We start from the raw sequence: 53,108 nt of genomic DNA on the forward strand, positions 1-53,108 counted from the left end.
TATCAGCTTCAAGTTCAGCGATGCGGAGATCAAGTTCTTCAAGGCGGGGGCCAATGGCAGCACGGACCCACATTTCAATACATTCGACTTGAAACTTCTCGTCATGTTCATCAAGTTCATAGGTGAAATGGAACTTTTGAATGTGGCGCGATCTGCGGAGGGCAAGCACAGCGTTCACAAAAAATGCAAACCTTTTGAAGCTATCTGAGTCGCAATCGTTGAAGCGGAACACCTGAATATCTTTCCAGAGGTGGCGCCACCTAGAAGACAAACGGTTCATGGTCGTAACGGACATTGTTGGGAGGAAGGACATGATATGACACAGAACTGAGTCCGGTAGACAGCTCAATCTGTCCATCTGGGTGCCTCCACTTGTCGTCGCCGTGCAAGCTTTTCGTTTTCTTTTAGAGGCTAACTTGGGCGCCATCGATGCTCAAAAAGACGATCAGCTTCTTCCAAAACTTCCTTTTGTTATTTCTCTGAGTATATGAGCTGAAAATGTTTAATGTGTTTCAGAAAAATTGTAACTAGTGTCTTTGTACTACTACTACTAGTTTTATCGCGATGTCGTCGTTTCATTGTCCACCTACTGCGTTTTATCGAGATTATCAAATTGTTATCCAACGCATTGAAACCAATATTGACTGTTGCCTTTCTGTATTCCCTTTTTCATGTAAAAACAATATATATTTTTTTAGGGAAAAAAACAAATTAAATTTAAACTTTTCCTCTTAAGAAGTTAAATATAGTACTGCATGTTAAATAACTTTTTATCGTTATGAGTGAGAAATGCTTACATAGTCATAAACACAAATAAAAAGTGATTAGTAAATCTACATATAAATTAAAAAACTAAAAGAAAAAAATAATTGAATGATGTGACTAAATTCTTTATCATTTATTTTATTCTATTTATGTAAGTGTGTCCAAACATATTTCATTTATATTTATGCTCAAACATGACTTGCTCCCTCCCCTTCCCAGAAAAAAAAAAAATTGCTCCCATATGAGTATCCTAATTTTTTTGAAGTCATCTTTAATACATTATAAAAATCTTTATTGCAAAAGTTTAATTTTTTAATAAATGGTAAATTAAATATGAGTTTTTAAGTTTTTAGGTTTTAAAAATTTATATTTTGCTAAAAATAATTATGGAGATAGATTTTTATAATATTATAAACATCTTTGAAAAAGTTCATTTAAAAATATGAACGGTATACATGATTTAACTTAAAAGCAAGAACCAACTGTCATGATGAAAATATGACTAGAACGTGCTAAAAATTTAGAAATACTATCCAAAATTTAAATTTCATAAAGATAAAAAACATATTTAACCCTTAAATATATACTCTCCCTACACATGTAACAATAAAATAAAATAAATACTCCCCCTCCATTCAGTACATTTTTCTTGGAATTTTTGGATTATTGAGAACTAGTTAAAAAAAATACTCTCCTTGCAGATGATGCTTCAAGATAATACTACGTCTGCACAGTTTTCAAATCCTTTTTATTGTGAGCACAACTGTTTTTTTTTTTTTTTTTGAATTATGAGCACAATTGTTGAATATGCATGCATTAAATATGTGGTTTTGTTAACCTACTTGGACATTTCATGTTGTGTTTTCTGGGAAGAGACTAGAAATATACACGTCATCCATATATCAGGTTTAATATGAATATTTGAAGAGGTTAGCTTGATAAACATGACAAAATTTAATGAGAAAAACATTATGTGTACTTAGCATTACATGAAACTTAAAATATAATAATAAAATCAACATTATGATTTGACTATTATTCTAAGTTTTCATGTCTAGAAACACTAGCGCTTCCATAGACAAGGTTCGGTAAAAGAAATCAAATTCTTGTGAACAAAATATGCAGCATAATTCCAATTTGGACCTCAATTTTGAATACAATAACTCAGTAGCATCCGCACAAAAGATTTCAATTAGTGGAACTGATATTGCGTTGTGATATTACTAAGTTGTAGCAACTCCAAATACTGTAAAGAACATATTTAAATGTGATAAACAAGGTTTTTCAACGACCTTTCTCTACATAATAAAAAAAACAAATAACAATTTTCAAGAGGATCACAGGCCAGCTGGCCGTATTAGTCATATCCATGCCCTTTTGTGTACCGTGTCTTGATATTAGAGTACCACAAACATGTCAATTTCTAGAGTCGTGAACTCATTGAAACGTGGACTACATATTTATATGTTTTGCTCCCATCGTTGTCTTCCTGGAAAACATGATTCGGCTAGCTTCAGATATCATGACATTCCAAATAAGCACTGCCAAACATGTAGCAGAATAAGTTATTCCAAGCCCATACAGTTTTCTACCAACAAGGCAAAATGAAGAATCTGTAAATGCCTAAACTATGTTGCTATAATGTGAGGAAAAAAAAAATCACCAACAGTAAGTTGTATCATTTCAATCCAGAGACATTATCAGATATTCATGATACAATTATTAGAGCTTATATGTTTCAGATTTGCCCACAAACTGAAATTACTTACTTTTACACAACAAAGTATTGCTTCTCACAAAATGGCGCGTTGGCATGCATGCTACTATGCCAACTTAAAGAGTACGCAAACACAAACACGATCTTAATAGATAACTACTACTCAAATAAAGAACAAAAGTAGGCCTTCTCTGCTGATAAAAAAATCATGTTTCCAACCTTGAGAAATAACAACTAAATTACATTTTTCAGTACACAAATCTGCAAAGAAAAAAGAGTAATGGTCAATCTAACACAACCATTTTCAAACGAAACACAACATATACTATTGTAAATTTGTATGCAAAATTTGCAAGAATTCGTTAACCTCAAAATTAATTGATTATGTTTACGCAAGCCAAACAGTTGAATATCATATAGGTGACAATGACGTTCTAAGCAATAAAAAGCATTAAACAGTGGTATACATTTGAAGAAGTACAGTATAGTCAAGGCATGCAAAACATTAACAAAAAGAGGCAGAGGAAAAGAAGGAGAAAAGGTTAAATGCGCTGTTTCATAACTACCACCGTAATATAGTTGAAAATGTGGTTACAATGACATCCAATAGTCGGAAACTCATGACCAAAGAAACCCAGCCTTAATAAACTTTGATTCAGTAAGACAGATAAAAAAGAGACAGCGAATCAAATTCAAGTTGGCAAGTGACAGAGCCCTTTGGTACACGGGTTAACCTTTTGAGAGAACGATACTTGTTCGTTATGTCCATTGAAATATCAACAAAAATAAGCATTGTCTTCAAAACAAGTCCGTTCAACAAAATATATTCAGCAAATGTCAGCTCTTCTTCAAGTCCTTGGTATCCTTCTATGTGAATATAGGTGAGGTGGGATTCAAGACATTTAGGAACTGTTGGTGATTGCAGTTCACATGCTCCTACAGGTGATGGTTCTTCCTATCGACAACAAGGCACACCATGACTCGCATGTATAGACTAACTATAGTAATATCTAAATAGACAGACCAAACATCCATTGAATGAAACTTGATAAGTCAACAAACCTTGTCGATTTGAAGTATGAGAACTTGAAGCATGTGACATTTCTCAAGAATGTTGACCAGAAGATTCAAATTGAAGCAGGGAAGGATGGACTTTAGAAAATTCTGGATTATTTATAACAGGGGCACGAAGCGGCCACTGCTTGTACATGATAACAAGTGATGGCATAATATTAATACAAAAATATTTATACAAATACATATAAATCATATTAATAAAACTTCACCTTTTCTGTTGAATGACGCAGCAGTAGATATAATTCATTACCGGGACCTTGGTAGCGGAAGCGGTTGAGAATAGGGTCGACAAATTCACTCTCTACGCACGTTGCCAATGATCCCCAACTGTGCACATCATCAAGCCAATCATTGGAATCTACTTTAAGGCAAGTCCATGAGAAATTTCCATTGTTGAATTTCAACTTCTTGGAGGAAGGTGTCATAGGAACTTTTGTCAGAAATTTGGGCTCAAAGTAAATATGCAAAGTTTCGAGAATGGGGCAGCCAGAGAGAAAGGCAATGTCTGAATCCATAACGCATATGTCGAGTTTAAGCCACTTGAGTGATGTAAAATGAACTGAAGAACGTTGAACTTTCATTTCGATTGCACCGACAAGACTGGAGCATTTAGATGAAATCATGAAAGTTAGCATTATCTACAAATTCTTAAATACAATTTTTGGATATTATTGATCTATGGTCTTGCCATTTTCATAGGATCAAAGTTAAATTAAGGCAAAATTATACGTTGTTTTCATTTCATTCTATAAAAAAAATATTAATTAGCTAAAGAAATTTTTTTTGTTCAAAAATATACGAAATATACAGTACATACTACGTGTATGTTTGGTTCCGCTTCGAGAGGGACCAAAATTGATTCCGGTACAATTGATTATGAAATGTTTGAATTGGCCAATACTATTCACGCCAAGTAGTACTAAAAACAGTACCACTCGCGGCAAAGAAAAGGAAAATACATACAAATGCCCCGTATATAGGCGGAGCACCTATAAAACACCTACCAAACAAATAACCACAAGATTCAAACTAAAACAAAGTACCAAGGCACTAAGCTCACTACCAATCCCAGCCTGGCATACCCACGCCTCAACACCAGCTCTAAAAAACAAAAAACCGCCAAAGACTCCAATATAAAAATCAATTACCCATTATACTAAAAAAAAAAAAAAACACAGCTACGAAAAATAATTGAATACACCCAGGCTTCACGCAAACAACCTCTAGCCAAACAAAAACCTTTACCGCAACAAGCACTCTTGAGGATTCCAACTCCACTCATAGTATAAACAAGTTTGCATAGAAATTCTACTCAAACTCCACCGCCACTACATCACCATCATTTCCGGTAATAATTCGTCCACATATTTCACCTCATTCTGGAAAATAATGTGATTCCTTGCTTGCCAAACTGCCAAAATGGTAGCATGCCAAATAATCGACAACCCCTTACGAATCCTCTTATTTCTCCCTTCATTACTCCAACAAGCCCAATGCACAAACAAATTCGGTGGAGTAATGAAAGAGAAATCAAGCCATTTCATAACACTTTCCCAAACCTTTACCATGAAATTACAATGTAAGAAGATATGTTTGGACGATTCTTCCGTGCAATTTTTTTGAACCTTTTGTAATTGTGCCAGTCGTCGTCGGAAAGTGGAAGACCTGACGATGCTTCCAGAGGTGGCGCCATCTGCGAAAAATAAGACTCGTCACCACGACGGTTTTGATCGAGAGGAATGATAGGATGTGGCAAACTATAGATTCCGGTAAAATATTCATCATGTCGGTGCCATCATTTTCTTCATCGCCTGGTTTCCGTCGTTTTGCTATCATGCTTGACTCCGCCATTTTCACTAGGGGTAGCTTCCTTCTACAGCACAAGTCTTACCTTCCTACCTACCCATCAAATGCATTCAAATCAAAACATTAACAACTATGTCTTGCTGGCTTCCATCCCATTTTATGTCTTGCTGGCTTCCATCCCATTTTCTTTGATAACTAAATGGAGCATGTGCCGGGTAAATAAATCACTATTAAGAAGAAGAAAAAAAATAGTTTAGAGATTAATCTGCATACATTGATAGTGTAAATTCTTTACATTTAGTTAAATCTCGTCAAAAATAGTATCATGGTATAATTTGGTCGGGCATATTCGTTCTATGTTATAGATTGACCAACTACTGTCAAGAATGAGATTAAATTCATTGACAAAATTATATATAATTAATTTGATAATATGATTCATAAATATATATTTTTATACAAATATAAAAAATTAATAAAAGGGTCACAGTCCATTGTTAGAGTCATTTAGTCGTAATATGACGAACTCAACTTTAAATCCCATCCTAAGATAGGTAGATTATTATTTTTTTTCTTCATATTTTCTTACTTGTGAAAAGTTTATTCATGTGTCTAGGGTTTTAAATATTAACCATACTTAAAAAAATATTGATCTTTTTTAAATAAAAAGATGTTAATTATGTTAAAAAAAGTTATTCATAAATATTCATCCCCGTGTATAAATTTTTATTTATATAAAAACAAAATAACATTGCTAATTTTTTACTTCAAAAAAAAAACAATGGCTAATTTTTAAATAAAAAGGTGTTAATATTTTATTTCTACTAAAATATCAATTCATAGTAATCAAGATGATAATGTAACATCATATAGAAGGTTCAACAGTATTTTATAAAGTATTTGTTGGAAGTCGAGTCTAGTTGATTAGTTGATTGGTGGATATCATACATCCAAATATTTCACGTTTTAGTAACCAAAAAATATAAATATTTCACGCTTTTGAACCTTTCATGCTTCCTAGGGTCCAATCGGTTAAATAGAGATGAGAGATTTTAGTAGAGGGAATGGATGATAGATATTTTAATTCAATATATGTTTAGTTTAAAAGAGGGGGAGATGAGAGAAGGGAATGAGGTGAGAGAATCTTAACTAAATACATGCTTGATTCATAAGAGTAGAGGAGATTTTTAAAACTAAATTATTTTTTATCCTTAAAGTCCTTAATTTTAGTTTGACTTCCACTTCTCCAACGTTTCTACCTTGCTCGTTTCATCCCTTATCTAATTGTCCACCACTCACTCTCTCTCTCTCTCTCTCTCTCTCTCTCTCTCTCTCTCTCTCTCTCTCTCTCTCTGACATGACCCTGCCTCTCTTCCTTCTCTCCCTCATATCCTATTTCTCTCCCTTTCTCCCATCTCACATTGCCACCCTTTCAACTTCTTTTGATCATGTTATCCTTGTTGGAACAAAATGTGTTTAACAATGAACCTTAAAGGGTTTTGATGATAACAAGGTATTAAAAATTGTAAATTGGACTAGCTAATATTTGTTCAAGTGTACAGGACCATAATTATAAAGTTACATCATCATTGGTTCTGAATGAGCAAATAAAGAGCTATGGAAACAACAAAAATTTGAAGCTTGGACGCTCCTGAAGGCAACTTGCTACTGAAGAGAAAAAGCGCTCCTGAAGTCAAGCTGCTCCTGAAGAAATAGCGCTCCTGAAGTAAGCTGCTCCTGAAGAATAGTGCTTCTGAAGACAAGAGGTCCAGAAGCCACATCATCAGAAGCTGCGTCATCAGAAGCTGCAGAAGTCATATCATCAGAAGCTGCATCATCAGAAGCTGCCTCATCAGAAGCCATTTCACCAGAAGCTGAATATCAACTGGATTTGCAAAGAATCAAGAATTGAAGAATTATCAATGCAAAAGCTGTCTATTGGATTCGAAAACACAAACAAAGGATTAGTGGAGTTTGCAACGGTCATTTCAAAGGTGTTTGAAGGCGTGTGTTTGCAATTTGGACGAAAGCGTTGACATTGTACTTTGTACGAATTGTACAACCACGTTCTCCACTACTCTGTTTTGTGTCCGCGCTACAGGACAAGAAAACAGCTCCAGAATACGGTTTCGCCTGCATAGATGTTCCTTTGGATAAGGAATGGATTTCAAATTTGTTCTTCATAGGACAACAACCATATCAGGCAAAAGATCATTGGTGAAAGATCAAGCTTCAACAACGATTCTTTGGTGTGCTGGCAATTTCACAACGTCTCTCTCACACCTCTATATAAAGGAGTGAAGACCTAGAGAATTGGTAATGCAAGAACGCTGAACGAAAGACTCACAAGATTTTCACAAGTACCAAACCTCTGCTGAAATTGTTCTGCATTCACTTAGAATTTCTGTGTCTCAAAGTCATATCTTAGAAATTCTTAAGTCCATTGAGTCTGTATCTGATTTGTATTGTGAGCACCTCTGATTGTATATCAAGTGTTCAACCTTAAACAATTTTCTGTGTAATTTTGTTTAGTTAGGAAGTCTCTTGCAGTTGTGCTTGAGCAGGAAGTCTCTTGATTGTGTTCTTGAGCAAAGGAAGTCTCTTGCTTGTGTGCTTGAGCATTGGAAGTCTCTTGCTTGTGTGCTTGAGCATTTGTAATCAGATATTACTCATAGTGAAATCTCCTTGGAAGTGCAAGGGGGACTGGACTACTTCCGGATTGTGGAAGGAACCAGTATAATTGCTTTGTGTCGTTCTTCTTCTCTCTCTCTCTGTTTTATTCCGCTGCATTTAGATTCTGATTATCACTTCAGAAGCTGTCTCGCTTAGCTTCTGATCAGTGTGTTCAGTTTTTAGGAGAAACGAAGAATTTTTCTAAAACACAATTCAACCCCCCTTCTTGTGTTTTTCTCACCTTCAATCCTTTTTTTTTATTTTGTTCCTGAATGTTTCCGAAACATGCACTTTAATTTTGCTCATATTTCAATCATCCAAGTTCTACTTAATATGAAATCTTCCAATTCCAAAATATGAGAACGATAAATTGATAATCCTAATTTGGTAATACAATTAAATAGCTCGTGTTACGCTCTCTTCAATTGTCTACAGCTTCTCCAATTTGAGCAAGTTCTATAACAATTGGTATGGACAACATGATTTTCAGATGAGTACTAATTTAGCTACCCCTAATCAAGAAGGTTTTTTGAAATCAAGAGATATAGTCGTTGTTGATTTAATAATATAGTTAATATCATTTTTGTTATTAAGTTCTTGAATGGGATTTCATGTTATCATTGGATAAGATACATAATTAAGGAACTTGCAGCTCTTGGTTTATCAATCAACAATCTTCTATCGATAATCCGTAACAGGAAAAAACAAAATAGATAGACGTCATTGTATCGTTAAATCATAGATGACAGAGATATGTTGCTCATGGTCTTTTTCTACAATTCAATTATTCCTTATTTCTACCAAACTTGTCAAATTGCAGGCAACCTTTTAAGAAATCAGACTCCATGATGAAATTCAAAATATAATATATTTGTTTCACATTTAAAATTGTTGATTGAACTCAAATTTAACTTTTAAAGTGATTACTATAATGGTATAGTTTTATCACTTGAACTGATTGTTTTAGGTATAACTAAAAACTACTCTGGATCAATTTGTACTCATATAGATGTTACTATGATTGAAGGCAAATGGTGAAAGAATTAAAATCAACAAAGAGAAAAATAAAATAATTTTGAGTGTTTATGATGTACATCCAAATCATAAGAGAATAAATAAGTTTAGTTAGTATTCTACTTCCCATAATTCATATCATGAGTTGAAAAGTAATATATGAAATCAAAATAAACAAAGAATGGGAAATGCAGGTTAAATCATGCATGATTGCAATTTTTTTTTGAAAGTTATGGTAAGTAAACAATGTATCAATCCAGCAAAGCAAATCAATCTAACAAATTTGACCACACCTTGCATACTACAATGTTCTACGACAAATCTGAGTATAAAAGGAGACCATAATTAGTACCAAAATAAAGACATCTAATAATAAGAATAAAAATAAAGGATGTCTAATAGGGACCAAAAGGGTTTACTCTTGGACCATTATCTAAAAGGTCCGTATTAGACATGCTTAAAATGGTGTAAAATAGTAATTATCATGTTACAAACCAAAATGAATGTGCAATATCGATTATTAAAAAATTAACCGGTCATTATTAAAAGAAGTCATCACCAAAATTAAATACCATTAAACAATCATTTAAATAGCGATGGAAGCTATTGATGTGATAATTGTTCTTTTTTTCCTTCAAAAATTGCTCTGAATAAAATGTTGATTAGAGCTATATATGTTACTCCCCCGTCACTATTTTAAGCAGAAAACCCAAAAACCATCAGAATCGATCTAATCATTAATTTTTGTAATTTTTAAAATATTTTTAAACATTAAATACATTCACTAATATTAAAAAGTCGACAATTGAAAAAGGGTAGAAAAATATTTTAAATAAATGAATTAGTATAAATTAAATTGACTTAAGTCAAACACACATATAGATAGAAACTTTTGTTTTAAATTCTATGTATGGAAACATCTTGAATCGGCTTACATCGAATTGATGTCCTAAACTTATTCCTAATTTATTAGTATTTGTTATAATTGACTATGACTACACAACTTTTTTTATAAAACTTACTAACTCATTTTGATTGCTTAACCATGTCCTTGGGCACTCATAACACTCCGAGTGCGTTTGTTGAAAGTTATATTCGTAGATTTCAGGGAATAAAAAGATAGAAATATGTATGCCTATGTTTGTTACAAGTTTACTAAATTTTATTCCTCGGAATAAAACGTTCCTGGGAATAGAAAAATTTTCCCAAAGAAAAGGGTGGGAATAAAGTTTCTATGAAGAACGGAATAATTTCATATGTAATTGCCTATTATATTTCCTATTTTTATGGTTCCCGGGAATATTAAAATGTTAAACAAACATCTTTTGTCTATAAACCTTGGAATAAAATTATCATCTTAAAGTTCCAAGGAATGTTATTCCTAGAAATAAATTTGGTAAACTTGAAACAAACACACCCTAATGAAAAAAGTTTTTAATTTTGAACATGTACTTGCAAAAAGTACGGTAAGGGATACTAGGGTTAAGTATCGTAATCTAGGGTTTAGACTGATTATTGGATGCCTTGAGAATGCTCTCAAGAGTAGTATTTATAGCCTGCTATGGGCTTGGGTTTCGGTTGCTTGGCTCCCAAGCAACATGGGTATTTATGTATTTTGGGCGGTTTCTGGAAGCTTTTGGAAGCTAAGGAAGGCGGCATCCTTAAGAGGACACGCCTGGACCTTGGCAGCCTTTCTGGAGGGCGTCTGAGCCCTTCTAGAGGGCGTCTAAGCCCTTAGGAATATTATGACGGTTCACAGCCCCCCAAGCACGAGTCTTGGGACAAGGCGAAGTGATGATTTATGCTGTTTTGCGTAGATCTGTTTTAGATAGGTATTTCGTATAGGGGTACTCGTAGTCCTTGTTTAAGTCTCAGTGAAGTTATTCTGATGGTCCACAGCCCCCCAAGCACGAGTCTTGGAATCAAGGCGAAGTGATGATGACGTGAGAAATGACTGTCTGGGAGTTATCCAAGTCTTTAGAAAGATTATGGCGGTTCACAGCCCCCTAGCACAAGTCTTGGGACAAGGCAAAGTGATGAGCTTTATAAAATCCTGCCATATGGCTTGTTACTTCGAAGGATTTTTTCAAGGCGACTTTGGATTTTTCCGGAGATCCCGAGGGTAGACATGCGTCTTGTACTTTTGGAGCATTGCTATCACAAAATGCTGTATCAGTCTCCGAGGGTGTACGTACTTGTGCTCTACTGGTCCCTATAGCCCCCCAAGCATGAGTCTTGGGACAATGCGAGATGGTTTGTGACTTATGGTTGTCTTGGGCGTGCTTTGTTCAAAGGAGGATGCCCAGTGGCGGCTTCGTGTAGCTACAAACTCCTTGTATTTCCACTACTCGTCAATGGCCGTCATGTTAACTTCGGCGGATTTATGAAGCGCCTTTCCGAACACTAAATATGTGCTTGATAACTTAATTCCAATATTTTGAGCTGTTACTTTGAATTATGTGTGATGAAAAATTGCTTTGTTCAATATCAGCGTTTATTTGCTTAATTCGTATGCGTGATCGTGCGTAACTACTACGATTGTCGCTTTAGTATTTTGGTGCCTAATTTGCGGGCGATGTTGATTTGGCGAGACCCCGTCAGAGCCTCTCCTTAGAGGTTGACGTTTTTCGACTTGGCGAGACCCTGTCAGAGCCTTGCTTAAAGGTTGACGAGCTCGCAGATCCTTGGGATCTATCTTCGACTTGTCAGAGCCTTGCTTAAAGGTTGACGATTTTTCGACTTGGCGAGACCCTGTCAGAGCCTTGCTTAAAGGTTGACGGGCTCGCAGATCCTTGGGATCTATCTTCAACTTGTCAGAGCCTTGCTTAAAGGTTGACTAGTCAGAGCCTTGCTTAAAGGTTGACTATTTTTGATTTGGCGAGACCCTGTCAGAGCCTTGCTTAAAGGTTGACGGGCTCGCAGATCCTTGGGATCTATCTTCAACTGGTCAGAGCCTTGCTTAAAGGTTGACTAGTCAGAGCCTTGCTTAAAGGTTGACTATTTTCGACTTGGCGAGACCCTGTCAGAGCCTTGCTTAAAGGTTGACGGGCTCGCAGATCCTTGGGATCTATCTTCAACTTGTCAGAGCCTTGCTTAAAGGTTGACTAGTCAGAGCCTTGCTTAAAGGTTGACTATTTTCGACTTGGCGAGACCCTGTCAGAGCCTTGCTTAAAGGTTGACGGGCTCGCAGATCCTTGGGATCTATCTTCAATTTGGCGAGCATTCGGTGGACATCGAGATTTTATCTGTCATGAGAAGTAAACGAAGACGAACAAAGACCATATATGAAAGGAAAAGGTGCCTCGTTAACAACCTGCAAAACAAATCTCAAAGGTTGAGGAAAGTTAGAATAACTTCGTGCTTCATCTTTATGTTTTTAATGGCGAGACCATTGCTTGCATCATGGCGCGTTTGTTTGGTGAGTTCTCTTCTTTCGTTCATCTAGCCTCTGGCAGGCTTGTTAATATTTATCCTTGATTTATCTGAAATATAATAATTTTTTCCACGCTTCCAAAGTAATCAGTATCATAAATAAAGGAGTCTTTAATCATATGCAATTATTTTCAACGGGAAGTAACTATTCTCTGTCCTTCTCCAACATATTTTCAAACTGATTTTATAACAAAGGCCGAGTTCTTCTAAGTAATAAACAATAGCAACAAGGAGCAATGTAGCATAAACACAATTACGAACGTAAATATGGAATCGAGTTTCCACCTACTACAAGGGTATTTACCATGTTGTCTTCAACTTATGAATGATACATAATGATAGCTCACGATTATTTAGTGGATCGCGATGAATTTTAGCAAGTCACGTTAGCCCCTTTCACCTCTATCTGTCAGGAATTCTATGACATCATAAACACAGCTTATATACGAAAGTTTTAAGACGATGACTGGCTATGCGTATTAACCTGAAATATAAACTTAAATGCGTCTTCATCATCCTACTTAATAAGAACTAATTACTCGTTGTCTTCGCTTACTAACTCGCCCATATTTTCTACTCCCCTTCCTACATTTTTTATTCTACTGCTAATCTTCTTATATGATTATCTTGTGCTTTTTAAACCTTTTTCCTCTTCTATTAGATTGGAAACCAAGTTCTCCCGCTACTTCCTTACTAGCTCGCCTACTTCGTTCTTTTATTTTATACTCCTCCTCTTCTTCCTACTAACTTGAATTCTAATTTGCTTGGTATTTTATTTTGTATGTCTTTGTTTCCTCCCATAAAGTTGGAACTAAATTTTCTGATCATCTTCATTCTTCTATGTGGGTCTAGTGCTACTAGTCTTTATCTATATTTTTTACTAAACAGTTTAGTTCAGTTTGCAAAGTAAATGGTACATGGAAGGGGTTCCCAGGAAAGAGAGGTGGGTCACTCGGACCTCTTAAATACCAAGGCTTTCCTCGCCAGAAACCCTCACATGTGACCTTTTAACTTTACTTCACTTTACTTTCTGCCACGGGGTACCTTTTAACTTTTCCTAATGAGAATTCATTTTATAATATAGTTTATTATCCTATTTCTTCGCCTACTTCTTATTAGATTACTAACTCGCCTATTCCCGATCGTTGTTTGTTGTTGTCGTGGACGTAACTTTGTCATTGTCTTGCGAACTGATATTTGGTAAAAATGACTTTATATTTCCTCGAAATATATTGGACAATACATTTTCTTCAATTCAAATAGTATATTTTTTCAAAATATATTAGGAGATAAATTTTCTTCAAATCAAATAGTATAAAAAATATAGAACCTGATATTCCTTCGAAAACTGCTTCAGGGTGGGAGAATCGCTTTGAGAGTCTGATGAAGAAAGTGATGTTGATTCGAGACGGCATGTTCAGAAAACAGAAAACAAAGCAAAGCTGATGATTTGAGAAGCGGCAAGCGTAAATATGATGCTAGTGGGTCTTCATGTAGCGACAAAGCCGACGTGGTGAAGCTTTCATATTCATTAGTATATTGCATAGTGTACTGATGAACACCTCAAAATTATATGTTTAGAATTGAAATCCAGAATTAAACATAATTATCACAAAAACCTATAATTGGTAAAGCATATTAAAAACTAGGTTTAAGGCAAATTATAAGTCTATACACCTTTGCGTGGACAAACAACCGGTTAGATTATTTCATAAAATCACGTAGGAGACATTAAAGAAAGAATATATGAATGCAATGGAAGTGTTAATTTACTGATATTCCTAAAAACATATGTTAAAATATATGATCAAAGAACCAAAAACGTAACACAAACAAGATATTATAGAGTTTCCTGCGCACATGTTCAATAAATAACCCTCAAACAATTAATCTTCATCAACCCAAAAATGGGAGTAATCTAATAGCCGACTCATGTAATATACAAACAATTTAATAGCCTTATCTACTTGGCTTGAATTATGTACTGGAGCACATGTTCGCATGAGATAAATTTTTAAGAGTTTAAAGTACACCAACCGAAGGAGGTTGATTGTAAATCCAATAAAATTAGTACTCTTGTTGAGAATGGATCGATTTAAGAAAAAATAATAAAGAGCGACAAGGGCGACTGCTCAGTTACCGATCCTATTCCATGAAACGAATAAAAACATTATCGAATAATTAAGAACGCAAAACCTGATTGATATATGTCGGATGCTTAAGGTGATTTTGACGAAACCATTGTCGCTGATTACTTCCTTAGACACGGTTGTGAGATAAATTTTGAGGTTTGGAAACGTTTTACGCGTCAACTGCATCGTGGCGAATCGAAAGATGACGGGTTTGGTTCCTCGCCAAGTCAACTGCTCGTCTAACCTTATCTGAAATTGATGGGGCGAGTCCTACCTCGCCAAAGCAACTGCTTCATCGTTTTTGTTAAAGTCTTCGTCCGACCTTGTTTTGTAGAATTCTCCGGACACAAATATACATACGAACAAATATACATATGAGTCATGTTAACCAATTATCAAAACCCTATAATATCGTAAATTTAGAAACCCGATCAAAAGCACATATAGGTAGTATTGAATTTTGGTAATGAAACATACAAAAAGAATAGTGTGCTAGAGTAATAAAGATTAGCATGCGACCTTGCATAAATATAACCTTATTGGCTCTTTTCAGTTTTAATATCACCGAATTAAGGAAATAATGTTATTTATTTCAAAAGAATAGCATACAGGGGCCTATTCTCACAACAATTAATTGTGCATGATTATATATTTAATTAAACCGATGCAAAATTAAATAATAGATGAACTTTTATCATATATGCTGATGTTTCCAACATGTGAACACGTATACTTATTTTGAAACTTTTCAAGCATCAATGAACGACAATCATGATAGTGATGCCTTCCTTTGAAACCGACAAAATATGAGCCGAAAACTTATCTGGTCTTTGAGTCTGATTGCTTGCGGCTTTCTTTCTAGTAGCGGCGATGATATGGATTTTCTTGTGTCGACCTTCGAGAGGACCTGAACGTATGAATAACAGTGTACGTGGTTGTTGATGCCTCCGTAGATGACGTTGATACTGTTTCTTGACGGCATCGCCAAGGATGGGGTTTGCGGCTGCGACATCAACGTCATGATTACCTCGGTATAATTGAGTAGGTGTAGGATTTCCAAATCACTGGTTCATGATTCAGAAAACGTGGTCAAGGCTAGTTTTACCTTTTCCCACAGACGGCGCCAACTGTACTTGCAAAAAGTACGGTAAGGGATACTAGGGTTAAGTATCGTAATCTAGGGTTTAGACTGATTATTGGATGCCTTGAGAATGCTCTCAAGAGTAGTATTTATAGCCTGCTATGGGCTTGGGTTTCGGTTGCTTGGCTCCCAAGCAACATGGGTATTTATGTATTTTGGGCGGTTTCTGGAAGCTTTTGGAAGCTAAGGAAGGCGGCATCCTTAAGAGGACGCGCCTGGACCTTGGCAGCCTTTCTGGAGGGCGTCTGAGCCCTTCTAGAGGGCGTCTAAGCCCTTAGGAATATTATGACGGTTCAGAACCATAATTAAATCAATTAAATCAATTATAACAAATGATTGACATTAAATTGAAGTCTGAAATTTCAAATATCATTTGAATTGGTTGACATTAAATTGAGACTATGACTTAAATATCATTTTTGATATTTCATTAAATTTTTCATATATCATTTTAAAACTTATCATTTTAAAACTTAATGATATTTTTTATATTTCCATATATGAGGAAATTTCATTAAATATCAAATATCATTTTTGATATTTCCATATATGAGGAAATTTTTAACAAATGATTGACATTAAATTGAAGTCTGAATTTAAAATAGAGGTATGAAAATTGAATATAGAATATGAGAACAATTTGGAATAGAATTTTGTGGGTTGTGTTGTGTATATTACTCCATCAACCTCTTGGTCGTATATATGCTATATTGACTTACACGGAAGTATGCTATGCTAATCCTAAGGCATGACGACCATGATCCTCCATCAGTGGGATTCTAATTTATTGTGAATCAAAAGGAAACTAAATATAGAGTCAACTATCAAAGAATCAATATATATATATATATATATATATATATATATATATATATATATATATATATATATATATACATACACACACACACACATTAAATACAGAATTGTGCAAAAATAATAATTTCCTAACACCTAATTCAACTATATTGAATTCATGAGATTGAAAACGGTAGGTGAATTCATTGTGAGCAATACGTATCAAATTAATACATAGTTTGACCAAAACAATTCAGTTGCTAGCCAGTGGGTACTTAGAATCATCCTTGGTTCCTTTGTTCTATCCTTCAGTAGGTTTAGTTCTTTTTATTTATTCTCATTCAATTTGAGATATCCTTCAATTTTGGGTCCTTTGCGGTGAACAAACTGACGTGTTTTCTAAAAAATGACCACATTTATTGAGTTTTTGGTGTTTATCTCTACCACATCAATAAAACATAATGCATGTGCATGTGAAAAGCAAAAATAAGTTAAATTTTTTTTAAGAGATTTACAGGTTAATTGACAACATAGAATTTGTTTTTTTTTTTTTGACAACATAGAATTTGGTTATTGATCAAACATCAAAAATAAAAAATAAAGAAAAAAGATATCTCACTAAACACATAACCTAACAAAGAGTTTATTCAAAAATATTTTGGGGGATATAAATAGAGATAAATGGAAGAAAAGACATTAAGAAAACAAAAGAGAATTATTCAAATCAGTTGTGATATTTAGACATCCAACAAATCGTTCAACACCATTTAACCGCTCTCATTTTCTCTATCGCTCATCATCTACATGTGTGTGCTAAGTTCAGTGCCACATCATCTGAAACTGTGTCACATCAATGACAATTGAAATGTTGGATTTAATTTCAGAAATTGAAAAAAATCAAAGGACTAAAATTGAGGATTTAAAAATAAAGGGATCAAAATCCAAATATTAATTAAAATGAGGGATGAAAATCGCAATATCAGATTTGAAAATGTTTTCAATTTGTTTTAAATGTCAAAATTGAAAATGAATGACTTTATTTTGAATTCATTTGATTTGATATCAGATTAATTTGATGTTATTTGTTTAAATGCACTGCTTAATTTGAGGTGTTTTTGCATTAAAACTGAATGATTGCTAAGACAGTGCATTTAAACAAATTTGATGTTTTATTGAGGCTGTGCATCCAATGATCCAACGGTTTTGATTTGCCTCATGTGTATAACAATATAGAAATTGCATTAATTAGAAAAAACATTAATTGTATATTAGGCCATAAAAGATTGCCATGTGTACTTGAGAATAGAAGAGGTTTGATTTGTTTATGTCGTAGAAGATAAAACAAAGGGCAACAGTCATATTAGTCTCCCTAAAAAAATAGTCATATTAGTTATCGAAATAGTCTTTGTTGACATTAAAATATTTTTGAGTGAATCATCAACTTCGTCTCTAAATTTGCACGAATCGGCCAAATTTGTCTCCCAATTTAACGAAATATCAAAATAGTCCCTGAATTTGTCAGACGTCCATCAAAATGGTCTCTTCGTCCAAAGGCTCTGTTATATAGTGTGTTGTCATGTACACATGTCAACTAGGAAGTCATATGTACAAGGACCAATTTGATGGAAATGATGAAAATTTAAGTTTTCACTTTTCAACTTCAATTTTTTTTTTTCTTATGTTTTTCCAGTTTTACCCCTTTTTACCCTTACCTTCCACCCTCATATTTAACTCTTTTCATATCAAACATGTCCCTGACCTTTCTCCTTCCCGCTAAAACCTTCACCATCCTCACTAGGGTAGAGCAACGGTCGGTTTCGGGCAGGCTCGGGCAGTAAATGATGAAAAAACATGAAACTGAGTCTTTTAAAACTAGACCCAAATTCGACCGTGTAATGATAAAGTTTGGTCGGTTCACAGTTAGAGCAAGTAAACAGGTTAGCGGTCGGATTGGTTCAGTTATTCACAAAACCAAAAACCGCAGTCAAGAACAAGAGAATATAGTGAAGAAGAGTGGAGGAAGAAACATCACAGGACCAAAAAAATACCATCAAGACAGTGAAGAACAAAAGATGAATATGATTAGGTGCAGGCGACTAATGAAGAACAAAGTATGTGAGTTTTGACATGATGAAGAAAGCTCCATGAATGGTGGTCTCCAAGCTGCAAATCTAGCCACTCCACCGCGTTGCAGAGTAGGATATTAGATCTAGTAGAAAAGCAACAACACTCAATGAGTGGGTCACATGCTTATTATCTCTCAGAGAACAAGTAGCAAAGAAATAACAAATTTATTTATCCTCAGAAAAGTTGTTTTGTTAGTATTAATTAATATACTAGTAATTTATTTATAATTTATTTATGGGTCTTGTTAACGAGTGCCCTAAGTGCACTCTTTAAGGATTCCTAATAAAGAAATTATTCCTTAAAAAAGTCAACAACTCCAATTTCCAATGCATTGATTTCATAAACTTTGACAAAAACTTACTATTTAAAGTTATTAAACAATGTCCTAAGGGCACTTGTTAATATGACTAATTTACCTTTCTAACACCGAAATCCACTAATCTCAACCAAAATACACACAGAGACAATTAACCACATATAAACACATATAAACATATCTTAATATTAGACTTTTTGAAGCCCTGTTTTTGGTATCATTTGACACATGTCAACTCAAAACACATGCCACTAATAATCATACTTCTCAAAGATTCTATTTTTTTAGCTACTTTTGGCTCAAAACACAAATAATAAGCAAGGCTGGAATTCCTTTCATTCTAAAGGCAACATCCTTACACATACACCAACAAAGAAGTCATTACGGCAGGCTATGAGGCAAACTGACTTCCCGTTTCAGCACAAAGCTTTCTCACTTTTTATCTTCATCTCCCAATACTTCTATTTCTATGCTTCTCTTCATCTGTGCAAACCTGCAGAAGAAAATGATCCAGGTTATATGAGTTAGAGGATTTGAAATTCAAAATTTACCTCCATTTTGGTTTTCATTTCAGGTTGTATTTCTTTCTTCTCTCTTTTGCATTCCATTACTCATATTCATAAACCCTTACTACTTCAAAATCACAACTATCTCTCCTTCCTTCTTCCTTAGTCTTCTTACTTTTTTGTTTTTCCCTAACTGATACAAAATTTAAGTTGTAGTATGATGATTTGTTTTCTTTTGCAGGATACAAACTTCAGTGTTTTAATCTGAGACTTCACAAGGTATATATTCTAAATCTAACATTGTATTTTTCTTCTTCCTCTTTGTTATTTTGATTATTGGAAGTTCTTTGTTTAATTTCGTTTGACACGGTAACCATTTGCATGCTTGATTTAGAAAAAAAATACAATTTAGTAACCATATACATGTTCAATTTAGAATTTCTTCATTTCATTTTGTTATTGCTCCTATTCCTTCAAAGATAGTGCTTTTGTTATAATTAGTAACTGCTCATGGGATGTTTATGTGTTTTTTTTGTGCTTCAGTACAAATTTTATGGTTATGAGATGAGAAGTAGCTTGCCATGTTTTCCCTCAATATGATGATTTTTATTTGCAAGCACAAGGTTGGTATCACTCTTTAGATTTTCATCTCTCTTTACTTGACTTTGACATTTGTATGTTTTCTTTATTATTGAAAATAGATCTAATCCACCGTCCTTTATTGACTAGAGTCTAGAGTTACCAAGTCATCTATTTCTTGTGAGACCTGAAAATGTTGATCTTGTGGTGGAGATTTCATTGCAAAGTATGATGAGGGGTAAGATAACTCTAGCCCAGATATTTCCCTATCTTGGAACATTTTCGTTTCTTTACTTTGTGTTATTGATTGAGTTTTGAAACGAAGGTTTGTGCAGTGTGAAAAATGTGTTCTTGGAATAGATGGTATGAGGCATATTTAATCCGTGTTCTTTTTTAGCATTTTATTAATGTGTTTTTTATTATTCTTTTATGAATTCAGTTAATGATGTGTATTTTTTTTGGTAAAGATTGAGATGAGTGAAGAACATGTTAATAGTTTGTTATCATTATTTAAAGTATTTTGGTATTTTTGCAAGGGATTGATCGGTTTTCTTTCATCACATCAATTACTGAGATGGGTATATAAAAATTGACATAATGCATTAGAAATATATCTCACATCACAATCAATAGGTGGAAGGGTTTATTTTTCTAACTAATATTTAATCTGATTTGCTTACTATCCTAGACCTAACATTCCAAAGAATGATGGGATCATAATCCAAATGAACACAAGAATCTGAATCTGATTAGTCCATAAATGCTAGAATAAGTAGTAATTTTATGAGTGATTATTTAGATCTAACATAAACATTGTAGTAAAATTGATGACCATTATGGATTGTATTACATCTTTTTGGTTTAAATCTCTGATGTGACTTTTTTAGTGAGAGAGAATTCAGTGCTTATAGGCAGGCTTTGTAGGATGACCATTATGGATTGTAGTAATATTATTGATGGTGTTTTACTCTTTTTTAAAGAAACTTTTGAAATCTGCACAAGAATTTCGACCTTGAACTACACATCATTTTGTTGACGAACATAATGATATAGAAGGACTAGACACTTTTTCTTAAGATACAATTCCTTTTATTATAAGTCATTATCATGTTTGTGTATTTTGTGGGCTTTAGTATCAATTCCATGAAGGAGTAGCTTGCTACGTGCTGAAGTTTGAGATGTTGCATACCCCTTTGCACAGTTTGGCATATAGTTTAGTTTAGTTTAGTTTGAAGTTCTTTGATAACAGCAAGTAGTTGACAAATTTGAATGGCTTTCTTAGATTTAATTATTATAATTCATATCTTCATCATTTCCATATGATGGATTATGGTCTGCACCATCAGTTGTATCACTATGTTTATGCTCACTCTTGGGTTAATTGAAAGACGAATATAACCAATATATGTGGTTTTGTTTTAACATTTTTGTTCTTTTCTTAAATTATGAAGCACCAATATTTTGTATTAAATGCCATGTTGATGTAATTGTTCTGTGTTAGTTAATGTGATATATTCTCCTCCAACTTCCTTTTGAGTGATACAAAGCAACAATATTCCATCTTGAGTCTTGACCCATTGCAGGGCATCTAAGCATGGATTCAAAATCCTTACTTTATTAAAATAACAGGGACCAAAAATTGATACAAGGTTGTCTTCAAGAGAATCTTTCCAATATATACAAACCAATCCATTTCCTCTTTTATTACAATATCAGGGACCGAAAATTTCAACCCATCCTTGAATACCAAAATTTTCTATTTATGGCATAGCCATCTTTTTTCGTTCCCTCCAATGTAAATGTCAAATTTGAAATTCATCCCAATTAGTTTATTCATGTTCAGTTTTATGTTTAACACCCAATTCAACTTATTCATGTCTTCGCTATATTAGAGAATTGTAATTTAAAGTATGTTTTCATCCTTTTTATGCTCAACTCATGTGCATATGTAATATTTTAAAAATAATATGGTGCTATATTATCATTAGAGCAAAATTATCATTGGCGCTATATTATTTCACTAGATTCTTTTGTTTTACATTTGACTTGATTGATATGTAAGGGGATATATCTTTAAGTGAACAATTATCTCATAAAAAATTTAGAGGATTTGAAAATACCAAATTAGTACACAATTTCTCAATCCGCACTCCAAAAACACGGGGGTTGTAAGATATACTATATATATTGTATAAAAATAAAATGGGTTACAAAATTTTTTGTCCTGTTAACATATTATATTTGCTCAAAAAATAAATAAATTATAATTATTGTTCATTAATACAAATGTTATTTAATATTAATTGTATTTTATATTAACTATAAGTATAAAATAATGTATATACTTATAATTAATTTTTTTCCCGTGCGTTGCACGGGTGTAAATACTAGTATAAACTCATATACAATTAATTAAAATAAATCTAACGACAATTGGGCTGTTACAACTCGCGCCAATTCAAATTTAAATTTAAATTACGCGTGCTAAATTAAAAAAATTGCATACAATAATTTAAGACAATTAAAAATAAGACTTACATTATTTGAATTATACTAGAGTGCAACATGCTCGAGGACAGCAGAGTGGTATATTGAGAGGTCTTTTAGAAAAGGGAGGTTGATTAGGTAATATGTCATCTGCATCTAATATAGGCACATCATCATCCAAAATATGTTGGTCGTTATAACACACTAGTTCATAACAACTACAAATAAAATAAGGGTCTTGTTAACCATTGCCCAATGGTTAAGGTAACCAAAATTAGAAGTTTTACATTGGAAACAACAATTTGCAAACTTTTTACAAGTTGACTTGACCACTTTTTATCACTTTCCAACACAAAATTTCTATTTTTGTTCCTTTATCCAATGTCCCAAGGGCAATGGTTAGCATTTCCGATAAAATAAATGGAGTAAGAGATAGATAGAAACATAAAATAGACATGATTAATAATTAATTTTTTACTTATTTAAAAGAAAATAAAAAATAATTGAGTCTATGTGGAGAAGGGTAAAATGGGTAAGAAAAATAGGCCCCTTTATATAAGATAAACATAAACATATGAGAGGCAGCAACAACACAATGACGCAAAACCTAACGAAACCCTTAATGGATTTCATCATCAAAGAAATCGATAATCGCCTCACTGATTTCTGTAAAAGGAAAAGAGGTGATCGAACCAAGATTGAAAAATTCCGTCTTTGCATTGATGAGTTCCTAAAGCTTCGTGAATCCATTCTTAGGTACGACGACGTCGCCAACGCAAACGCAAACGCAGACTCCGACCCCGACGCTGATTACAAGCAAACCGAAAGCAGCTATGAAATTCAGATTATTACGAATTTGTTTTCGCATGTTAAACCGACACATAAGACTAAGTTCACACCTGATTTGTTTGACCATATTGATATTATTCCTGATGACGATCCAATGCTTCTGCTTAGTGAACAGGATTTGGAATCCATCAGTGAATCGATAAAAACAATTGATCTTGCCACCTGTTGGCATCAGTCCGCTATGTTTAAGTTCTGTAAGCTTGCTAAGTCGTGGCTTCGAAAGCGAGAGCATGATGGTTGGGGTTTTTAAAACTTTGATTTCTTCTTCATATTATTATTATTATTGTTTTGTTTGTTGTTTAACTTTTTCTTCGGTTGTAGATCTTGATCAAGAAAAAGATGCTACTATTATTGATTTGAATTTGTTGAAGACAAGGTTGGGTGATATTACTAAACAACTGTATCTCAAGGAGGTAGGTATAATGCCTGTTGGATTGTTTTATTATTATTACTACTACTACTACAGCTTATTTTGAATGAGTTTAATATTTGCATGTTTTTCCAGAATCAATTGGAAGAAGTGAATCAAGACAAAGACATTGAAGAACAAGTGAGCAAGTTCTATAAAGAACAACAAGACAGCAAGTTCATTGAGCCATTACTGAAAAAGTCACTTCAGTTATACATATTTGGTACACAAAACTCCAAGGTACCTCTCTAACTAACTACTCCCACCTTCCACACAACACAAAGACGTATCCTTCGCTAAAATTGTATGTATACTATTATGTAGCTTATTTTGAATGAGTTTATGTAGCTTTGTTTGTTTTTTCTTTTTCCAGACGGACTCCTGTGAAGAGAGCAAGTCTAATGTTGATGTAAGCATATTTTTTTCAAGTCAGGTGTATCTCAATTAATGAGTCTGTTTTTAATACATTTCTTATCCCACATGGAATGAATGTCATAAAATGTATCTTTACTATTATGTAGCTTATTTTGAATGAGTTTAACATTTCCACGGTTTTCCAGATGTCGTCGGATGACTCCTCAGACTCCTCAGACTCCTCCTCGGATGAAGAACAAAATGAGAGCAAGTCTGATGTAAAACAAAGCTCTGTAAGCATATTTTTTTCTTCTTCTTTTTCAAGTCACGTGTATCTTAATGCCATCAGTTTTTATACATTTGTTATCCCACATGGAATGAATGTCATAAAATGCCATGCATTGCATGCTACCTACTCTTACAATGAAAATCTTCAACTTTTAACATCATGCCAACATTTTAATTGTTCCCACTCACTCAGAGTCAGAGTTTAGGTGTTAAGTGATTAAAATGCAATAGGTTCTCACAACTTTGAAGCCTCATGAAGATGCTTCAAGATTAGACTGTTCTCACTTTTATACTCATGCTTTAGTTTAGACTGTTCTCTAGTTTATGCTTATTTTGAATGCGCTTGTTTTTTCAGATATTGGAAAAGAATAAGGAGGAGGAACCCTCGGACAGAAAACGATTGAGAGACCCCTTTGAAGAACAACAAGAAAAGAGCTCCGTAAGTGATTTTTATTTTTCTTCTTTTTCTTTTGAAGTCGCATGTGTCTCTACCATATGTTTTTATACATTTGTTAGCCCACATGGATGCATGTGATAATCTGCAACTTTTGACATGAAGCAAGCATTTTAATTGTTTAGAGTTAAAGGGTGTACAATTAAACCAAAAGAATAATGTTTCGTAATTGATTAAATGCAATAGGTTCTAAAGAGTTCCAAGTTTGAGCATGATGGTGATGATGCTAGAGCAAAAGGTGAGGGAGGATGTTAGAGCAAAATGAATGAGATGATGGCAACGACAACCAAGGAATTTGTGGTGTTCATTCACTCGCTAGTCTTTCATTTTCCATACTATGCATGCACTCCAAACAGCTCTTGTCTATCTTAAATGTACTGGTGTGGACGTATTTTATATTATATTATTTAAAAAATAAAACAATATCATAATAAAAAGACTAGTGTACTATGTACTTGAAATATTTGTATGTTGAATTGAAATATTCTGTCCCAATTTTATTTAATGTTAATATACTTCAGTGCAAATACTAGTATGACGTCAATAAAAAAACATTATCAATTTTCCTGAGGAAGACCATTTTATCCCTCACAATTTTGTCACATTATCAATCAAAAACATGTCTTGGAACAATTTTGATTCTTGGAGGTCCATTAGGGTCAATCATTCTCTTTCTTGAATTAAGGGCTGAAATAGTCCTTCTTACCTTGTAGTTTTCCTAGGAACTATGTGATCATTAGAACATAGAGAAAGCATATGTTGTTTTCAGACTTCTAAAGCATATATAGGGGCATCATGTATGTGATTACACCATGTTGTGGTGTGAAAATTGGATACCAAACACATTCGAAGGCATGCATAGCAGCCTCAATAAATCTCAGAAATTGTTAAGTCAAGGAAGAAAAACAAAAGATATTCTCCTCATTTGAATTTGAATAATACTGTAGGAATCTATATCATGACACACTTGTTAATGGCAATCTATTTGATGCCGATGGGATGGGATTGTGAATATTATCAACTTGGCATTAGCATTTGTGTTTGAGATCATTTTATCAAGTTTGAGATCATTTTGGTAGGCATTCATCATGCTTGTTTTACTTAATTTTTCTTCTCTTTAAATTTAATTTTAACTTATGTTATTAGACTTAACTTTTATTCCTAGGTTCTTTTATGACCTCCGTCTACAGGGAATGAAAATGACTAGAATGTGAGGTGAGTAGATTCCTGGGCATCATTAATTATTCCTAGGCATATTATTTTTGTTCCTTTCTACCAAACACTAACACAGGTATTCTTCTTTCCCAACCTCTATTCCCAGGAATGTGTCGCCCCCTTCCCCTCACAACAAACATACAACTCTACTTAATCACAAATACATCTATAATATAATAAAGAAAGGAGTCAGACACAACAAACAAGGAAGAAAGAACGACATATACAACAAAGTACAAAAACAGGGGCTCACCGCCCAATAGTTAAAAATACAACAAAACAAGCTTAAGCCTCTGTGGTGGGTTCATTCTCAACCAACAGATCGACGTCTACCACGACCTTGTTCATATCCATTCGACCAAAATCACCATCAGGAAAAATGAACTCAGCTTGCTCCTTTGCGCGATTGAAGCCATTATAAAAACTTAAAGCAGCCACCATCTTTGCATCATTCAAGTCGGCTTCTAACTTAGCAATCCACTGATTTTTTGCTGTCGCAGCCTCAGCTTCAACCGTCTTTAACGCCGCTTCAGCCTCCTTCTTATCATCCTCAGCTTTTTTCATATCCTCCAGAGCGACCTTCATTTTTTCTTCGACGTTGTTGGCCTTGCACTTCCAGCTCGTCACGTCTTTCTTCGACTGCGCCTCCTGCTTCTTCAATAGCAGGTACTTCTTCACAGCTATTTCCATCAACACCACAGTCCTCAAACTAAACATTCCAGCATCTCGAACCGCACTCTCAAAAGTATCTTTCTCACCAGCCGCCAAGTCATCATCAAAGCCGCCGAAGTGCTCGGCCACGAAGCCTTCGTAATCAAAATTTACGTCCCATAGGGACTTTCCAACCTCGTCAGAAATGGCGGCATCCTTAGAACTAGATTCCACCTTCTCTTTCTTTTTTGCCGGTGACTTAACCTCAACCTCTTGAGCTTTGTTCGCCGGAGCACCCTCAGCCTTCCTCTTGATCTTCCTTTGAACAACACTTTCAAGGTCGCTCTTCACATAGCCCTCAGCATCCTTTTTTGCTAACGCCTCCGCCAGAAACTTCTGCCACTCAGCAGGACCCATAGGCGGCACCATCCTTTCTGCAACAACTGAAGCATTAAAACATACAAGGAACGACAAGGAAAAGAGAAATAAAAAAACAAAAAGAAGAAACTCACGCAGCAAGTACAACTCAAGGGCGACACGATCTGTCTCCTTGTTCAAAAGGTCGTGGATACTTACATCTTTTTCAGAACCGATAATAAATCACGCTCGTAGGGGCTCATTTTCTCTTAGTCATACCCCGTAATGGAGAGCGGATTGTTAGTCCACCTCATGGGAAACTTAACCTCGCCACCCACGTTAATGGCGGTCTTGGCGTAACCGACTGCCCCAGATACCGTCAAATATGATTCCCTCCAATCATTTGGGTTAGAAGCGTAGGTCGCAAATAAAGATCGCCTAGGATGAGCAGAAATAGATACCCATGACGATTTATCTACTCCTTTGGTCCCGTAAAAGTGAAAGAAGACGGCTAAATTTGAAACGTTATTTTTTATAAATTTTTTGATATGTATTAAAATTATAAGTATATATATTTGTGACTTTCAATTGTAACAAACTCAAGAAATCATATTTATATTTTTCAATTTAGTAAACAATTTCGTGCCTGCAACCTTCACTGGCCAGCTATCTAGAGCCTAAAAGAATAAAACAAACCAAATAAACTTAATGATAAATTTCAGAAAACAATGTGTCATTTGTGCCATGAAGGAAATAAACAAAAAAAAACTTACACGTTTATAATTGTTTCGGAACTTCACTAACCTATTACGCACATCATTACCCATTTTCGACCGAAGATGACCAAATCCTTTCTTTTTAATATAGGAGTTCACAAGCTCCGCAGCTTCATCCCAAGATTGTTGTTGGCTCAGATCAAAGTTGGCAACCGTGCCTAACTTCCTCGCGACTTTTGCAAACAACTACATGAGATAAATGTCAATTTTAGGTTCCTAATCAGGTAATTTAGCCAAGCTTGCATAAAACTGAAAAATCAAAAGAAAGCATGTTAACAAAAATAAATATATATAAAAAAGCTAGCAAACAGAATTACATCAACATGAAAATAAACTTACATTTGCACTTTTTTCACTTTCTTTGGATGATGTTTCAGCCATCTTAATTTTTATCTTCTTGGTTGGTTTGTAAGTATTTCAAGCACAAGAGGATGTACTACTTGTGGGTCGTTTCTTTGAATTTTTTTCTTCTTGTTGGATATTTGGTATTGTATTGCTTTCCATATGCAAGAGTTCTAATAATCTATATATTTGACACTATATATTGAAGAATTGTAATATAAAGAATGTAGTAATTAAAAGGTACATAGGTGGTTGAATTGTGATTAATAAAATTGGAGAGAATGAATGAATGAAGTAAATGTATGGGATGTTGGGCTTAGACAAAGCAGCGATGAAGTTGGAAAATAGAAAGCAACGATGATGTTGAGCTCAGACAAATCAGCTATTAATCAATGTGATGGGATGGAGAGCGGTGTAGAAACTAGCTATGAATCAATGTGATAGGATGGAGAGCGGCCGTAGTCTCCATTGTAATAACAAAGATATGGATGCATAAGTGGAAACCTAGATTATTACACGGGTCAAGTTTTGGGCCGTATGAACCCGGTTAGGTCAAATTTTGAGCCAGCAACGTATAGCCCCACCGTTGATTCTTTTATACAAAATCTATACTATAGTCTATACTAGCAAACCCGTCTTTTCGCTTATTTATAGGGCTAACGCTTGTAAATTATGAACGATATTCTATAGAAGATGACCAATGTATCTGACATATATTTATAGATCATATACATTAGTTTTGTTACGAAAATCATATACATTATTTATTCAATGAATTTGAAAAGTAAATATTTTTATTATAATAACTAGCGTCCAGACTGCACTCCCATGCCCGTCTGTCCACTCTCTCTACTGTGCTAACCAGGGGCGTCCCTGAGGGGGTGAAAACAGCTCAAACGAGCTGGGCCTCCCCCAAGGATGGGCCTCAATTTTTTTTTTTATACCTAGTACTATACTATCCTCCAATAAAATTTTTTTTATTTCATTCCTTCCTCAGAAACGCGTTGTCGCTCAAACTCTTTCACGCTCTCACTGCTCTGCTCATCGCCGATTCACAAACAACCATCATCACTGATCAAAATCATCAACTTATTCACATCATCAGGCTTTCCTTCTTCTTCTTCCTTCTACACCAAATCATCACTGATTGTATACTCTCAACTCTCAAGGTTTCAATTGGTTTTCCCCTTTCCAAAACAACACTGTTTGGTAAGTAAATAAACTCTCTTTCATTAATTTGAATGTTGAAAATGCTAAAATATAGATTGATAGAGATTTGTTGAATGTTGAAAACAACACTGTTTCAAATTTCAATCTCAATATAAGTGCTATTATTGAATGAAATTAACCTCAATATAATTATACTTCAATTTGAAACAGTTTTGAATTTGAAACAGTGTTGATAAAGTCGTGCGTTAATTGAAGTATATAGTTGCTTTCAACATATATACATCAAATATTATCGAACAGTCTATAGTTCCTTTTTCTCTCTCCATTGTTTTTGACCAATAAAAAGTGAGAAAAACAAGGTTGTCAACAAAGTTGTCATCAAATGGATGTCAAAATATCATTACTCTTTATATATCATATATGTTGCTAATTACTAATTATGTTTTAATTTTATTTTATAGTTCAATCTCAACATTGTATGTCTAATGATGTGGTTCAACTTTGACATTGCGGAATTGCTCAAGAACAGTGAAGAATTTCAGGTTCTTTATTTTTTTAATCTTCCTATATGCCTCCTAAATTGGCTCCTCCTAGATTGCCGCCTAGGATTGGAAAGTTTGAGTCTGGCGCTGAGAAGCGTAGGAAAAAGAAAAAAATTGCTGAGTTAAATTGAATCCCAAACAGGAGCTCTTGATAAATTTATTGTAAAAGAAACACAAATTCCTGTTGATGATAGTCCTGTTGATACTATTCCTGTTGATGATATTCCTGTTGATGCTAATCCCGTTGATAATGTTGATGCTATTCCCGTTGATAATGTTGATGCTATTCCCGTTGATAATGTTGATGCTATGCCTATTCCTATTGATGACATTCCTGTTGACGCTATTCCTATCGATGATAATGTTGCTGTGGATGTTGATGTTGAAAATCTTAATGATAATGAAGATGATAATCAAAATGTTGATAATGTTAATGACATTCACATTAGTGTAGATATATTTGATCCAAGAAATTGGGATTCTCTCGAGTCTAAAATGATTGAGTTGTTAGCTACAAAAGGCCCTATAAGAGATTTAAGTATTGTGAAGGGTCCTAGAGATAAATCTTGTAGACGCTTTACGACTAATTTGTATACTAGAACTTTATCAAATGGATAGAAGTGTGATAGAGATTGGCTTGTTTATTCAAAAGAGCTTGATATATTATTTTGTTTTTGTTGTAAAGTTTTTAAAAGAGGGAATGGTAGAGGTCAATTAGCAAATGAGGGTTTTAGTGATTGGTCACATGTTTTTGTTAGACTTAAAAAGCACGAGGCAAGCTTGGAACACATTAAGAGCATGACTAATTGGTATGAGTTGCGTCAAAGGATGAATAGTTTTCAAACTATTGATAAAACAACTCAAAAATTGATTGAGAAAGAAAAGGATCATTGGAAAAGTGTTTTAAATATAAATAGAACATTGCTCTTTTAGAAAAAATACGTTTTGATTTTATCACTGGCCTCTTTTCATTCCCTGAGCCGAGCCTCCGAATTCTCAGGGACGGCCCTGGCGCTAACGCATGTAACTCATAAACAGTATGTTTTTCAACATCAATGTTGGTTTAGTTTTCCTTGATATATCTTGGAGAAAATTATTAGAATTAAAAGAATGATCAAGCTTGATCAAAAAGAGAAGGATCAAACTTGATAAAAAATGTAAGATATGTAATCCATGCACTTCTTTGACATGGAGGATATAGAGGATGAATATGCATAAAACATGAGTGACAGTTATGGGGGTGGGTTTGATGAAGACATTAAATCTTTCCCAACGCTAACACAATTTACAAAAACCAATACACATATATCTATATTATTTTTCGAGCCATTTGAGTTTGTCACAAAATATAAAATTAGTAAAATCTAAGACAAACTATTAGAAGAAAACAAAACTTTGATAACACATCCAAGTCTTGCAAAGGACGAAGACATTTCAAAAAGAGTGAAAGAATATTTACACATTAGTCATATCATTTATTCATACTTTGCGATATTTTTGATTGAAAAAGTCAATGTGACATAGCAAGTGGAATGTTAATTAAACCGGGGCATATAAGTGGTGTTCTTGTTTGACAAATCTTGGAGAAATAAAAGGCAAGAGCCCTTGCATATAACCACAGCTTCCCTTTTTTTCATTCATGTACCCTCCTTTCCTATCCTAGGATTCAAATCTCTCTCTCTATCTCTCTCTCTCATGGCCACACATGACACGACCATATAACGTAACTGTCCTATTGACCTATCTGTCATGACTCTCCTTCTTTATTTACATCTCTCTATTGCCACTTCAGTGTAGTTGTCGTAGACCCAAAGTCGTTTCTCCTTCTTTATTTGGATTGCACACAATAGTATGGATTTTTTTTCATTCAGAAATACATGTAGAAATTATATAACTGAGTCTCTTTTCTTGTGGTGGTTGTGATTCCAATATGCAACCCACAATCAAAAACTTAATTAATCCCACACATGTTTTTAAAAGTTTAAACCCAATGGAGAGGGAACCGGCGTGCATAAGTTAGAATCCATAGGCTGATGAGAGTTACAATTTTAATTGCTCATTGTCAATCTCAATTTCATTCCTATTTTGCTTTACCAATTTCTCCTATGTAAAATGAACACATACATGTAAAAAAAAGAATTTTGTCAAAAAAAAAAAAAAAGAATAACATATACACCCATTTTTCTTTTTTTGGGACAGAAATATACTCAATTAAACTCATGAAAATACAAAACATGATGGACAATCATTCATTTGGACATCTTATACCAACAAATCTATTTCAAAACATAAATTAAACACCTAACTTTCAAGTAAGTCAATCGAATGATTTTCCATTTCTAAAAGACCGAATAAATTTAACATGAGAATCATTTTATGTTGATCAATTATCTTCACCCATCACCATATGCCTTGTTAATTTCATCCTGAAAAATAAGAATGACAAATTAGTTACCATGGATTTTTTTTGGAGAGGAGTTAACGTGGAATTGTTTAAAACACGTAAAAGCATCCTTCCAAAAAAAAAAAACAGTTACTATTGGATATCCCTATCTCTCTAGTGCATGTAGTTGTTTTAATAAGAAAGAACAGTTAGAGCAATGCTATTTGTCCCGAAGCATTTCATCCAGAATTTGTCCCGATGCTTTGCTAAACCAATCACAATGCATGCTGGCCCACCAAAAAAGGGGTAGTGGGTAACAAAACTGAAAGTCAATAAAAGCGGCTCTGTGCATAACACAGTCGGGATAACTCCCCGAAACTGAATTTCGGGATAACTAGCAATATTCGAACAGTTACTTGCTAAAAAAAGAAAAGAACAGTTACGTTTTACAAATTTGGTAAACCTACAGCCAGTTCCACCTGTATATTTTTTTGGAATATTTGCAATTAGTGAGGGTATAATAGGAAAGAAAAAAGGCTACACCAAAAGAAAAGTATTGCCTTTTTTTTTTTGTGAACGAAAAGTATTGCCTTTATTAATAGGTATAGATAATAGTAACTGGAGGGATTGGTTTTGTGTTGAGTATGGTTTTCAAATTCAAATTGGTCCAGATTAAAATGACAAATCAATCTAAAAAATACTTAAAACTGAATATTATAGAATGTATTTGGATGTCCTTTTATGAAATTTGCTTGGATCAGATTTTGGATTGAATTTCAAAATCAAATCAAATTGAACTAAACCATATACATATATTTTAATATATTTTTATTAGTATGATATATTACATTAATCTATTTAATATACTCTAAACATAATCGATAATATTTGCATCTTTATAATATTTGACATCTTTACAATTATTTAATTTTGAAAAATTTCTCACAGAACTTTCACGTGTAAAGGAGGCCAACGGAAGAGAAAGGGAAAACTTGGAGAAGAAAAGAGAAAAAAGGAGGGATTGAAAGGTTTCCTTAGTCATATTCCTTGATAGTGTGCTTATGTTGTGATGTTTTGGTTGTGTTTTATGAACTGTAAGGTCAATAAAACTCCATCTTCTCTTCAACAAACCATTATAAAAGGGATCAATCATCACATCACATCCAACTAAATACTCTTACCTCAATTAGTCCTAGATAGGGACATTGATTTTTTGTTTGAGATTGCATGATGTATAACAACTTGAAATGCACGTGTATCATTTACTACACCATAATTGAAATCAACTAAAGATGTTAACACTTAGTTGTGTGCCACATATAACTAGGTGAGGTTGGGATGGGAAGGTACAACTTTGAAATAAAGGGTTAGATTTATTGAAAGTCCTATTTGGATGCACCTTCTTGGAAACTTTTGAATTTGTTGCTACTGTTTGCGCCACATTGACCCTAATTCACTTCACCTTCATCAATCTAACATATCTAGAAAAAAAATGGACTGTAATAAAATAAATTCCCAAATCACCCTTGTTTATCTTCATTAGAACGATTGGAAGAGACTAGAAATATACACATCATCCATGTTTCAGGTTTCATATTAATAATATTTGAAGAGGTTAGCTTGATATGGAAGACATGACAAAATTTAATGAGAAAAACATTATGTGTACTTAGCATTACAAGAAACTTAAAATCTATACTATCTATTAAAATCAATGTATCAGGTTTTTACATTTTTGCCCCTAGGAGGGGCAATTTGGTAATTCCATATTTCATGGATTTTGATTTTTGACACCTCATCATGCCATGAATTTCCATTTTTGCCCCTCATCAAATTTTTTAATTATTTTCTAATTTTTATATTTTAATAACTTTTAACTATTTTCCAATTTTTATATTTTTAACAATTTTTTCAATTTTTTTCTCCCAAATTCAGTTGCTTCTACATTGCCGTTGTCGGAGATTAATGTATCGTTTGACCCGGTTTTTTTTTTCCAACTTCTCTACATTTTTAAGGAGAACTTAGGCCAAACACAGTATCAATTAAGTACTTACTAAAAAAATACTTTTTTTGAATGCATAAAATTGAATGGAATGAGCTTTGGCCAAAAGTTGTTGAATGTTACTTTAAAAAACTACTTCTCGAATATTTATTTCACAAGCACCTCTTTTCAACTCACGCTGGGAACCTTTTCTTTTATTTTTTTAATATTATATTTCAATATGTTTTTTTTCTTTCATTTAACTTTATTTTATTTTATTTTATTGAAACGTTCCATTTAATTTTTTAAGGAAGTTCCATTTAATTTTATTATCTTTTTTCAAAGGAATTTTATTATCTTTTTTCAAAGGAGCGTTTAGAGTAATATTTTATGTGTGTCTGTTTTTTTGTTACGCTAATGCGTATAATTTTTTTTGGCATTGCATAATGCATATGATTATTTTTATAAAATTTTGATTTTAATTAAAAGTAAAATTGTAGATGTCTTTTCTTCAAAAAAAGTATAGATGCCTAAAAAAATTATACTTATATATATATATATATATATATATATTGTAACAAAATTATACTTATATATATATATATATATATATATATATATATATATATATATATATATATATACACATATTGCACCTTCACCTTTATATTGTAACAAACTATGCATATCTTTTTCTTATTCAAAAAAACTAAACATATATGTTTCCATGACACCAACAATGTAACAAATATAATATCATATAATATAAATTCTTATATTTTTGAAAGACACCAAAAATATGATATTCTTATAACGAAATTTGTTACAGAGTATAATTGAAATAGAAAAAACCAACTATTTTGATATTATTTATGTTATTATTTCAGACTCCTTAAATTGTTTCTCCTATTCAAATATTTAACAAGTCATTTATATGATGATACAAATTTGTATTCATGTTACACAAAATAATGTTATTGAGTAAATATAGTATTTGTAAAAAAAATATCTTTTATTTTTTTAACATTTTTAGCCTTCAAAAAAATATTTTAAACATTTTATTTATTTATTATGTTAATTCATAATAAATTCAAAGTTTTGTCCTCGTGAGCTTAACTCAGTTGATTGGACCAATGCATAAATACATGCCAAGTCCGGGGTTCGAACCCCGGACACCATAAAAAAATAAAAAAATTCACAGTTTGTACAATATTTTGCCAAACAACATTTAACTTAAAAATGGCTATAAAACTAAAAAAACAAAGAAACCAAACAACTTTAGCTTCTTTCGTAAAGACCTTTATTTTAACTTTGTTTTGAAGTAACTTTCAAGTCGTAAAAAACCTTGGCCAAACGGTATCTAAGTTCAGATGGAAACACAGTTTCACTTTCTTCTTCATAAGAGGTCATTTTCTTCCTTTTTTCATGGTTCTGAGACCATTAATGACTTGAGTTGACTGATTTTTATGGCTGGAGGGGTTCATTTTTCGACACTGTTTCAGTTTGCCTATTCAAAGTTTTGCATTCAACCTAAAATATTAGACCTTACTTATAAAAAAATAAATTATAGGGAATATTTTGTCTTGGCTTGGCCGTTTAGGATAGAGAATATTAAGTTCATGTGATTCGAAATGTTAATATGTTTGTTGATGATTATACGATGCGATATCATAACTTATTCCACCAAGTACTTACTAAAAAAATACTTTTTTTGAATGCATAAAATTGAATCGAATGAGCTTTGGCCAAAAGTTGTTGAATGTTACTTTAAAAAACTACTTCTCGAATATTTATTTCACAAGCACCTCTTTTCAACTCACGCTGGGAACCTTTTCTTTTATTTTTTTAATATTATATTTCAATATGTTTTTTTTCTTTCATTTAACTTTATTTTATTTTATTTTATTGAACCGTTCCATTTAATTTTTTAAGGAAGTTCCATTTAATTTTATTATCTTTTTTCAAAGGAATTTTATTATCTTTTTTCAAAGGAGCGTTTAGAGTAATATTTTATGTGTGTCTGTTTTTTTGTTACGCTAATGCGTATAATTTTTTTTGGCATTGCATAATGCATATGATTATTTTTATAAAATTTTGATTTTAATTAAAAGTAAAATTGTAGATGTCTTTTCTTCAAAAAAAGTATAGATGCCTAAAAAAATTATACTTATATATATATATATATATATATATATATATATATATTGTTACAAAATTATACTTATATATATATATATATATATATATATATATATATATATACATATTGCACCTTCACCTTTATATTGTAACAAACTATGCATATCTTTTTCTTATTCAAAAAAACTAAACATATCTGTTTCCATGACACCAACAATGTAACAAATATAATATCATATAATATAAATTCTTATATTTTTGAAAGACACCAAAAATATGATATTCTTATAACGAAATTTGTTACAGAGTATAATTGAAATAGAAAAAACCAACTATTTTGATATTATTTATGTTATTATTTCAGACTCCTTAAATTGTTTCTCCTATTCAAATATTTAACAAGTCATTTATATGATGATACAAATTTGTATTCATGTTACACAAAATAATGTTATTGAGTAAATATAGTATTTGTAAAAAAAATATCTTTTATTTTTTTAACATTTTTAGCCTTCAAAAAAATATTTTAAACATTTTTTTTATTTATTATGTTAATTCATAATAAATTCAAAGTTTTGTCCTCGTGAACTTAACTCAGTTGATTGGACCAATGCATAAATACATGCCAAGTCCGGGGTTCGAACCCCGGACACCATAAAAAAATAAAAAAATTCACAGTTTGTACAATATTTTGCCAAACAACATTTAACTTAAAAATGGCTATAAAACTAAAAAAACAAAGAAACCAAACAACTTTAGCTTCTTTCGTAAAGACCTTTATTTTAACTTTGTTTTGAAGTAACTTTCAAGTCGTAAAAAACCTTGGCCAAACGGTATCTAAGTTCAGATGGAAACACAGTTTCACTTTCTTCTTCATAAGAGGTCATTTTCTTCCTTTTTTCATGGTTCTGAGACCATTAATGACTTGAGTTGACTGATTTTTATGGCTGGAGGGGTTCATTTTTCGACACTGTTTCAGTTTGCCTATTCAAAGTTTTGCATTCAACCTAAAATATTAGACCTTACTTATAAAAAAATAAATTATAGGGAATATTTTGTCTTGGCTTGGCCGTTTAGGATAGAGAATATTAAGTTCATGTGATTCAAAATGTTAATATGTTTGTTGATGATTATACGATGCGATATCATAACTTATTCCACCTCAATGTTTGTTTTGCTTTGATAAGTAATTTCATATTTTGTGTTTGCAGTAAGAGCAAACAAATGAGCAGGTGATGATGGAAAGGGAAATAGCACATAAGAGGAAAATTTTATATATCTTCTAGATTGGGTAAGTTGAACTTCTTCTTTAAATTCTCTATTTTGGATTTATTTCAATCATCTTTAAATTAATATATTGTTTTTGGCATGTACATCAGCTTTGTTCTTTGTGTGCATTGAATTTCATCATGGTCTTAACTTAGCTTTCTAATATTTTTGTATTTGGTAAGTTTCAAGTTTCTATTAACAAGCATCATTTGTTGCATTTTTATCTGTCAAACATCTTCATTTGTTAATCCTAGCATGATGTATGTTAAGATTTTTTAAGCTATCATGTTGCCGTTTTAGAGGCTTAAAGCAATAAATATGATGTGTACCACTAAATTCATTAGATTGAAACAATATATGGATTGTGGTGAAGAATGTGAGTTTGAAAAAACTGGATTGAAACTATATATGGATTGTGGTGGAGAATGTGAGTTTGATAAATATGTGCATCCTATTGAATTGACCTGTATAATATTGCTATGGAACTTTCATAGCTTAAATCTCATGAAGACATTGGTGTGAAAAATTCATAGGTGTAAGCTTACTTATATGATGGCTACCGGAAAGACATTGGTATCGTTGAGGCTTTCAATAATGCAAATCTCAGAATCGCCAAAAAGCCTGTACCTGACTTCAGGTAAATAAATAGGCTATATACCATATAATCATCATATTGTCATGTCAATGCACTTTGTGAGAGCATCTTGGTCATGGTTTCAATGGATATTAATTTCAGTTTCTATGATCGTTCATCTCCAGTTTACACTCAAGCTTACAAATCAAGCTTACAAATCAAGCTTGGAGTTCTTGGCTTATCTAGAAGGTAGTATTCATATCTCCTTTTAGTTAATCTCACTTTTCACCTTGATAAACAGAAATAAAGAAGAAAATGCGGCCTTAATGTGTAAAACAAATTTGTTAATTTAACAGTGTATTTTCTAGATTTATCGATACATGTCTAAGAGTATATATTCACTAATATATGTCATTTAATTCCATGCAAGACTATTGTACGTCCAGATCTGCTGTTGCTAAATTTTGATATGAAGCAATCTATACCGAGTTCATGAAGCAATGGAATTGGAAACTTAGAGAGTATTTTGCTTTGAGGTGATTCTTATCTTTAAGATGGTCATAACTTTATAAGAATACCTGAATTATTAGTGATATGGATCTCATATCTTCAATTGCCTCAGGTTTCAGGAAATAGCAGGGTCTTTAGATTCTACGTTGACAACATCCAGTCCTGTCCCCGTTCAAAATTTAGATCATGGCAAAGTAAATTATCAGGACTTAAGGCTAAAATCAAATGTAGCTCTGTTGGAGAGTTTGAGATTGCGCTGGAGAGAAGAAAATGGTTGTGTCGTAACTTGCTGGCAGGACTGGTCTTTGTTTTCAACAACAGCTTGGAGAGCTAGGAAGTAATTAAGACTAATTTTCAAGCAAGAAGAAGAACGCTATATTAGAAAGAAGAAAAATATGATATGATATGAAGTGAAGAAATGATGGGTAGAGTTTTGAGGGTTTTAATTTTTCTTTTTGTTTTTCTTTGTTTGAAGAAAGAGTTTACGAATATGGCAATGAGTATTCATTTCATCATTGTCAATTTAGAGATACTTTTATTTTCCTGCTTGACTGCTACTCATTTTGCTCTTCATGAACTCCTATACTCTAGCCGGTATGGTACTTGAATGTATAATACTTTGGACTTACCCTTAACTCTAATCCAAAACTACTTGGAAATGTTGTTTCTTTGGTTCATTTTGTGTCATGCGAATGTAATCGTAATTTGCACATCATTGGTTCCTTCTTCGGTTCCAATTAGTTTAATCTTAATTATTATGTTGTTTTCCCGATCTCATGAACAAAATATATGCTATTTTCATGAATCAAGACCTGGTAAAACTTTGATAAATATTTCTAATGTTTGTGCAATATTCCTTAATTTACTCATTTTCCCTTTGAAACAATTTTTTACAAAATACGTTTTTCAACCCGTGCGAAGCACGGGTTTGTAACTAGTATAATAATAAAATCAATATGTCTAGAACACTAGAGCTTCCATAAACAAGGTTCTGTAAAAGAAATCAAATTCTTGTGAACAAAATATATGCAGCATAATTCCAATTTGGACCTTAATTTTGAGTACAATAACTCAGTAGCATCCGCACAAAAGATTTCAATTAGTGGAACTGATATTGCGTTGTGATATTACTAAGTTGTAGCAACTCCAAATACTGTAAAGAACGTATTTAAATGTGATAAACAAGGTTTTCAAGAGGATCACCAGGCCAGCTGGCCGTATTAGTCATATCCATGCCCTTTTGTGTACCGTGTCTTGATATTAGCGTACCACAAACATGTCAATTTCTAGAGTCGTGAAATCATTGAAACGTGGACTACATATTTATATGTTTTGCTCCCATCGTTGTCTTCCTGGAAAACATGATTCGGCTAGCTTCAGATATCATGACATTCCAAATAAGCACTGCCAAACATGTAGCAGAATAAGTTATTCCAAGCCCATACAGTTTTCTACCAACAAGACAAAATGAAAGAATCTGTAAATGCCTAAACTATGTTGCTATAATGTGAGAAAATTACCAACAGTAAGTTGCATCATTTCAATCCAGAGACATTATCAGATATTCATGTTACATAATCTGTTAGTTATCTGATAACCAAGACTAAGCAAGTCAGGAATGGAAGCAACCTATACAGTTATTAGAGCTTATGTGTTCCAGATTTGCCCAAAAACTGAAATTACTTACTTTTACACAACAAAGTATTGCTTCTCACAAAATGGCGCTTTGGCATGCATGATATGCCAACTTAAAGAGTACACAAACACAAACATGATCTTAATAGATAACTATTACTCAAATAAAAAACAAAAGTAGGCCTTCTCTCCTGAAAAAAAAATTAATCATGTTTCCAACCTTGAGAATTAACAACTAAATTACATTTTTCAGTAAACAAATCTGCAAAGAAAAAACATAAATTCAATTTAACACAGCCATTTTCAAATGAACAACAACATACTCTATTGTAAACTTTGTCTGCAAAATTTACAAGAATTGGTTAGCATCAAACTTAATTGATTATTTTTACCACAAGCCAAACAGCTGCATATCATATGGGTGACAATGACATTCTAAGAAATAAAAAGCATAAACAGTGGTATGCATTTGAAGAGGTACATTATAGTCCAGGGATATCTTCAAGGCATGCAAAACATTAACAAAAAGAGGCAAAGAGAAAGGAGGAGAAAAGGTTAAATGTGCTGTTTCATAACTACCACCGTAATATAGTTGAAAATGTGGTTACAATGACATCCAATAGTCAGAAACTCGTGACCAAAGAAACCCAACCTTAATCAACTTTGATTCAGTAAGACGAAAAAGAGACGGTGAGAGTTTGCACCTTAAGGAGACACATCTGCATCAAATTCAAGCTGGCAAGTGACAGAGCCCTTTGGTACACAGGTTAACCTTTTGAGAGAACGGTACTTGTTCGTTATGTCCATTGAAATATCAACAAAAATAAGCATTGTCTTCAAAACAAGTCCGTTCAACAAAATATATTCAGCAAATGTCAGCTCTTCTTCAAATCCTTGGTATCCTTCTATGTGAATGTAGGTGAGGTGGGATTCAAGACATTTAGGAACTGTTGTTGACTGCAGCTCACATGCTCCTACAGGTGATGGTTCTTCCTATCGACAACAAGGCACACCATGACTCGCATGTATAGACTAACTATAGTAATATCTAAATAGACAGACCAAACATCCATTGAATGAAACTTGATAAGTCAACAAACCTTGTCGATTTGAAGTATGAGAACTTGAAGCATGTGACATTTCTCAAGAATGTTGACCAGAAGATTCAAATTGAAGCAGGGAAGAATGAACTTTAGATGAAGTAGGTTGCAAAATTCTGGATTATTTATAACAGGGGCACGAAGCGGCCACTGCTTGTACATGATAACAAGTGATGGCACAATATTAATACAAAAATATTTATACAAATACATATAAATCATATTAATAAAACTTCACCTTTTCTGTTGAATGACACAGCTGTAGATATAATTCATTACCGGGACCTTGGTAGCGGAAGCGGTTGAGAATAGGGTCGACAAATTCACTCTCACGCTGGAGAAAGACATCAAGATATGCTTCGACAACACTATGCACGTTGCCAATGATGCCTAATGTGGTTTTGGCTGATCCCCAACTGTACACTTCATCAAGCCAATCATTGGAATCTATTTGAAGACAAGTCCATGAGAAATTTCCATTGTTGAATTTCAACTTCTTGGAGGAAGGTGTCACGGGAACTTTGGTCAGAAGTCTGGGGTTAAAGTAAATATGCAGAGTTTCGAGAACGGGGCAGCCAGAGAGAAAGGCAATGTCTGAATCCATAACACATATGTCGAGTTTCAGCCACTTGAGTGATGGAAAATGAACTGAAGAATGTTGAACTTTCATTTTGATTTCACCGACAAGACTGGAGCATTTAGATGAAATCATGAAAGTTAGCATTATCTACAAATTCTTAAATACTATTTTTGGATATTATTGATCTATGATCTTGCCATTTTCATAGGAACAAAGTTAAATTAAGGAAAAATTATACGCTTCTGTTTTCATTTCATTCTATAAAAAAAAATTAGTTAGCTAAAGAAACTTTTTTTTTGTTCTAAAATATACTAAATATACAGTACATACTACGTGTATGTTTGGTTCCACTTCTAGAGGGACCAAAATTGATTCCGGTACAATTGATTCTGACATGTTTGGTTGTTGTCGAGTAGAATTTTTTTTTTTAATCGGCTAATATTATTCACGTCATGTAGTACTGAAAACATTACCACTCGCGGCAAAGAAAAGGAAAATACAAATGCCCCAGAGCACAAAAAGGAAAGAAACACTAAATCAAAGTACCAAGGCACTAAGCTCACTACCAATCCCATCCTGGCATACCCACGCCTCAACACCAGCTCTAAAAAACAAACAACCACCAAACACTCCAATATAAAAATCAATACCCCATTATAGTAAAAAACAGCCACGAAAAAGAAGTGAATACACCCAGGCTTCACCCAAACAGCCTCTAGCCAAACAAAAACCTTTACCGCAACAAGCACTCTTGAGGATTCCAACTCCACTCATAGTATAAACAAGTTTGCATAGAAAGTCTACTCAAACTCCACCGCCACAACATCACCATTATTTCCGGCAATAATTCGTTCACATATTTCACCTCATTCTAGAAAATAATGTGATTCCTCGCTTGCCAAATCACCCAAATGATAGCATGTCAAATAATCGACAACGCCTTACGAATCCTCTTGTTTCTCCCTTCATTACTCCAACAAGCCCAATGCACAAACAAATTCGGGGGAGTAATGAAAGAGAAATCAAGCCATTTCATAACACTTTCCCAACCCTTTGCCGTGAAATTACAATGTAAGAAGAGATGTTTGGACGATTCTTCCGTTCTACCACACAAAACACACAAGGTAGACTCATCTGGGGGGTAAACAATTTCTCCTAGCAAGATTACATCTAGTTAGAAAAAGTTTCCAAGAAAAAGAAACCACTTTCAAAGGGGCTTTACTTTTCCAAATAGTCTCAAAAACTCCCTTTTCTTCCACATCTCATCCTCCAACATCAAACTCACCAACTTCAAATAGCAAGATTTCACAGAGAAAGTACCACCCTCTTCCGGTTTCCAACCCCAACAATCCGGAATATTCCCCCATATAAGAATTGATTCTACTTAACTAGAATTTGTAGCTTCTCTAACACATATTTAAAATTTAACTCACTTTTTCATGAATATATTCAAACACAGACCACTTTTAATCAGAATTGTTTTAAACCAAAATCAATTCTACATAATAAATTCTATCAAAATCAATTTTCTTCACCGACAACCAAACATGCATAAACAGTATAGAAATGTTGTTTTGTAACTGAAAAGCTTACCTGAGTGAAACGAGGTTGGTGCAATTCAAGAGGGAAGAAGGGAGGATCGGATTTGGGGTATCATAGGGGTTGGCGATGTGGAGATCCAGTTCTTGAAGGTGGGGCCCAATGGCGGCAGAGATCCACGTGTTGATGCAGTTGCTGGGAAACTTGTGTTCATACATTATGCCACAATGGAGACGGAACTTTCGAATGTCACGGGATGTACGGAGGGAGAGCACAGCGTTGACGAAAAATGCAAATTTTTTGAACCTTTCGTAATCGTACGAGTAGTCGTCGTCGAATTGGAAAACCTGACGATGCTTCCAGAGGTTGCGCCATCTGCGAGAAACAAGACTCGTTGCCACGGCGGTTTTAATGGAGAGGAATGATAGGATGTGGCAAACTACAGATTCCGGTAAATTACTCATCATGTCGGTGCCATTGTTTTTTTCATCGCCTGGTTTCCGTCGTTTCGCTATCTCCGCCATTTCCACTAGGGGCAGCTTCCTTCTACAACACAAGTCTTACCCATCAAATGTCTTGCTGCTTCCATTTTCTTTGAAAAAACAAAGGGAAAGGGGTGGCAAAACGGGCTCAGCCCGACAGGTCAACCCGTTTAACCCGCCATTTTAGGCGGGCTGTGTTGCGATTTTAGCCCATCTCTTTAGTTGGTCCGTCCATAAGTCCGCTGAAAAGGCGGATCATAGCGGAGTGGGGTGGGCTGACCCGTGGGCTTATTAATTTTTCTTTTTTTACACACCCTCGTAAACAATTTTGTGCCAACTTGTGTTTGAAGGTTGTGTTTGATAACACAAAAAAGCTAGCTTATAGCTTGTTGGAGGGGCTTATAAGCTTGTTTTGATAAAATGAGACGTGTTTGGTAAAAAACTTTTTTCACTAGTTTATAGCGTTTTTTAAGAAGCTAAGGCTCTGTTTGGTAACACCAAAAAAGAGCTTTTAGCTTTTAGCTTATAGCTTATAAGCTCGTCTGACAAAAAATAGCTCTGTTTGGTAACGCTTTTTACAACGAGCTTATAGCTTATTTCAGGAGTTTATAAGCTATTTTTCAGAACCTACTTCAAGTAGCGTTTGAGCTTATAGCTTTTAGCTTATTATATTTTGTTCCATTTTTACCCTTACTTTTTTATGTAAAATTCATGTTTACCCATTATATTTTATTACATCTATAATTTAAAATACCACATTTATTACACCAACATACTTTGTTTCTAATTTTCTTTATACTACAATATACCTTTTTTTTTACGGAACAATATAATATAAGTGTTACTTCAAAAAAAAATATATACAATATATCCTCTGACGGAAAAATATATATGTTATTAGTGTTATTTTTTTTATTTTCTGGCCTTTTGTTGTATTTTTTTTAGTGAATAAATTTAAATTTAATATATAATATAAAAGATATATTAAATTAATAAATTTAAAGTACTTTTTTAAAGAAAATTTAGATGACGAAATTACAAATGCTTAAATATTAATTGATATAAATTTTATTATGAATTAAGAATGCCCTTTTATGTCATTTTACATTTATCAGCTAACTGAACTGCTAGTTTTACCAAACACTTTAGTTAGCTTATCAGCTATCAGTTATCAGTCATCAGCTATAAACTATCAGCTAAAAGTTATCAGCTAAAAGTTATCAGCTAGCTTATGAGCTAGCTTATCAGCTGATAAGCTAAATGTATTTTTTTTTAGTGAATAAATATTAATTTAATATATAATATAAAAGATATATTAAATTAATAAATTTAAAGTACTTTTTTAAAGAAAATTTAGATGACGAAATTACAAATACTTAAATATTAATTGATATAAATTTTATTATGAATTAAGAATGCCCTCGTTTTACATTTATCAGCTAACTGAACCGCTAGTTTTACCAAACACTTTAGTTAGCTTATCAGCTATCAGTTATCAGTCATCAGCTATAAAATATCAGTTAAAAGATATCAGCTAGCTTATCAGCTAGCTTATTAGCTATCCGCTATTTTTACATAACAGTTCAAGTAGCTTTTTAGCTTATAGCTTTTAGCTTTTTATACTTTCTTCCATTTTTAACCTTTATTTTTAAAAAAAAAAAAAATAAGTGACCACTAAACCCACGTTATCAAAGTAACTGCCACTTTTTTTTTATCTTTTTTCTTTTTCGGTTTGCTCAACATCCATGCACTTTCTTTTTTCCATTTATAAATATACACCCTCTTGCAATCTATTATTTTACATACTATTTATAATTTCCAATAAAACCATATAATTTGCAAAAAATTAAAAAGATATATTATATCAAAGTTAAAAAGTTTAATTAGACAAAAATCACAATTTAATTTAATACCACATTTACCATTTTAAAGATGAAATTAATTAAAATATTTCAAAATAAATATATTAAGTAAAATTGTTTATAAACAAAATAAATAAATAAAATAGATATGTACTTTTATGTCTTTTTATATTTATCAGCTACTTCAAAAACCAATTTTACCAAACACATTAATTTTAATAAGCGAGCTTTTTCAGCTATAAGCTATCAGCTATCAGTCATCAGCTATAAGCTAGCTTTTCAGCTATCAGCTAGCTTATCAGCTACCAGCTATCTTATAGCTTATTTTTATCAAACACATCCGAAGTGAATTAGAGATAAACACTTTTGCAAAACCGCTAAACAAATTTTATAACTTAATTCAACCATGGCGTATGCATTTAAAATGAAGGATATAGTCATGTTTTGAGATGTGTTTTAAATTTGATTTAGTGAAGTTAAAATTGAGGTTACTTGACGTGTAGGTGTAGTAGGTGATGATCAAGAGAAGGATGTTGGATGCATGGAACCACCTGTTGCAGCAACATCTGGAGCATCACATGTCTATTACCTTGGTGATGATTAACTTAGGGACGTTGAAGAAATTATGTAGACTTTTTATGGTTGATTTATTTTAAGACTTATTTCATGTTTGTTGGATTTATTTTGTAATTTGTTTTATGTTGGATGCATGATGGATTTATTTGGAGATTTGTTTAATGTAAGAGTCATTATATTGAATTTATTGTTTTTATTATAGCACAGCGTATTTGTTAATAGAAATCGACAAAAAAATTTTAAAAAATAGACGGGCCAACCCGCCAGCCCGCTAGTCCGCCTTTAGGCTGGGCGGGGTGTGAGTTTGAGCTCACCCCCTCAAGTTAGCCCGCCCCACCCCACCCTGTTTTTGGCGGGCTAATAGCGGACTGGGCTAAACGGGGTGGGTTAGCCCGTATTGCCATCCCTTTAGTCATATTAGTTATCAAAATAGTCTTTGTTGACATTTTGTACAAGGAGTGCAATGATAATAAATAAGTAGACAATATAACAATAAATACATATATTAAATGACTATTTGTCAAAAAAAATATATTAAATGACTAATAATACGTATTTATGATCATGACCAGAAAAAAATAGTATTAATGATGTAAGAGATTATTTTGATTAATCAAAGATTATTTTAAAATTTCGATATATTAAAAATGGTTATTTCTTACATTAGAAATGAGTAGTATCTAAAGACTTTTTCAGCCTAAAAATATCTTGTTACACCTAGATCTATTTAAAATATAACCATAATACCAACATTACCCTTGTTCGTATAATTTTTCAAAAATACTCATTTCGGTCACTCTAGATCTTCATCTCTCTTACAAACATTCATGAATATGTGATCAAATTAACTTGACGAAAAGTAATAGTAACACACAAAGAAAAGTAATAGTAACACACAAAGTCGTCTATATAATAATTTTCGTGTTTTAAGTAATTTTATGCATTATTCTTTTTCTTTTCTTTTATGTGTGTGTTTTTTTTTTTTTTTTGTAATCTTTGTTCACGTGCGTGCATGCAAATTCAATTCACGTACTATGATTTATTGTTGATTGCCTCGCACGTGGTTTCAATTTACGTTAGGCTAAATTCGTTAACAACACACATAGGTGCTTTCAGAACAGCACCGAGAGCAGTCCTTAGAAAATCAAATTCCATACACAGCATATAAATTGTGGTGACAAAACAAAAATCAAAGGAGGAGCGAGATGGATGAAAATGAAAATGAAAATGAATTGAAGAGTTGGGAGACAAAGGAAGAAGAAGAGGACAAAAAAATGGCGTGAGTCGAGAGGAATAGAAGAAATTAAAATAGGATAATGGTTGAATATTTGAAAAGGGTTTAAGGGCATTTTTGTTAAATTGGAGTGTAACCATAAGTTTATGGGGTGCAACTATGTTGGCTTCCATTCCATTTTCTTTGATAAAACAAAGGGGAAGTTATACCCCACACCTAGGGGTGGAAATGGGCCAGGCCGGACCGGGCTTTGTAAGGCCTAAGCCTAGCCTATTACCTGTCATAGGCTCATTTTCGAGGCTTGGCCTGACCTTTTTAAAGGCCTGATGAAGCCTGAAAGCCTATTTAAAAGCCTATTTTATGCTAAGGTCTGACAACACATGTAAGCCTACTCCTAAATAGGCCAAAACCTATTAATACCTAAAACACACAAATATGTTTGCTACTAAATAATGAATTCATATGAAGGTCTAATCACACCAATATATCAGCTACTAAATATCCAATCATATGAAGGCTTATGTTTATGGGAAAAAAAAAAATTTAAAAATATCAATAATGGAAGATATATTATATATGAAAAACTTAATAGGTCGGCCTGATGGGCTTAATAGGCTTTTTTGCAAGCCTTAGTCTGGCCTGTTTAATTAAATAGGCTTTATAAAAAGCTTGAGTCTGGCCTTGTTAATAAACGAGCTGGGCCGAACTAGGCTTTAAATAGGCTAGGCCGTAGGCCCTGTCGGACGGCCTGGCCTATTCCCACCCCTACCCACACCCCTGCATTTATACCTTCACTCCAACATTTGACACAAACTACCAAATTTACCCTTTATATAAAACAAAACACAATACCCTTTCACTTTTCACCCCACACTTTTCTGGAAAAAAACACTTGGCTTGTTCACCTTTTTTCTGAAGAAAAAAAAAACCTTGTTATGCTTCTACTTTCAACAAAAGAGTAAGCCTTCTTTCGTTGTTCTCTTAATCGTTCCGCGTTCGTTTTCACTATATGAAGCCTTCTTTCCTTGTTACCGGAATCATTGATTAAGGTTTGCTGGGTTTTCCGGTTAGTGGTTACCAGAATCGTCAATTGAAAACGACGATGTGAGGACGATTCTGGAAATGACGATGTATGAAATGGCGTCGTGAATCGTTAACCGGAATCGTGTTCACCAACGTTTTCCGATTGTTTTCCAGAAAACACGTATGAAGCCTTCCGATAAATGCTTCCCGGAATAGTTTGGTGAAGTATTCCGGTTCATGCATCCTTTATGTCTGCAGCTTTCATTCATCTGTTTATATATTCAATATAATTCCTGAACCCGTATGCATCTTTTATGTCAGCAGCATTCATTTATCTGTTTTTATACCACTAATATACTTGTTTTAGAATTCAATTATATTATGCTAATGTCTTCGATATAGAATGCTGATTTTTATTATTTTAGAAATCAACATATTTTTCACAGCACATGAACAATTATATTATGCTAGTTTTAGCCAAGTGATGGTATTATATGGTAATTTGTGACCAAGTGATGGAATTGTATAACTAGCATGAACCAGAAAGGTATTTCTGTGTTTTCCGATATATATATTCGGAACGCAAGCATTCTAGAATTCCGAATTATTCTCGGAGATGTTTATATGAGTGTTCCGAAATTTTTGGGAAACGTTTTAGGGAAGAAGGAAAAACAGAAATACGTACCCAGAGAGGACAAATCGGAGGAGTATGGAGTGGCATGTTTCTGGTGAGGAGGTGTAGAAGTGAGTAGATGATAGGGGAGGAGATGATCGGGAATGATGAAGGAAGGGGAAAGAGATGAATAGAATTAAGAGAGAGGAAAATGGGACATTAAAGTAAAGATGGATTGAAGTTGAAGAGAAAGAGATGGCATAGATAAATTTTACATTGTTGGAAAATGAAAAAGAAAATTAACTTGGATACACAATCGTAAATGCACATGGGGTCTTGGTCTTTCTTGAGCAATGCACAACATGTTTATCGGGAAAGTATGCCATTTATTATTGACTGGGATACCAAGAGATGGAGGGCGTGCACTACTTTCATTGTCATCAGCAAGTGGTAAATTTGAATTTCAAATTTCGCATTAAATGCAGCCAGAATGCATCATTCCCGCCCAAGTCATTAGGGTTTTGGAAAAGGATGTATGCATTGTGTACCTTAGGATTAGATATTAAGATAAGGGTGAAAAATTTATGTTTAGAAGGTTAAATAATAGAAGGGGTAAAATTGAAATTTTCAAAAATTTGTAGGGGTGAAAGTACATGTGTTGGGGTATAGTGTAAAATTTCCAAACGAAGGGTAATAGTCATATCATCCTTAAAAAAAAAGGGCAATAGTCTATATTAGTCATCGAAATAGTCTTTGTTGACATTAAAATATTTTTGCATAGGGAGTGAAATGATAGTAACAAATAAGTAGATTATACTACTTTCGGTCCATTTATAAGAAAAATTTTGGTTAACAAAAACTGATGTATCTGATTAAAAAATTAGAGCAAATATATTAACTTTTGTTGACTAAAATGTCTGGAGGGAGTATAACTGACATGTGTTTAAATGAAAAACAATGGCTCAGATTTAATAATAAACTTAAAGGCTTAATTAATGATTTGGTCCCTTAAGTTATTTGTTGATTACATTTTGGTCCCATAAGTTATTAACGTTACAATTTGGTCCCTTAAGTTACTTTTTGGTTTCGTTTTGGTCCCTTAACTATTAAAAATTTCGTTTTGGTCCCTTAACTTATTTTTTGGTTTCGTTTTGGTCCCTTAACTTATTTTTTGCTTTCGTTTTGATCCCTTAACTCTTCCTCCGTCAACCACTTTGGTCCTTTACGTTAGGATGAATGTATTAGAGTTAAAGGACCAAAACGAAACCAAAAAATAAGTTAAGGGACCAAAACGAAACCAAAAAATAAGTTAAGGGACCAAATCGAAACAAAAAAATAAGTTAAGGGACCAAAACGAAACTTTTAATAGTTAAGGGACCAAAACGAAACCAAAAAGTAAGTTAAGGGACCAAATTGTAACGTTAATAACTTAAGGGACCAAAACGAAACCAAAAAATAAGTTAAGGTACCAAAAGAGTAATTAAGCCTAAACTTAAATTATTTATTTTAAAAAATAGGCTTAATTAATGATTTGGTCCCTTAAGTTATTTGTTGGTTACATTTTGGTCCCATAAGTTATTAACGTTACAATTTGGTCCCTTAAGTTATTTTTTGGTTTCGTTTTGCTCCCTTAACTATTAAAAGTTTCGTTTTGGTCCCTTAACTTATTTTTTGGTTTCGTTTTGGTCCCTTAACTTATTTTTTGGTTTCGTTTTGGTCCCTTAACTCTTCCTCCGTCAACCACTTTGGTCCTTTACGTTAGGATGAATGTATTAGAGTTAAGGGACCAAAAAGAAACCAAAAAATAAGTTAAGGGACCAAAACGAAACCAAAAAATAAGTTAAGGGACCAAATCGAAACAAAAAAATAAGTTAAGGGACCAAAACGAAACTTTTAATAGTTAAGGGACCAAAACGAAACCAAAAAGTAAGTTAAGGGACCAAATTGTAACGTTAATAACTTAAGGGACCAAAACGAAACCAAAAAATAAGTTAAGGTACCAAAAGAGTAATTAAGCCTAAAAAATAAAGAAAGAAATTTTTTAGATCCCATATTCTCGGTTTTTTCTAGATTACCCTCTCTTGTTTAGAGGGTATTTACCCCCTCATGATATCAACCAATCAAAAAGTAATATACATTGGCAACATTAAATGTCAAATAAATGAGTAAATTTTTTTTATAAAAAAAAAAATCAATTTTAGGTAACTTTTAGTACTTTTAATTTTTATTTAATTATAGACAAGATTACATTATAGGTCATGTATCTTATTTATTTGTAACACTTTGGTCCTTTATCTTTATTTTTTTCCGTTTAGGTCTTTTATCTCTCATAAAAGCACATATACATCCTTTTTCTCATTTTTTTATTTAAAAAAATACATAATTTTATTTTTTAAAATATATTTTTATTAAAAATAAAAAAAATCCAGAAATATGATGAAGATGTTCATCATCTCCATCTTCTTTCTTTGAATCTTCATCATCTTCATTGAATCAGAAAAAAATTCTACACAAATATATCTCCAAATATCATGAATTAATGTTATGTTCACCTCAAATCTTCTTTTAAACACAAAAATCAAAACCCTATAGAAAAGAGATTTAGTTTCATCACAAAAAAAAAAAATTAGTTATATAAATTGTCACACCGTATATTATTATTATTTTCTAACTCAATATTCAAACCCGGCATAAAAATAACCCCAAAATGAGAGCAGCTTTGCACATCAATTTTGTTGTTTCCAGAACAATCTTAACTTTTGTAAAGCCTAACCCTTCCGCCAGTGACTAAACCTCCACCATCCGCCTTGCAACATTTGTGAAATTAAGGTTTTGATTTTTGTGTTTAAAAGAAGATTTGAGGTGAATATAACATTAACTCACGATATTTGGAGATATATTTTAGTAGAATTTTTTTTATTTAACGAAGATGATGAAGATTCAAAGGAAGAAGATGAAGATGATGAACATTTTCATCATATTTCTGGATTTTTTTTCATTTTTAATAAAAATATATTTTTAAAAATAAAATTAAATGACCAAAACGGAAAAAAAATAAAGATAAATGACCAAATTGTTACAAAAAAAAAAAATAAGATAAAGGACCCCTAATGTAATCTTGCCTTAATTATATTTAGGTGTTCAATCTTAATTAATTTACACTACAAGACTGACTTAGAACAATTAAAATTTCACATCAAATTTCTTTCATCTGAATGTCCTTAAATTTATCGGTTACATTCATAAAATTTCTTCTTCCCATTTTGATTGTTCAATTTTGTCGTTCTAAACTGTCGCATTTTTTAAATTTTCGTGAGAATCATCGTCGTTCGTTTGATTCCAAATATCGTGAGAATTACCATTATTTCCAGAACCACGTCAGGTATGGTGAGTTGATTTTTCTTTTTGATTTGATTTTTCTTGGTTGTGAGGTAGTTAATTATAACAATTGAGTAAGTCATCCGTTATACTTTAAGGATTGCTAGCAGGTGTTGCCGCTGTGATGTTTTGGGAGTTTGCTAGCATTTTTTTGGTTGTTGCTGAAATGGTTATGTCATGAGGCTTTTGTTCTTTTGTTTGGACTTAAAGGCTTTGGCTGATAGTGAGGCATGTCTATGCGTGTTAGCAAATT

General features: G+C 33.1%; 3 protein-coding genes, 1 long non-coding RNA gene and 2 pseudogenes across 9 annotated transcripts in view; 3 read left to right on the forward strand and 3 right to left on the reverse strand.

Annotated features, from left to right (window-relative positions):
* Window positions 1-514, reverse strand: part of LOC146899708 (FBD-associated F-box protein At4g10400-like) — a 3,914-nt gene extending 3,400 nt beyond the window's left edge. The window contains exon 1 of the mRNA XM_085737760.1: window positions 1-514. This exon is cut by the window's left edge and continues 52 nt beyond it. Coding sequence (XP_085593886.1) covers window positions 1-427 — 427 coding nt within the window. The 5' untranslated portion in view covers window positions 428-514.
* Window positions 515-1,938: 1,424 nt separating this feature from the next.
* On the reverse strand, window positions 1,939-5,252 carry LOC146899709 (F-box/FBD/LRR-repeat protein At4g26340-like; annotated as a pseudogene). Its single transcript, XR_015023208.1, has 6 exons — window positions 5,185-5,252; window positions 4,603-4,660; window positions 4,492-4,559; window positions 3,769-4,159; window positions 3,545-3,680; window positions 1,939-3,437 (listed from the first exon to the last, which is right to left on the reverse strand). The product of XR_015023208.1 is annotated as an F-box/FBD/LRR-repeat protein At4g26340-like (transcript).
* Window positions 5,253-19,311: 14,059 nt separating this feature from the next.
* LOC146899710 (uncharacterized) lies at window positions 19,312-22,103 on the forward strand. Of its 2 annotated transcripts, XR_015022094.1 has the most exons (5): window positions 19,312-19,572; window positions 19,746-19,783; window positions 20,048-20,127; window positions 20,234-20,321; window positions 21,585-22,103. It is a non-coding gene; the product is annotated as an uncharacterized LOC146899710 (long non-coding RNA). The 2 variants fall into 2 exon arrangements; XR_015022093.1 differs by having other exon boundaries at window positions 19,312-19,783.
* Window positions 22,104-23,152: 1,049 nt separating this feature from the next.
* Window positions 23,153-25,439, forward strand: LOC146899711 (uncharacterized). Its single transcript, XM_085735927.1, has 7 exons — window positions 23,153-23,655; window positions 23,741-23,832; window positions 23,925-24,068; window positions 24,202-24,237; window positions 24,389-24,475; window positions 24,826-24,909; window positions 25,111-25,439. Exons 1-7 carry the CDS (start codon window positions 23,166-23,168, stop codon window positions 25,177-25,179), a joined length of 1,002 nt encoding a protein of 333 aa, XP_085592053.1. The 5' UTR covers window positions 23,153-23,165; the 3' UTR covers window positions 25,180-25,439.
* Window positions 25,440-29,901: 4,462 nt separating this feature from the next.
* On the forward strand, window positions 29,902-30,910 carry LOC146899712 (uncharacterized; annotated as a pseudogene).
* Window positions 30,911-39,846: 8,936 nt separating this feature from the next.
* On the reverse strand, window positions 39,847-44,244 carry LOC146899713 (F-box/FBD/LRR-repeat protein At4g26340-like). 4 transcript variants are annotated; one of them, XR_015023655.1, is made up of 6 exons: window positions 43,742-44,244; window positions 41,807-42,257; window positions 41,569-41,718; window positions 40,521-41,461; window positions 40,354-40,423; window positions 39,847-40,237 (listed from the first exon to the last, which is right to left on the reverse strand). XR_015023655.1 is itself a non-coding variant. In XM_085737951.1 (5 exons), exons 1-4 carry the CDS (start codon window positions 44,209-44,211, stop codon window positions 41,174-41,176), a joined length of 1,359 nt encoding a protein of 452 aa, XP_085594077.1. In that variant the 5' UTR covers window positions 44,212-44,244; the 3' UTR covers window positions 39,847-40,185; window position 41,173. The 4 variants fall into 4 exon arrangements, 2 of the variants coding, with proteins under 2 accessions (XP_085594077.1, XP_085594076.1); XR_015023654.1 differs by having other exon boundaries at window positions 40,354-41,461; XM_085737951.1 differs by lacking the exon at window positions 40,354-40,423 and having other exon boundaries at window positions 39,847-40,185; window positions 41,173-41,461.
* Between the last annotated feature and the right edge of the window lie 8,864 nt (window positions 44,245-53,108).

Source organism: Medicago sativa, chromosome 8 (assembly GCF_051527215.1).
Source record: "Medicago sativa cultivar Bolivia chromosome 8, Bolivia_mono, whole genome shotgun sequence".
In the NCBI taxonomy this organism is placed as follows: Eukaryota; Viridiplantae; Streptophyta; class Magnoliopsida; order Fabales; family Fabaceae; genus Medicago; species Medicago sativa.

Coding starts and splice junctions, on each gene's coding strand:
- LOC146899713 (XM_085737951.1), bottom strand. CDS start 44,211: ATGGCGGAGATAGCGAAACGACGGAAACCAGGCGATGAAAAAAACAAT. Junction 41,719..41,806: donor TGTGTCATTCAACAGAAAAG/GTGAAGTTTTAT, acceptor ATGTACAAGCAG/TGGCCGCTTCGTGCCCCTGT. Junction 41,462..41,568: donor TCATACTTCAAATCGACAAG/GTTTGTTGACTT, acceptor TGTTGTCGATAG/GAAGAACCATCACCTGTAGG.
- LOC146899711 (XM_085735927.1), top strand. CDS start 23,166: ATGACGCAAAACCTAACGAAACCCTTAATGGATTTCATCATCAAAGAA. Junction 24,069..24,201: donor TTGGTACACAAAACTCCAAG/GTACCTCTCTAA, acceptor TTCTTTTTCCAG/ACGGACTCCTGTGAAGAGAG. Junction 24,238..24,388: donor AGAGCAAGTCTAATGTTGAT/GTAAGCATATTT, acceptor ACGGTTTTCCAG/ATGTCGTCGGATGACTCCTC.